This window comes from Suncus etruscus, chromosome 1 (genome assembly GCF_024139225.1).
Source record: "Suncus etruscus isolate mSunEtr1 chromosome 1, mSunEtr1.pri.cur, whole genome shotgun sequence".
NCBI lineage: Eukaryota > Metazoa > Chordata > Mammalia > Eulipotyphla > Soricidae > Suncus > Suncus etruscus.
Genome location: NC_064848.1, coordinates 153,239,040 through 153,307,059, shown reverse-complemented (window position 1 = coordinate 153,307,059; position 68,020 = coordinate 153,239,040). Strand labels below are relative to the sequence as shown.

Sequence of the window (68,020 nt, the reverse complement as noted above, 5' to 3'; positions counted from 1 at the left end):
ATGAACACAGATGCAAATATCCTCAACAAAATCCTGGCAAATAGGATTCAATGCCTCATCAAGAAGATCATTTATTATGATCAAGTAGGTTTCATCCCAGGAATGCAAGGATGGCTTAACATCCATAAATCTATCAATATAAAACACAACATCAACAACAAGAAAAATAAAAATCACATGACCATATCAATAGACCCAGAGAAAGCATTTGATAAGGTTCAACACCCATTCTTTTTTTTTTTTTTTTTTTGGTTTTTGGGCCACACCCGTTTGACACTCAGGGGTTACTCCTGGCTATGCGCTCAGAAATCGCCCCTGGCTTGGGGGGACCATATTGGACGCCGGGGGATCGAACCGCGGTCCGTTGGGTCCTACGCTAGTGCTTGCAAGGCAGACACCTTACCTCTAGCGCCACCTTCCCGGCCCTCAACACCCATTCTTGATCAAAATTCTCAGCAAGATGGGAATGAAAGGAACCTTTCTCAATATAGTTAAGGCCATCAAGCCAGTGGCAAATATTATCCTCAATGGAGAAAAACTAAAAGCTTTCCCTCTTAATTCTGGCACAAGGCAAGGCTGTCCTCTCTCACCACTCCTATTCAACATAGCACTGGAAGTCCTTGCTATAACGATCAGGCAAGAAAAAGATATCAAGGGAATCCAGATAGGAAAGGAAGAAATCAAGCTCTCACTGTTTGCAGATGACATGACACTCTACTTAGAAAACCCTAAAGACTCTACCAAAAAGCTTCTAGAAACAATAGACTCATATAGCAAGGTGGCAGGATACAAAATTAACACACAAAAATTAATGACCTTTCTATACACCAATAGTAATAAGGAAGAAATGGACATTAAGAAAACAACCCCATTCACAATAGTGCCACACAAACTCAAATATCTTGGAATCAACTTGACTAAAGATGTGAAGGACCTATACAAAGAAAACTATAAAACTCTGCTCCAAGAAATAAGAAAGGACACATGGAAATGGAAACACATACCCTGCTCATGGATTGGCAGGATTAACATCATTAAAATGGCAATACTCCCCAAAGCATTGTACAGATTTAATGTGATCCCTCTAAAGATACCCATGACATTCTTCAAAGAAGTGGATCAGGCACTTTTGAAATTCATTTGGAACAATAAACACCCTCTAATAATTGCCAAAGCAATTATTGGGAAAAAGAATATAGGAGGCATTACTTTCTACAACTTTACACTGTATTACAAAGCAACAGTTATCAAAACAGCATGGTACTGGAATAAAGACAGGCCCTCAGATCAGTGGAATAGACGAGTACTCAGAGAATGTTCCCCAGACATATAATCATCTAATATTTGATAAAAGAGCAAGAAGTCCTAAATGGAGCAAAGAAAGCCTCTTCAACAAGTGTTGTTGGCACAACTGGCTAGCCACTTGCAAAAAAGCGAACTTAGACCCCCAGCTAACATCATGTATGAAAGTAAAGTCCAAATGGATTAAAGACCTCTATATCAGACCTGAAACCATAAGGTATATAGAACAACACGTAGGTAAAACACTCCATGACATTGAGACTAAAGGCATCTTCAAGGAGGAAACTGTACTCTCCAAGCAAGTGAAAGCAGAGATTAACAGATGGGAATATATTAAGCTGAGAAGCTTCTGCACCTCGAAGGAAATAGTGCCCAGGATACAAGAGCCACCCACTGATTGGGAGAAACTATTTACCCAATACTCATCAGATAAGGGCCTAATATCCAAAATATACAGGGCACTGACAGAACTCTACAAAAAAAAAAAAAAAAAAAAAAAAAACACCTAATCCCATCAAAAAAATGGTGAGAAGCAATGGACAGACACTTTGAGAAAGAAGAAATACAAATGGCCAAAGGTACATGAAAAAATGCTCCAAATCACTAATCATCAGGGAGATGCAAATCAAAACAACTATGAGGTACCATCTCACACCATGGAGATTGGCACACATCACAAAGAATGATAACAAGCAGTGTTGGTGGGGATGCGGTGAGAAAGGAACTCTTATTCACTGCTGGTGGGAATGCCGTCTAGTCCAACCTCTATGGAAAGCAATATGGAGATTCCTCCAAAAACTGGAAATTGAGCTCCCATATGATCCAGCTATACCACTCCTAGGAATATACCCTAGGAACACAAAATAGAATACAAAAATCCCTTCCTTACAACTATATTTATTGCAGCACTATCTACCAAAGCAAGACTCTGGAAACAACCAAGATGCCCTTCAACAGATGAATGGCTAAAGAAACTGTGGTACATATACACAATGGAATATTATGCAGCCATCAGGAGAGATAAAGTCATAAAATTTTCCTATACATGGATGAACATGGAATCTATTATGCTGAGTGAAATAAGTCAGAGAGAGAGAAAGACGCAGAATGGTCTCACTCATCTATGGGTTTTATGAAAAAATGAAAGACATTTCTCAACAATTTTCAGAGACAAAAGAGAGGAGGGCTGGACGTTACAGTTCACCTCATAAACCTCACCACAAAGAGTGATGAGTTTAGTTAGAAAAATAACTACATTGCGAACTATCCTAATTATGAGAATATATGAGGGAAATAGAAAGCCTGTCTAGAGTACAGGTGGGGGTGGGGAGGGGAGGAGAGATATTTGGGACATTGGTGATGGGAATGTTATACTGGTGATGGGGGGGGGTGTCATCTTATATGACTGAAACCCAACCACAATCATGTTTGTAACCAAGGTGTTTAAATAAAAAATATTTAAAAAAATGTTTACTCCTGGGCCAGAGTGATGGCATAACAGTAGGGTATTTGCCTTGCATGCTGCCAACCCAGGATGGACCCAGGTTCAATTCCCTGCATTTTCTATGGTCCCCCAAATCTGCCAGTAGTAATTTCTGAGCACAAAGTCAGGAGTAACTCCTGAGCACTGCCAGGTGTGGCCCCCAAGCCAAATATAATCATAATAAATAAGTAAACGTTTACTCCTGAGTTGTACATTAAAAATCTTAAAAGTTGAATGTATTTCTTTTGTTTTGGTTTGGTTTTTTGGGGGTCACACCTGGCAGCACTCAGGAGTTACTCCTGGCTCTATGCTCAGAATTTGCTCCTGGCAGGCTCGGGGGACCATATGGGATGCTGGGATTCAAACAACCATCCTTCTGCATGCCAGGCAGACACCCTACCTCCATGCTATCTCTTTGGCCCTTGAATGTGCTTCTTTAGAAGTACTTTATCCCATCATTACCCAGATTAACAAACTTCTAGAATACTCACCCTTTGAGCTTTGTTCACTTGTTGGAATCCCCTTCTTCAATTCTGGGTCCTTACAGTTTTTCTACTTCATCAATTTCTGTTGATATCAGACATTTTCTACTGCTCCAGGTCCCTGTTCAGGCGCCATTTGCCTGAGTTCAGCTCGAGGTGAACAGACCTGAAGCAGGGCCACTGTGAAGATTAAGCAAAAGAGATAGACATTAAAGAGATAAGAATGGGGTTGGGGTTCACTGTCTCATGAACTGAATTTCTTAACTGTTCTCCACTAGGACATTTATTGTTTAGTAATAATCAATTAGAGAAAGAAGGGCAGATAACATACACATTCTCAATTAATGCTAACTAAGCCTAAGAGGTAAGGGAAATTGAGGAATGAGGAAGTTAAGGTATAATCTCTGAATGTTGTCTTCCTCCAGGGAAGGGTGGCAGATAAGAGACTGTATGCAGGATTCCCACCCACAGGCAAGTAGTTCCCTGTACCAGTGTATCTGTACAGTGTACAGGGCACCAGTGTACCGACAATCTGCATTAAGAGTCCTCAGATTATTATCTTCACCTTCTCATGAACTATCTGTCCTCTAGCTGAACTTGTTTATTTCTTGGATGTCTTCATGTCCTACACTTGGTGTAGCCCACTCCCTCCCCAGATCCCTTCTAGATCATGCTTTTCTTTTGAACTTTCAACATCTTCTTCTGCTCTTACAGCACTTTTGCTTTCACAGCAAAAACGCCAACTCTCCAACTTGAGGGTATGATACTTGCCTCACTTGCAGCTAACCCTGGTTTGATCCTCATACAACACGTGATCTCCCAAACCCTGCCAGGACTGATTGCTGAACCTGAAGAAAGCTCTAAGCACCACTGGGTATGACAGCCCCCTTGAAAAACTTCTCCAAAATCATTGACATCACTAAGTCTAAATCTGTACCCCAGCACTACTATGAAGGCACCCCCAAAAGCAAAAAGATTGGCTTAATTTTGCTTTTAGTAATTTCACTATAGGCCTTGAGAGTTTTATTTTTAGTACTGCACTTTGCAGTACTGGGAAGGTCTGTTTGCAGTTTGGTGCTGAGATTGCTTCCAGAGATGATCCAAGAACTATGTGGTACTAAGAATTAAACCTGGCCCTCCTGTATACAAAATATGTGTTCAGTCCTCTGAGTTGTCTCTCTCTTAAAAGACTTTAAGCCATGAGTCCTCAAACTAAAGCCCACAGGCCACATGCAGCTCACCAAGGACATTTATCAGGCCCATCTAGTGTTTTTGCCACTGCTGCCTATTCTGCTTATCAGACAATTTGTCCTGGGCACCGCACTGTGCATGTATGGGATATGAGCACACTTTCCAACTCCCCTCCTTCTCTCTGTCTCTCAACTCCTCCTCACAGTCTCGGGCAGGTGTCCTCAAACTATGGCCCATCAAGAGCAAGCCCAAGTTTCCATTAAAATACTGATAAGTGTAAGGAACCCCTCCCCCATTGTCCTATGTTAATCTCACATGGATGGTCAGGTCCACCCACACCAAGAGGGGTCTTTGGTTTTGAATAAAGAATAAAAGGACGAAGAGATAGCACAGCAGCTTTTGCCTTGCAAGCAGCAGATCCAGGACCAAAGGTGGTTGGTTCGAATCCCGATGTCCCATATGGTCCCCCGTGCCTGCCAGGAGCTATTTCTGAGCAGACTGCCTGGAGAAACCCCTGAGCACTGCTGGGTGTGGCCCAAAAACCAAAAAAAAAGAAAAAAAAAAAAAGAATAAAAGGTGTTGCCTTGGGAGAGGAAAAGAAGCCAGAAAGCATGGAGAGCAGCTGAAAAGGAGACAGAGAGCTCCTGAGAGAAAGAGGCAGAGAGCCAGAAGAGAAGTAGCTTAGAAGAAGCTGCTTGGAATAAACTGAGCATAGAAGCCATGCGAGGAAATGCACATGGTGGATAGGACCAAAGAATAAACTAGAGCTGTCTCTGATGAAACTTTTAACTGACTGCTTGTGATTATTTCTCTGCCATTACCCTGCAATGTCCGCCTGAAGGGACTATAGGTGCCTTGCCAAGGCCTTACTCCCAACACTAGGACTTTATATTTTATATTGAAACAACAATAAATTTGCTGATTTAACTTTACTTGTTCTTCATTTAAAAATTGTATTTGTTCCTGTTTGGGTTTTTTACTTCAAAATAAGATATGTACAGTATATTCATAGTTTTTTTAAACATGGCCTTTCAACAGTCTGAAGGACAATGATCTGGCCCCATGTTTAAAAATGTTGAAGAACCCTGCTTTAAGAGACACTGTTTATATCATAGTTTCAGCTACTTCTATATTTTAAAATAAAAAAGGTCAGGAATGTGACTCAGTGCTTAAAAGCCTTGCATACCTGAAACCTGCGGTCAACCTTGGCATCACAAAACAAAACTAACTTTTGGAAGATTGAAAATAGACCATCCCACTCTACTCTCTCTCTCTCTCTCTGTCTCTCTCTGTCTCTCTGTCTCTGTCTCTCTGTCTTTCTGTCTCTGTCTCTTTTTCTGTCTCTGCTCTCTCTGTCTCTCTTGTCTCTCTCTGTCTCTCTCTGTCTCTCTCTCTCTCTCTCCGTCTCTGTCTCTCTCTCTCTCCTTTTTATAGGGCCACAATCCAGTGGTGCTCAGGGGTTACTCCTGGATCTGCACTCAGAAATCACTCTTGGCCCAGTAACTCCTGTATTAACATTCTTCTCAGAAGTTCACTTGCAAAGCAACAAAGCAAACATAGGCTGCCTTTCAATCTCTCTACCAACTTCAGAGAGGGCTGGGGCAACACTTGCTTTTGCAAGTGACCAAGGTTGATCCCTGGGCACTCCATATGTATCCTGAGCACAGAGTCAGAAATAAGCCTTGAGGGGCCAGAGAGATAGCATGGAGGTAAGGCATTTGTCTTTCATGCAGAAGGTCATTGATTTGAATCCCGGCATCCCATATGGTCCCCCAAGCCTGCCTGCCAGGAGCGATTTCTGAGCGTGGAGTTAGGAGTAACCCCTGAGTGCCGCCGGGTGTGACCCAAAAATCAAAAAGAAAGAAAGAAAGAAGCCTTGAGCACTTCTGGCTATGGGGGGAAAAAAAGGCAATAGTCTTGCTATAAGGAAAGTGCTAGTTCTGTCAATGGCATGCCTCTCAGATTGTTCACCAGGTCATTCTTCCAAAGACCCATAAAAATTTTCAAAGTATAGCTACAGACCTGCCTTGTTCCTGAAGACCAGCCCAACACTTTCAGCAGTATCTTCCTGTGAACATTCTGTTAAGTGAGTTCAATTCTCTTAAGCTATAGAGAGCCTTCTACCTAGAGAACAGATATTATTCATAATGGGCTGGGGAGAATACTTACGAATGAAAGCACAGGCTTTCCATACAGGAAGCCCAAGTCAATCTCAGCACCAGGTGATCCCCTAACAATTCTGAAAACAACATCCCATCCCCCATCTCTGAGCTGAAATTTGCTGTAGGAAGGAAGGAAGGAAGGAAGTAAGGAAGGAAGGAAGGAAGGAAGGAAGGGAGGGAGGGAGGGAGGGAGGGAGGGAGGGAGGGAGGAAGGAAGGAAGGAAGAAGGAAGGAAGGAAGGAAGGAAGGAAGGAAGGAAGGAAGGAAGGAAGGAAGGAAGGAAGGAAGGAAGGAAAGGAAGGAAGGTAGAAAGAAAAGGAAGGAAGAAAAGTAGGGAGGTAGGAAGAAAAGTATAAAGGAAGAAAGTAAACCACATCAGTTAAAGAAACTGGGGAGTTGGAGTTTAAAAGCTTCCTATGTTGGGGATCCTGGTGCCAGTCATTCTCCCAACTTACCATATAGCTTTGAGTTCAGGTGCTTGTTAAAATTTTCCTCTTTTCTTTTTATAATTTAGTTAATGAGGGTGGGGTGGTGATAAAGAACTCCCAGTGTTATTCAGGATCTACTATACCTGATGGTGCCACAGGTGGGATTTTGTAAGAAACTGCTAAACTTTCTTCTAATGCTGCTGGATCTTTTTGCATTCATACCACAATGAATATAATTTCTTTTTTTGTTCGTTTGGTTTTTTGGGGGGTCACACCCAGCAGTGGCGCTCAGGAGTTACTCCTGGCTCTGCTTAGAAATCTCTCCTGGCAGACTCAGGGGACGATATGGATGCCGGAATTTGAACCACTGTTTGTCCTAGATCAGTTGCATGTAAAGGCAAATGCTCTACTGCTGTGCTATCTCTCCAGCCCCTTTATGTTTTTATTTTTGAGGTCACATGTATAGGAACTATTTGTGATGTGCTCAGGGTCACTCCCTGACTCCATTCCACAAAGTATAACTATTGATGTCAGAATCAATAAGTTCCCTTTTTGCTTCAATAGAATGATTAGTTTTTGGTGTTTTTTTTTATTTTGTTTTGTTTTTGTTTTGGGGTTACACCTGGCTTTGTTCAGGGGTTACTCCTGATTCTACACTCAGAAATCACTCCTGGTAGGCTTGGGGGACCATATGGAATGCCAGGATTTGAGACACCGTCCTTCTGCATGCAAGGCAAACACCCTACCTCCATGCTATCTCTCTGGCCCCAGGGTGTTATTTTTAATGACTTAATATAGTGCTTTAAAATGAACTCTGGGCTTTGTCTACAATAAATAAATCACTGTTATATAATAAATAACTATTTAATATGTAATAATGTATTAAGTAACTTTACTGCTGTTAATAAAAAATCTAGAATTTACCGATTTTTCACCTTAAAACAACTTTTTAAAAGTTAGCATTCACTAAGGCCGGAGAGATAGCATGGAGGTAAGGCATTTGCCTTTCATGTAGAAGGTCGGTGGTTCGAATCCCGGCATCCCATATCGTCCCCCGAGCCTGCCAGGAGCGATTTCTAAGCATAGAGCTAGAAGTAACCCCTGAGCGCTGCCGGGTGTGACCCAAAAACCAAAAAAAAAAAAAAGTTAGCATTCAGGAGCCAGAGAGATAGCATGCCTTGCATGCAGAAGGACGGTGGTTCAAATCCAGGCATCCATATGGATCCCCAAAGCCAGAAGCGATTCCTGAGCACACAGCCAGGAGTAACCCCTGAGCATCACCTGGTATGGCCCAAGTACCAAAAAAAAAAAAATTAGAATTAAGTCATGATTTCCTCATTTTACAGTTTTTATTTTGCTTCATCTCCTGATAAGTAAAAGTAAGTTGCATGTTAGAGAAGGATGGGGCCGGTGAGGTGGTGCTAGAGGTAAGGTGTCTGCCTTGCAAGCTCTAGCCAAGGAAGGACGATCCCCCAGGGTCCCATATGGCCCCCGGGGTCCCATATGGCCCCCAAGCCAGGGGCAATTTCTGAGCGCTTAACCAGGAGTAACCCCTGAGCATCAAACAGGTGTGGCCCAAAAATACAACAACAATAATAACAAAAAAACAAAACAAAAATATGACTTCTTAGGGGTCAGAGCAATAATGCAATGGGTAGGGCTTTGCATATGGTTGACCCAGGTTCAATCCCTGGCATTTCATATGGCCCCTCAAATCCACCAGAAGTGATTCCTAAGTGTAGAGCCAGAAATTGCCCCTGTGCACAGCCAAGTTGAACCAAAATAAAAAAAAATTACTTTTTGTGATTCAATAGATCCTCTCATCTTCAGTCTCAGATTCTCCACCTGTACTTCCCAGTCTTTATGGTTCTTCCTCCCACAGTTTCTGAATGACTGGTCGCAGCATATTTTCCCTTCCTTATGGCTTCTGCATATTTATTTATGGTTTCACTAACCTCATGACTTTTGCTCATTCCCTCTTTTAAGCTTCTTTAGGTTTTAACCCATTTACCCATATTGTTTCTCAGTCAAGTTTCCCAAGAACGAAGATTAGTTCTTGGTTGAATAGTTCTTGGTTGATGAGTCCCATTCAGTCTGTTTGCTTCTTTTGAACAGTTCTCAACTAAAACTACCTCAGAGCCAAGTTTCTGCCTATAGGTCCGTGTTTTGGTTGGGTATTTATTCCTGGATCTATCAGCAGTGATCAAGAGGCCAGGGAAGTCTTGTCAGGCATTGTTCTGACAACAGCAATTACAACAAAAAAGGATCTTTCTCAAGCATATGTTCTCTCTTAAACACATATCTCCCTTGCTTTCTCTTTCAAGTCTGTGTTCTCCCTTGAACATGTATCTTTCTATGTCTCTTTGCTAGCTTTCTTGCCTTTCAAAATTGTGTTCTTTCTTGAACATATATTCTTTTTCTTTTCTCCATCTTTCTAGTAAGTTTTGTTTAATAAAAACTTTCCTGCTTCACTAAAATAAAAAGTACTACAAAATCTTAGCAACATACAAATATAAATATTTATTTCACTCAAATACACGTGGGTTAGTTGGAAGTCAACTGATAAAACTGGTATCTGATCTGGGCCTCTTCCTTATAAATTCCTCCTTCCTTTTACCAATAGGTAAAATTGGTTATATTTGTCCCATGGCAATGCATGTACACACTATGTTAAGTAGCAACATGCAATGCTAGAAATAGATTGACTCTTGCCTCAGAGGCCCAGTGGTATTTGGACAAAAATAGCAATGTCTGAGGCTGAAGTGATAGCACAGTAGGTAGGGCTTTTGCTTTGCACCAGCCAATCTAGGTTCTATCCCCACCATCCCATATGGTTGCTGAGCCTGTCAGGAATAATTTCTGAGTGCTGCCAGGTATGGCCCCAAAACCAAAATAAATAATAAAATAATCTCTAAAAAGTAACATCTGAGCAAGAGCAAAAAAAGTGGGGCTGGAGATATAGCAAGGAGGTAAGGAGTTTGCTTTTCATGCCAAAGGTCGGTGGTTCGAATTCCAGCATCCCATATGGTTCCCTGAGCCTGCCAGGAGTGATTTCTGAACATAGAGCCAGAAGTAACCCCTGAGCGCTTCTGGGTGTGACTCCCCCCCCCCCAAAAAAAAAGCTTGGGGCCGGGCGGTGGCGCTGGAGGTAAGGTGCCTGCCTTGCCTGCGCTAGCCTAGGACGGACCGCGGTTCGATCCCCCGGCGTCCCATATGGTCCCCCAAGAAGCCAGGAGCAACTTCTGAGCGCATAGCCAGGAGTAACCCCTGAGCGTCACAGGGTGTGGCCCAAAAACCAAAAAAAAAAAAAAAAAAAGCTTAAAAAGTGTCATAGCAGAATACACTGAAGAACTGGGGCAAACACTGTAAATTTTATCACCAGATCACATGGCCATATAACCATAAGCTCTACAGCTTAGCTTAGCCAGCTATCTGTTCAGATACCCTCAAAGTAGGGTGCAATGATGGCAGATAGTCTCAGGCTTTCCAGAAAAACACAGGATGATTCACAGGTTAAAGAATGCTTTTGTGGGCCTGGAGAGATAGCACAGCTGCGTTTCCCTTGCAAGCAGCCGATCCAGGACTAAAGGTGGTTGGTTCGAATCCCGGTGTCCCATATGGTCCCCCGTGCCTGCCAGGAGCTATTTCTGAGCAGACACCCCTGAGCACTGCCGGGTGTGGCCCAAAAACCAAACAAACAACAAAAAAAGAATGCTTTTGCAAACTTATGAACAACCCCTAACAGATCTTAAAATATGCTTCCTAAAACAGAAAAATACTAAACATTTAATGAAAAGAGATTTAAAATATATCAACAAGGACAGAGAATTTTTTTCTCTAAACCTTTTTTTTCTTTTTCTTTTCCAAAGAATGTTTTCTTAAGCAGTGAGCTATAGACCAAAAGAAAAAAAATCTCCTGTCTGTGGGTTAGTGGTAGACAGCTGTGAGAGGTTAAAAGCATTTTCTGCCATTAAAGAGATACATTTTTCAAAGATTTTTCTCAGTCTCACACCTCTGTCTTGTTGTAAATCACTGAAATTTGTCCCAGACTTTGGCATTTATTTTGAGTGGTAAATTCTCTTCATCTTCCAGGTCTCCGTAGTGATGTGCAAAGCTGCTAGGACTAGATATAAGGTGAAAAGGCCACTGCTCTAAATACTGCTTCTTGTGTGACCTCCTCCTTAGCAGCCCTCTGAAGTCCTGAAGCACTTCCTGCTACCCTCAACTTCCACCTACTGAGCTCAGGTTAATTATAGGGGCCTTCACTGTACTCTTGCTTCTGTCACCCATACCATCTCATGCACACAACTGTATACAGTCCTTTAGTCTCCAGCACAAAGTCTGGTCCAAGGGAAGACTTTTTGTTTTGTTTTGTTTTTTGTTTTTGGGTCACACCCAGCATCGCTCAGGCGTTATTTCTGTCTCCACACTCAGAAATCACTCCTGGCAGGCTCGGGGGAACATATGGGATGTCAGGATTCGAACCACTGTCCTTCTGCATGCAAGACAAATACTTTACCTCCATGCTATCTTTCCAGCCCCCTATTTTTAATTAATTAATTTATTTATTTTTGGTTTTTTGGGTCACACCCAGCAGCGCTCAGAGGTTACTCCTGGCTCCATGCTCAGAAATCACTGTTGGGGGCCAGAGAGATAGCATGGAGGTAGGGCGTTTGCTTTGAGTGCAGGACAGTGGTTCGAATCCCGGCATCCCATATGGTCCCCTGAGCTTGCCAGGAACAATTTCTGAGTGTAGAACCAAGAGGAACCTCTGAGCGCTGCCAGGTGTGATCCAAAAACCAAAAAAAAAAAAAATTCACTCTTGGCAGTCTCGGGGGACTATGTGGGATGCCGGGATTTGAATCACTCATTCTGCATGGAAGGCAAATGCCCTACCTCCATGCTATCTCTCTGGCTCCATGGGAAGACTTTAAAGAACTGATCTCTATACTAGATCTTTCTTTAGAATACAATTGTCACAAATACAACTCAAATGATGTTGGCAATTAAAACTTTCCCCTAGAGACTACTTTAAAGTAAAAGCTGCATCTCAAAGGAAACGATGATCAGAATACAAATACACCTCACATTTGAAGAAAGCTTTTGCCCAATATTCATCTTTTAAAGGGTTAATATCCAAGTTAAGTAAATCACTGGTAAAACTTTCCAAGAAAGAAACATCCAACCTCATCAAAAAATGAGAAGAAATGTCCTTAAAGAAGAAATACAAATAGCCAAAAGGAACATGAAAAAATACTCTATATCACTAATCAACAAAAAAAAATGTAAATGAAAACAACAATGAGAGCTCACCTCACTCCAGATAGACTGGCACACATCAAAAAGGAAAACAGGGGCTGGAGACATAGTACAGTACAAGGGGTAGAGCCCTTGTCTTGCATGCTGCCAGCCCAAGTTTGATCTGCAGCACCCCCATATGGTCCCTCAAGCCCTCAAAGAAGGAAGGAAGGAAGGAAGGAAGGAAGGAAGGAAGGAAGGAAGGAAGGAAGGAAGGAAGGAAGGAAGGAAGGAAGGAAGGTAAGGGAGGGAGGGAGGGAGGGAGGGAGGGAGGGAGAGAGAGAGAGAGAGAGAGAGAGAGAGAAGAAGAAAGAAAGAAAGAAAGAAAGAAAGAAAGAAAGAAATAAAGAAAGAAAGAAAGAAAGAAGAAAGAAAGAAGAAAGAAAGAAAGAAAGAAAGAAAGAAGAAAGAAAGAAAGAAAGAAAGAAAGAAAGAAAGAAAGAAAGAAGAAAGAAAGAAAGAAAGAAAGAAAGAAGAAGAAAGAAAGAAAGAAAGAAAGAAGAAAGAAGGAAAGAAAGAAAGAAGGAAAGAAAGAAAGAGGAAGGAAGGAAGGAAGAAGAAAGAGAAAGAGAAAGAAAGAGAAAGAAGAGAGGGAGGGAGGGAGGGAAGGGGAGAAAGAGAGGGAAGGGGAAAAGAGGGAGGAAGGAAGGAAGTCCATTACTTAGAATATACTTCAAAAGCCCAAAAGCATAATACAGAAAAGATATGTGTACTCCTATGTTCATTGCCAAACTATTCACAATAGCCAAAATCTGGAAGCAACTCGTGTCCAAGAACAGATGAGTAGATAAAGAAACTAAGACACATATACAATGGAATACTACTTAACTGTACATACAATTTATTGTTACATGGATGGATCTGGAGAGTACCATGCTGAGTGAAGTTAGTTACAGGGAGAGGGACAGACAGAATGAATGATCTTTCAAGAATAACAAATACTCGGACTGGAGAGATCGAACTTGCAGCAAGGCGTTTGCCTTGCAAGCAGCCGGTCCAGGATGGAATGGTGGTTCGAATTCCAGCATCCCATATGGTCCACCGTGCCTGCCAGGAGCGATTTCTGAGCACAGAGCCAGGAGTAACCCCTGAGCGCTGCCGGGGTGACCCAAAAACAAAAAACAAACAAACAAAACAAAACAAAAAGAATAACAAATACTCAAAGGCAATAGGAACAATGAGCTTGAGGGACCAGAGTGGTAGCACAAGCGGTAAGGCGTCTGCCTTGCCCACACTAGCCTAGGACAGATCTCTGTTCCATCCCCCCGCCCCCCCCCATCCCATATGGTCGCCCAAGCCAGGAGCGATTTCTGAGAGCATAGCCACTGGGTGTGGCCCCCCAAAAAACAAAACAAAACAAAACAAAGAGAAACAATGAGCTTGAGAACTGGTTTCCAGTAAGAAGCGATGGGGGTTTGGGGAGGGTTAGGGGCAGGGAATAGGTCAGAAAAGAGCATAAAATGACATTGGCGGAGGGAAGTGGACACTGGTGAAGGGGTTGGTATTGGAACATTGTATGCCTGAAATTCCAACATGAATAACTCTGTAATAATTTTGTAATTCAATGTATTGAATTATTCAATTTTTATTTTATTTTTATTTATTTATAATTTATTTATATTTTTTGTTTATTCAGTTATTCAATTTTTTTTAAAAAAAGAGGGTTTTCCTGGAATTATCAGGTTTTGCACATTGTTAGACCTGCAAGTTCAAATGATAATATAGACATATGTGTTCTTTATTTTTTATTTTTTGGTTTTTGGGTCACACCTGGCAGAGTTCAGGGGTTACTCCTGACTCTACACTCAGAAGTCGCCCCTGGCAGACTCGGGGGACCATGTCCTTGTCCTCAAAATGCCAAACACAAAAACTAGAAGTTGATTCTCAAATGGGCTACTGGTTCAAACTCTGAGCTTAGAAACAGAGCGATAGCACAGGGGGTAGAACTTTTTTTTTTTTTTTTTGGTTTTGGTTTTTGGGCCACACCCGGCGGTGCTCAGGGGTTACTCCTGGCTGTCTGCTCAGAAATAGCTCCTTGCAGGCACGGGACACTGGGATTCGAACCAACTGAGGGCTTTCTCCTGGCTGTCTGCTCAGAAATAGCTCCTGGCAGGCACGGGGGACCATATGGGACACAGGGGTTTGAACCAACCACCTTTGGTCCTGGATCAGCTGCTGCTTGCAAGGCAAACACAGCTGTGCTATCTCTCCGGGCCTGCGGGTAGAACTTTTGCCTTGCAAAAAGCTGACCGAGGTTCGATCCCCAGAATCCCATATGGTTCCCCTGGAACCTCCAGGAATGACTCCAGAGAACTGCTGGGTGTGGCCCAAAAACCAAAACCAAAAACAAAACTTTGAAGTTAAAACCCACCTTGAGGGCAGCATGCAGATATGGACAAGAAGAAATAAAAAGACTGTGAATGCCCATTATCATTCTCTTAGCTGTGAAGCTGAGAACACCTTGCTTCTGCTGAATGCATCGGAGGGCACAAACTATTTGTGCTAGTGCCCTCTTAGTCTCACACCATCAGCCCATGAACCAAGTGGCATTACTCTCTTTTACAGTGGGGACAACTGAGACTTAAAAGACATGAAGGGTATTGCTATATAATATGTAATTTTATGTTTAGTATTTTGAGGAATCATCTCAGTACTTTTTATAATGAATATACCAGGGAGCATAAAAATTTGATTTCTTTTCTTTCTATTTCTCTTCAGTGAGATATTTGGTGCTAAGCACCTGGTTAGCTATTACTGGAAGCCATAGTAGAATTGACATCTTTCAAATGACATGCACAATTTACTAATCTGAAAATGTTAGTACAATTGACTTCTGAGAAAACAAAAATATATTTGTATTATTTCAAATGTATCTTATACATATGACTTATACCCTTAATAAATAGAGGAATTAAGAAAAAAAAAAAGGGGGGGGGTCCCGGAGACATAGCACAGCGGCGTTTGCCTTGCAAGCAGCCGATCCAGGTCCAAAGGTGGTTGGTTCGAATCCCGGTGTCCCATATAGTCCCCCATGCCTGCCAGGAGCTATTTCTGAGCAGATAGCCAGGAGTAACCCCTGAGCAACGTTGGGTGTGAACCAATAAACCAAAAACAAAAAAAACAAAAACAAAAAAAAAGACATGAAGGGGAACCAGAGCAATAGCACAATGGTAAAGTATTTGACTTGCCCTCGGCAGATCAGGGACAGACCCAGGTTCAATTCTTGGCATCCCGTATGGTTCCCAGAGCCTGCCTGGAGTAATTTCTGTGCAAAGAGCCAGGAGTAATCTGAGTGCAGCTGGGTGTGACCCAAAGCCAAAAAAAAAAAAAAAGGACAGAGAGAGACAGAGACAGAGAGACAGAGACAGAGACAGAGAGACAGAGACAGAGACAGAGAGACAGAGAAAGATGAGGGTTCTGCTGGATTACAAAGCTGGTAGGGAGCTAAATAGGGAGGAGGGGCAGAGATGTGTGCAGAAAGAGAAAGATCACACTGACCCACACAACTTCCTTTGTGTGTAACTTCCCCCGCCACATCCTCCATTTCACCTAGTCACCAGCAGCCTTTTACCTGACAGCATCTCCTGCCTCTCCCATATGTCTAATCTTGCTTTTATTGCCACACCTCCTCCCTGAACTTTGCTCCTCTCTTCAGGCTTATTAGGCTCTGTATAGAGACCCTCTGTACAGAGACTTTCACTCTCCACTTGTGCCCACATCACCACTGTTCTCACTATGTGCACTGGGCAAATGTGCACGTTTCGTTGGGGCTCTGCCTCATCCCACTGTCCCTGGCCTGCATCATGGCCAATTCCCCTCCTGCTGGTGCCTGACTGGGAAGACCTATGAGACCAAAGAACTCAGCATACACGTCTTCTACATGGCTGGCTTCATCGGTGGGGGCCATGATGGTAAGGAGACTGGCAAAAGGTAGTATAGACTCTAGGAGCCCCTCTCAGAGGTGCTGACCAGAAGGGAGAAGGGGGGGAGAACTAAAAAATTGCTATTCTGGGGGCCAGGGAGATAGCATGAAGGTAGGACTATTTGTCTTGCATGCAGAAGGACAGTGGTTCGAATTCCGGCATCCCATATGGTCCCCGAGACTGCCAGGAGCGATTTCTGAGCAAAGAGCCAGGAGTAACCCCTGAGCGCATGCCGGGTATGACCCAAAACAAAACAAACATTAAAAAAATGCTATTCTGGGAAGGAACACTGAGAATTATTTGTTCCCCAACTACTGAGCACTCTGCAGAAGTTCTAGACAAGACCCAGGGTTCCAAAGCTTGATTCTGAGGACAGGAGGAAAGGAGCCTCACTGCTCTAACCAGCCTTCTTTTTGGGCAGAGAGCATGTCCCGCTGGTCCTCCATAATTCAGTTCCCTTCACTGGGGCAGATGGTGGAAACACCCACTTCAAGTGTCAGGCAGAAGGAACAGCTGCTGTGTGGGAGTTTATCAGGGCAAGATAACAATGGGTATGGGTTGGGGTGTAGTGACACTGTTGGGAGCCAGGAAAAGTATCTGGATTAGTCATTCCACCTATGAGCTCAATGTCACTTTTCCCTGCTTCCAAGTTCTGTTCTCTCTGTCCATATTTCTGAGTATCTGCTCCATGTTGGGCACTGAGTATAAATTCTAAAATGAGGCCAGTTTGGCAGTTTCTAAGTGCTAAGACCTGTTAGAAGTAGAGGGAAAAGGGGACAACAAAGACTCCCAGACTCCCTAAGCCTCCCTCCTTTTAGGACTTATGATTAGGACAAAGGATCTACCCAGGAACAGGAGCAATAATATAGTGGGTAGAGAGCATGCCTTCCAGATGGCCAAACTGGGTTCCATTCCCCAGTATCCATATGGTTCCTAACATCTTATTATTATTATTTTTTTTTTTTGGTTTTTTCGGGCCACACCCCGTTTAGATGCTCAGTGGGATTTTACTCCTGGCTACGGCGCTCAGAAATTGCCCCTGGCTTGGGGGGGGTGGGACCATATGGGGACGCCAGCGGGGGATCGAAACCGTGGTCCTTTTCCTTGGCTAGCGCTTGCAAGGCAGACACCTTACCTCTAGCGCCACCCTCTCGCACGGCCCCCTAACATCTTGTCAATAGTAATTCCTGAGCTCAGAGCAAGAAACCCTTGAGCACTTCGGGGTGTGGCCCCCAAACAAAAAACAAAACATAAAAACAAACCAAAAAAGGATGTACCAAACAAAGTTCCCTATTTCTCGGGTTAGCTGATTGATTAAATTCTCTGAAAGAAGTTTACCTGCATCTCTCATTTTTGTTTGTTTGTTTTTGGGTCACACCTAGCAACGCTCAAGGATTACTCCTGGCTCTATGCTCAGAAATAGCTCCTGGCAGTCTTGGGGGACCATATGAGTCACCTGAATCTCTAAGGCTGGTTATGTCTCTTCTCTTTCTCCAACAAGCTCTCTTATTTTCTGGGAATCTTTTTTCTTTTTTTTTTATTTTTTATTTTTTATTTAAACACCTTGATTACATACATGATTGTGTTTGGGTTTCAGTCATGTAAAGAACACCCCCCATCACCAGTGCAACATTCCCATCACCAATGTCCCAAGTTTCCCTCCTCCCCACCCGACCCCCACCTGTACTCTAAACAGGCTCTCCATTTCCCTCATACATTCTCATTATTAGGACAGTTCAAAATGTAGTTATTTCTCTAACTAAACTCATCACTATTTGTGGTGAGCTTCCTGAGGTGAGCTGGAACTTCCAGCTCTTTTCTCTTTTGTGTCTGAAAATTATTATTGCAAGAATGTCTTTCATTTTTCTTAAAACCCATAGATGAGTGAGACCATTCTGCGTTTCTGTCTCTCTCGCTCTCTGACTTATTTCACTCAGCATAATAGATTCCGTGTACATCCATGTATAGGAAAATTTCATGACTTCATCTCTCCTGACAGCTGCATAATATTCCATTGTGTATATGTACCACAGTTTCTTTAGCCATTCGTCTGTTGAAGGGCATCTGGGTTGTTTCCATAGTCTTGCTATGGTAAATAGTGCTGCAATGAATATAGGTGTAAGGAAGGGGTTTTTGTATTGTATTTTTGTGTTCCTAGGGTATATTCCTAGGAGTGGTATTGCTGGATCGTATGGGAGCTCGATTTCCAGTTTTTGGAGGAATCTCCGTATTGCTTTCCATAAAGGTTGAATTAGATGGCATTCCCACCAGCAGTGGATAAGAGTTCCTTTCTCTCCAGTTTGGGAATCTTTTTTCTTACTTCTCCACCCACATGGAATCAGGGCTGCTCTACTAAAATCCATGTCTCTGACCTCAATTCTTTCTGAGACCTCACTCTTCTCCCAGGTCTACATAGCCACCCTATATCCCATAGGGCCCCTTCTTCAGTCTAAATGGTACCCACCCTCCTCACAATATAGCTAACCAGTTTCTGGAGAGACACCCAAAGATGCTTCCCCAACATGCTCTTTCCCATCTATTATTTTGAACAGTGCTGCAAACATAGTAATACAAATGTCTTTTCTAAATAAAGTCTTTTTGGGTCCTTGGGATAAATGCCAAGAAATGGAATTGTTGGAGTATACAAAAGGTCAATCCGGGACCGGAGAGATAGCATGGAGGTAAGGCATTTCCTTACATGCAGAAGGACCATGGTTCGAATCCCAGCATCCCATATGGTCCCCTGAGCCTGCCAGGAGCTATTTCTGAGCGTAGAGCCAGGAGTAAACCCTGATCGCTGCTGGGTGTGACCCAAAAACAAACAAACGGAAAAAAAGGTCAATCCCTAGTTTTATGAGAAGTGTCCATATTGTTTTCAAAAAAATTTGGACCAGGGGCACAGCGGTATGACATTTACTTTGCATGAGGCTCACTCAGGACAGACCTGGGTTCGATCCCCGGCATCCCATATGGTCCCCCAAGCCAGGAGTAACCCCTGAGCCTCACCGGGTGTGGCCCAACCCTCCCCCAAAATTGGATCAGTCAACATTCTCAGCAGGATGAAGGTAGATATTTTTTCCCACATTCATGCTAGCACTGTTTTTGTTCTTTTTTTTTTTTTTTTTTTTGGTTTTTGGGCCACACCCGGTAACGCTCAGGAGTTGCTCCTGGCTATGTGCTCAGAAGTTGCTCCTGGCTTGGGGGACCATATGGGACACCGGGGGATCGAACCGCGGTCCGTCCAAGGCTAGCGCAGGCAAGGCAGGCACCTTACCTTTAGCGCCACCACCCGGCCCCTGTTTTTGTTCTTTTTTTTTTTTTTTTTTTTTGTGGTTTTTGGGTCACACCCGGCAGTGCTCAGGGGTTATTCCTGGCTTCACGCTCAGAAATTGCTCCTGGCAGGCACGGGGGACCATATGGGACGCCGGGATTCGAACTGATGACCTCCTGCATGAAAGGCAAACACCTTACCTCCATGCTATCTCTCCGGCCCCTTGTTTTTGTTCTTGAGGAAAGCTATACTCATCATTTCTCAGGGTTTACTCCTGACTACACTCAAAAATCACTCTTGGTAGGCTAGAAGATCAGTGAGGAATGCTGGGGATCAAAGTGCAAGGCAAATAATTTCTCTACCTGCTGTACTACCACTCTGGTCCCCTCAATGTTGCTTTTATTTTTATCTTCCTATTGATAAGTGATGCAGAGCACTTTTTTCCCCTCACACACCTCTTGGCCATTGATATGTCTTCTTTAAAAATGTTTTTTATTAGAGGCCGGAGTTGTGGCACAGCAGTAAGGCGTTTGCCTTGCACGCATCTGACCCAGGATGGACCGCAGTTCGATCCCCGGTGTCCCATATGGTCCCCCAAGCCAGAAGCGATTTCTCAGTGCATAACCAGCAGTAACCCCTGAGCGTCATAGAGTGTGGTCCAAAAACCAAAAAAAGTTTTTATAACTTTCTTTTTCTGTATGAAGTTGGTCATTTCTTTTTCATGAAGTTCTACCAGTGCTTTATATACCCTGAATATGAATACTTTGTCAGATGAGCGGTGGGCAAATATTTTATCCCAGTCTATGGTATTTCTTTTTATTCTCGTTATCATTTTTTTGGGGGGTTGGGGTTTTGCTTTGGTGGGGGGGTCCAAACCCAGTGGTGCTCAGGGGTTATTACTGGCTCTGTGCTCAGAAATTCCTGATAGGCTCAGGGGACCATATGGGATGCCAGAAATAGAACCCAGGTCTGTATCAGTTTGGCAGTGTGCAAGGCAAACCCCCTACCATTGTGCTATCACTCCAGCCCCTCATTATCATTTCTTTAGTTGTGCAGAAGCTTCTTCTTTTTTTTTTTTTTTTTTTGGTTTTTGGGCCACACCCGGCAGTGCTCAGGGGTTACTCCTAGCTGTCTGCTCAGAAATAGCTCCTGGCAGGCACGGGGGACCATATGGGACACCAGGATTCGAACCAACCACCCTTGGTCCTGGATCGGCTGCCTGCAAGGCAAATGCCCGCTGTGCTATCTCTCCGGGCCCAGAAGCTTCTTAATTATGCTTCAGACAATTAAGTACCTAATGGGGCCTAAGAGATAGTGTGGAGGTGGAGTGTTTGCCTTGCATGCAAATGGAAGGTGGTTCAAATCCCGGCATCCCGTATGGTCTCCCGAGCCTGCCAGGAGCAGTTTCTGAGCATAGAGTCAGGAGAAACCCCTGAGAGCTGCCAGGTGTGGACCCCCCCCCCAAAAAAAAAGAAAACTAAGTACCTGAGAATCAGTTAAGAAAGTAGTAAAGACCTATACAAGAAAAAAACCTATAAATTACAACTGACATGAATAAAGGAAAACAGAAAGAAATGGAAACATGCTTCCTGTTCATGGGTTGGAAGGATTAATATTGTCATAATGACAATTCTGCCCAAAGTACTATACTGATTCAATGTTGTCCCTATAGGAAAAATATACTCGTGACTCGGGGCCAGAGTGATAGCACAGCAGAAGGGCATTTTCCTTGCATATGGCCAACCCGGGACAGATCCGGGTTTGATGCCCGGCATCCCATATGGTTCCCCAAGCCTGCCATGAGCAATTTCTAAACTTAGAGACAGGAGTTGTCCCTGACCACTCGGGTGTGGCTCAACAGCAAAACAAAACAAAACAAAAAATAATAACTGTGACCGTATTTTTGGTTACTGTTTGTTTTGTTTTTGCTTTTGGACCACACCCAGCAGTGTCAGGATTACTCCTAGCTCTGCACTTAGAAATCACTCCTGTTGGGCTCAAAGGACCCTGCCTGTTTATACTATAACTTCAGCCTGTCATAACAACTTTTAAAAACATAGATTAAATGCTGATGAAATTTATATAGAGTAATGAAACTCCCAGAATAGTCAAAACTACCAGAGAGAGAGAAATAAGATCAAGGCTTATCTTTCCTCAATTTAAAACTATGCCTTCTAGGACTGAAGCAATAGTGCAGCAGGTAGGGCATTTCCCTTGCGCAAAGCTGACCTGGGTTCAATATCTGGCATCACATACGGTCCTCTCCAGGAACACCTCCAGGAGTAATTCCTCAGTGCAGAGCCAGAAGTAACCCCTGAGCATCACTGGGCATGATGCAAAAACTAAAAAAAAAAAAAAAAAAAAGACCTCAGACCAATGAAGTTGAATTTATAGCCCCAAAGACAGATCTCTCCAGTGTAAAGGGAATTAAGGAAAGAGTTTTCAATAAATGGTGTTGGGAAAACAGAGAGCTGGTCACATGTGAAATAATAACCTCAGTTAATTATATCACACCATACACAAAGGTCAACTCAAAATGTATTAAAGACCTGATATCAGGCTTAATCATAAATTACACAAAGGAAAACACAGGCAGCACTTTTCTTGACATTGAATCTAAAGATATCTTTTTGATCATCTAATGTCATTGGTCAAGCAAATTGAAGCAAGGACGGCTTATTTGTTGGTAGTTGTGTGCCACACAGTTAGACCAATATCTTATACTTCACAGAAACCCAATGCATAATGAGTGAATGAGCCAAAAAAAAAAAAAAAAGACACACAAGATAATTTCAGATAGGTGAAATAATACAGCGGGAAGGGTGCTTGCCTTGCAGTGTGAGTGAGGAGTGATCCCTGAGTGTAGAGACTGGAGTAAACCCTGGGCACTACGAGGTGTGGGAGGGGAGGAAATTTCATTAAAAGCAAGATGGGGCCATGTTTTGGTTTTTTTTTGGTTTTGGGTCACAAATCCAAAACACTCCTGGCAGGCACAGGGAAACATGAGATGTCAGGATTCAAACCATAGTCCATCCTGGATTAGCTGCGTGCAAGGCAAACGCCCTACCGCTATACTATTTCTCTGGCCCCTGGCGGCCATGCTTTGTAATGCGTTCCAAGAAGGTCTTTCTGAGCAAATCTCTGAACTGAGAGCAAATGCATACAAGGAGTATGCATTGCTTGAAGACAGGGGGACTGGCAAGGTCAAGCTGGTGGCAGGAACAGGCTCAAACATGTGGGAATCAGATGGGCAGCTGATGCAGTTAAGATTTCATGAAATGAGGGGGCCAGAGCAATAGCGCAGCAGCAGGACATTTGCTTTTCACGTGGCTGACCCAGGACAGACCCGAGTTCGATTCCCCAGCATCCCATATGGTCCCCCAAGCCTGCCAGGAGCGATTTCTGAGCCCAGAGCCAGGAGTAACCCCAGAGCATCACTGGGTGTGGCCCAAAAAAAAAAGAAAGAAAGATTTCATGAAATGAGATCTGAGATGGACAGACGCCATAACCTCAAAAGCCACAATGAGGGATTTAAATTTTATTACAAGTACAACAGAAAAAAAAAAAACAACAAGTACAACAGAAAGCTATTGAAGACTTGAAAAAAAATTGAAACTTTTATGTAAACAATTCAGGTAAGTATCCATAACTTTTGAAAACAGCTCAATGAACAGTGAACATGGCCGGGCATCCAGCACGTAGGCATATCTCTCTCCTCCAGTGCTTTCCCCTCCACACCAATAAGTGACTTCTACTTCATGGGTTTGACCTGGTCAGCACTTATATACATAGAATCATACAGTATGGAAACTTTTGTTTCTACCACCTTAACTTAAACATTATCTTTGTAATGTTAATATACATTATTTCTGTAACTGTATTATTTTTCATGTATTTTATTGTGTAAATGTGTCACTATTTAAGGTGCTTTTATTTATTTATTCCATTTATTGAGAGGTGCTTGAGTAGTTTCCAACATGAGTTTATTACAAATAATGCTTTTTTTTTTCCTTTGGATTTTGGGCCACACCTGCTTGTACTGAAGGGTCACTCCTGATTCTCCTCTCAGAAATCACTCCTGGCAGGTTTGGGGAACCATACAGGATGCTGGGGATCAAACCAAGATCTGTCACATGCAAGGCAAATGCTCTACTTGCTATGCTATCACTCCAGCCCAAGATTTTCTTATAAATAGATGACCTACATTCCCAGTATGGACAAATGCAATACAATACTCTAAATGTATCTTCTCTTTCTGTAATTTTTTTTGTTTTATTTTTTGAGCAACACCCGGTGACACTCAGGGGTTACTCCGGGCTATACGCTCAGAAATTGCCCTGGCTTGGGGGACCATATGGGATGCCGGGGGATCAAACTGGTTTGTCCTAGGCTAGCACATGCAAGGCAGAGCCTTACACTCTGCACCACCGCTCCTGACCCCTCTTTCTATGATTTTGTAAATAATATTTTTCCTCACATTAGTATAAGGATATAATGCCTATATAGAAGGTTGAACAAATAATACAAAGGTTAAGGGGCTTGTCTTGGATAGGTTCAATCCTTGCTGTTCCACATGGTCTCCCAAGAACTGCTAAATATGGCCCCTATTTTGTTAAAAGACTTATCAGTAAGGTTTCTGGTCAACAGAAAGCTCCTAATAATTACATTTGGGAAGTCAAAAGTTATGCTTGGATTTTTGACTAGTAATGGGTTTGGCACCCATAATCCCCATATTGTTCAAAGGTTAACATTATTTCTGTAAAGTTGCTGTTTTCTTTTTCTTTTTTTTTTTTTTTTTTTTTTTGGTTTTTGGTTTTTGGGTCACACCTGGCGGTGCTCAGGGGTTACTCCTGGCTGTCTGCTCAGAAATAGCTCCTGGCAGGCACGGGGGACCATATGGGACACCGGGATTCGAACCAACCACCTTTGGTCCTGGATCGGCTGCTTGCAAGGCAAACACCGCTGTGCTATCTCTCCGGGCCCTGTTTTCTTTTTCTTTTTCCGATAGTCTCTCTCTCACATACACACACACACACACACATACACACACACACACACACACACGTACACGCATACGCACACATACACACACACACAAACATACACACACACACACACACACACACACACGTGCACACCAGGCAGTCAAACTAGCCCTGTGCACAGAAATCACTCTTTATTTTTTGTGAGGGAGTTCACATCTGGCAGGCTCAGGGGTTCCTCCTGGCTCTACACTCAGAAATCTCTCCTGGCAGGCTTGAGGGACCATATGGGATGCTGAGATTCGAACCAATGACCTTCTGCATGCAAGGCAAACGCCCTACCTCCATGCTATTTCTCCTGCCCCAGATACACTCTTGATATCTGCTCAAGCCACCATATGCAGTGTTAGGGATAAAAACTAAGGTAGCCCAGAAGCAAAGGAGGCACCTAAATCCATGTACTATCTCTTCAGCCCCAAATTGCTGAATCTTTTTCTTTTCCTTTTTTTTTCTTTTTTCTTTTTTTTTTTTGTTTTTGTTTTCTCGGCCACATCCGGTGACACTCAGGGTTACTCCTGACTATGCACTCAGAAATCGCTTCTAGCTTGGGGACCATATGGGATGCCGTGGGATCGAACTGAGGTCTGTCCTAGGCTAGCACTTGCAAGGCAGATGCCTTACCTGCGCCAACGCTCAGGCCCTAAGTTGCTGAATCTTAAGATGTACATTCAGAGGCGGAGAGATACCAGAGCTGTAAGGCATTTGCCTTACACTTGTCCAACACAGGATGGACTCAGTTCGAATCCTGATGTCCCATCTGGTTCCAAGAGCCGAGCCTGCCAGGAGAGACTTCTGAGTGCAGAGCCAGGAGTAACTCGAGAGCACTGCCAGGTGTGACCAAAAAAAGTAATTCGACTCTCATAGATATTGCTATACATATTTTTTACTTTATTTAAAGAAAAAGCATGACATAGTTGACCATAATACATTTGTTGCCAGATAAGTGAGAGCAAAGTTATTGAAAAAAAAAGAAAAAAGAAGAAAAGAAAGTTTTTTAAAAAATAAAGAAAAAGTACAGTAGCAAGCACTACTATAATAATTTTTGAAATTACTGTATTTCTTTAATTTTTAATTTTAATTTTTATTTTATTTTTTGGTTTTTGGGTCACACCCGGCAGCACTCAGGGGTTACTTCTGGCTCAACACTCAGAAATTACTCCTGGCAGGCTCGGGAGACCATATGGTATGCTGGGATTCGAAACACCATCCTTCTGCATGCAAAGCAAATGCCTTACCTCCATGCTATCTCTCTGGCCCCGAAATTATTATATTTCTAATAAAGTCATTAATACAATGGCAGAAGGGTTAGTAAACTCTTGTTGTTAACTGTCCTTTTTGTTAAATTGGGGTATTTCTATAGTGATAACAACATCAAACAAATGAAGTTGTCCAGAAATTCAAAACACTATTACTGAGGGGCTGGAGAGATATCACGGAGGTTGGGCATTGCCTTGCATGCAGAAGGACAGTGGTTCGAATCCCGGCATCCCATATGGCCCCCCAAGCCTGCCAGGAGCAAGCGATTTCTGAGCGTAGAGCCAGGAGTAACCCCTGAGTGCTGCCGGGTGTGACCCCCCCAGAAAAAAAAAACCACTATTACTGATAATGTAACTTTTAGAGGCGTGTATTCAGCTGCCAGACCTTCTGCAAAAAGGAAGATATGGGGAGTGAGGGGGAAGGGGACCCTCTCCAAAAATCCAGTGTACCTGAAGTTTGATCAGATTAGTTTCCCCAACGGGAAGCATAGAGGAGTAATAAGATTGGGCCATCTAAAACAAAAACAAAAACAAAACAAACAAAAACAATGATTCTAGGTAATTGAGCGTGGCTTTGGTAGAGCAGGGACTTGACCAGCTTGGCTCTCCCCCTCCTCCCACAGCTTTCTGCTGTGTGGGCCAGTGTATCCATGATTTTTTTTTTTTTTGGTTTGATTTTTGGGTCACAATTCAAAAAAGACAGTGGTGAGAGCAGCTGTTAGGCAATGCTCAGCTTGCCAAAATAAAAAATTCTGAGACATGGAGCTAGAGAAGTAGTACAGTGGGGAGGGTGTTTGACTTTGCATGAGGCCAATCCAGTTTCTGTCCCTGGCATCCCATGTGGTCCCCTGAACACTCCCAGAAACAATTCCTGAGTGTAGAGCCGTGAGTAATCCCAAAGCATTGTTGTTGGGTGTGGCCCAAAAATCTGGGGAAAATCCTGAGAACATCCCAGAGGTATATCTTAAAGACCCCCAAGAGGCCTTGTAGACAAAACAGATACCCAGAGAAATTGATAATTGGTAGTGTCAAGTGAAAACAGGATTGACATTAAATCCAGGACTCCTGGTTCCTGTTCATAGACTAAGGTTATAATTACCAGGTCCTATTCTTCAAGAGACTACAATCTGGACAGAGATAAGCACATAAATAAAAATTAATGTAGAGTGAACTGTGTGCTTTAGGAAAAGTGGAGATAGGGCAGTGGTGGGCAACCTTTATTTTCAACTGAGCCAAATCTCTCCAAAACCACGATTAAAATTTATTTTGAGAGCCACATTTTTAAAACCAAAAATACATAGGATGGTACACTGTTTTTAGTTTCAATAAGTGTTTGTTTGTTTGGGTTTTTTGGGCCACACCCGGCAGTGCTCAGGGGTTACTCCTGGCTGTCTGCTCAGAAATAGCTCCTGGCAGGCACGGGGGACCATATGGGACACCGGGATTCGAACCAACCACCTTTGGTCCTGGATCGGCTGCTTGCAAGGCAAACACCGCTGTGCTATCTCTCCAGGCCCAGTTTCAATAAGTTTTTATTGAGAATATTGTGCATGCAAGTATCCACATAGGTTGAGAGGATACAAATAACACAACTAATAAAACAAAAACTTTAGAATGATATTATTTGGGGCCGGCAAGGTGGCGCTAGAGGTAAGGTGCCTGGCAAGCGCTAGCCAAGGAAGGACCGCAGTTCGATCCCTGGCGTCCCACATGGTCCCCCCAAGCCAGGGGCAATTTCTGAGCGCTTAGCCAGGAGTAACCTCTGAGCAACAAAAGGGTGTGGCCCGAAAAAAAAAAAGAATGATATTATTTATCAATAATGTTAAATTCTGTAAAATTTGCCTTACAATGTAGAGAAAATTACATCCTGACAATGACTGACAAAGTCACAATTACTAATGTGAACATTGGCCTTGTTTCTGATCAGAGCTGTGTGGAGCAGGCCGTGGGGGCTGCACACAGGGCACACACTGACAGAGGCTAGGAGCAGAGTCCTGTCTCCTGGAGCAGCCAACCGGCACAGAAGAGCTAACCCCCTGAGCACCGCCAGGTGTGGCCCAAAAACCAAAAAAAAAAAAAAAAAAAAAATATATATATATATATATATATATATAGTGTAGAGACTCATATGGCCCGCAAACCACAGCTTGCCGACCACTGAGATAGGGTGTCCAAATAGATCACAGGCAGATTCCAGAATGAGATAAACACAAATCTAAGCAAGGTTTGAGAATGTGGCAGGTTTTGCTAACTGACTCTTGTTCCATAGGTACTATGTCCAGGAATTGCAGCTGTTCGGGCAGGTGGCAAGGGTTGTTGTGGTGCAGGTTGCTGTGGAAATCGCTGCAGGGTAAGATCCAAATTTGTACTCAGGCCTCAGTTTCTTAACCAACTAGAAGCCAATTGTCCAATGGGTAGGGTCCTTGCCTTACATGAGGTTCAATCTCCAGTACCCCATATATCTCCTGAGTCTACCTGGAATGACCCTGAATGCAGAGCTAGGAGTAAACCTAGGGCACTGCCAGGTATAGCCCCAAAACAAAAACAACAATCAAACACTGTAGCTTTTAAGAAGCAGGGAGCTAGACCAATAATGCAGTAGATAGGGCATTTCTCTTGCATGTGTTTGACCCAGGTTCAATTGCTGGCACCCTATATAGTTCCCTGAGCCAACCAGGAGTAATTCTTGAGTGCAGAGTCAGAAGTAACTCCGGAGCAGCTCAAGGTGTGGCCAAAAACCAAAACAAAGTAAGACCTATAGACAAGGACCCTGCTACAGAATTTCTTCCTTTTTTTTTTAACAATATCTTTTTTTTTTTTTTTTTTTTTTTTTTTTGGTTTTTGGGCCACACCCGGTGACGCTCAGGGGTTACTCCTGGCTATTCGCTCAGAAGTCGCTCCTGGCTTGGGGGACCATATGGGACGCCGGGGGATCGAACCGCGGTCCGTCCTAGGCTAGCGCAGGCAAGGCAGGCACCTTACCTCTAGCGCCACCGCCCGGCCCCAACAATATCTTTTTTTAAGCACCACAGTTACAAACGTGTTTGTAATTGGGTTTCAGTTATAGAAAAAGAACACCCTCCTCCATCAGCGCAACCTTCCCACTACCAATGCCCCCCATCACCTTGCTCCCCTACCCCCTACCTGTATTTGAGACAGACATTCCATTTCTCTCACTCACTACCACTGTCATAATACCATGATACCATTGTCAATGTAGTTATTTCTCTAACTGAATTCACCACTCTTTGTGGTAAGCTTCATGTCATGGGCCGGTCCTTCCAGCCCTGACCTCTATTGTCTCTGTGTATTATTACAATAATGTCTTTTATTTTTCTTAAATCCAATAGATGAGTGAGACTATTCTGTATCTATCTCTTTCCCTCTGACTTATTTAACTCATCATAATAGTTTTCATGTCCATCCATGTGTAGGAAAATTTCATGACTTCATCTCTCCTGGCGGCTGCATAGTATTCCATTATGTATGTATACCACAGTTTCTTTAGCCATTCATCTGCTGAAGAGACAGAATTCCTTCTGCATCTCAACTGCTGAGTAGGATTTCAGGCTCTATATTTTCCCCTCTCATATCCACACAAATTTTAAGACTCATTTAGACCTTACCCAGAAGAAACACCCATTAACCTCTAAGATTCTTGGCTCTTAGATTTGCTTGACTCCAAGCTCGAGGTTTCATGGTAAATAAACTTGGGATTTGTTTTTGTTTTTGTTTTTGGGTTACATACAGTGGTGCTTAGGGGTTACTCCTGGCTCTGTGCTCAGAAATCTCTCCTGGCAGGCATGGGGTGGGGGTGGGGACACCAAATGGCATACCAGAATTCAAACCACTGTCAGTTCTGAATTAGCTGGATGCAAGGCAAATGCCTTACTGCTGTGCTCTCTCTCTCTCTTTCTCCAGCCCAAAATATTTTTGTTTTGGCTCGTTTTGTTTTTCTCTTGGGGGCCACATCCAGATGCTACCCCCTAATTCTGTGTTCAGGGATCAGCTCCTAGTGGTGCTAGGGATCAAACTCGGGGTTCCTACATGCAAAGGATGTATCCCAGCCCATTGAATTATCTCTACCCCCTGAAAATGGTTTATGTTATTTTATTTTATTTTTAAAATCACTTGAGGATAGTACTGGAATGTGGAAGGTGGAAATAAGTATGGTTAGCCCACCCACAGGAAAGAGGTAGATCTAAATATCTTTCCTTCATTCCACCCTGCTTCCAGATGCTGCGCTCTGTCTTCTCCTCAGCGTTTGGGTTGCTTGGAGCCATCTACTGCCTCTCTGTATCAGGTGCAGGCCTCCGAAGTGGACCATTATGTGCAACAAGTGATGGTGATTGGAAATACCACTTCCAAGGGGAAGGGTAAGGTTTAGCCTGTGTTTGTTCCCACTAGCCCCAATTTCTGCCTTTTTCCATAGCCTTTCCTAGGTTGAAGAGGAAATTAGGGTGGCACTGATTCTGGTGATGGCTTACTTGTGACTCAAACTAGCCCTTGGCAAACCTTCTGGATATATGGGACTGGAAGAAAATGAGGGTCCGTTTGACCTTCTTTCTTCCCCACAGAGGTGCTTACTTGCTCAATCATACCCTGTGGACTCTGTGCGTAAAGCCCCCTAATATAGTCTACTGGAATGTGACTCTCTTCTCACTGCTGGTGGGCGCCTCGTGCCTGGAGATTGTGCTGTGTGGAGTGCAGCTGGTGAACGCAACCATTGGTGTCTTCTGTGGCGACTGCAGGAAGAAAGAGGTGGGAAAGGCCGAGGTAGAGCTGTGTAAGGAAACTATTTGCTCCCTGGCTGGGTCCTCATTATCTCTTTTCCACAGGGCACTTCTCACTGAGACTCCAGTGACTTCCCTGCTGTTCTTCATACCTGCCCAGCCCCTGCCTACCCTGGAATACTGGAATAAACTGCTTTGTGCTCTCTTACACGTCTCAGACTGTGCCCTATGGGACTAGAGGAGTGCTGATCACACTTGAGAATCTCCTGTTTGAAACATTAATTATTTTTTTCTTTTTTGGGGGTGGGATGGGGAGAGGGGGTGGGTATTTGCCATACCCTGTGGTGCTCAGGACTTAAACCTGGTTCTGTACTAAGGTGTGCCAAGGATCAAATCACCGCATACAAGACAAGGATCTTAAGGAGAGATTTTCTCTCTCTCTCCAGCCTTTTTCTTTTTATTTTCTTCCTTTTTATTTTTTTGCCAGAGTAGTGGGGATGGAAAGGACCATACTTAGGATGGTGAGGGATGTGTGGTGCTGGAAGTAGTTCCTAAGAAGTGCTCCAGCAACCATACTAAGCATATTCTCAGTCCTTTGAGCTATTTCCCACTCCCTGCTTAATTTCTTTGGGGGGGGGGCTCTCAAGCAATGGTCAGAAGTCCAACATATTGAGAATTCCCTGAGCCACCCCAGTGGTGCTTGAGGGATTGTAGTACCAGATATGGAACCTAGATAGAGTTTATGCCTCACTGTACAATTCCCTGGCCTCATGTTGCTTTCTTTACAAGGTTAAAAAGCCATTAGTGCAAACTGGAAGACAATGATAAGCAAAAGAGAAAATGTTTGCACTCAAGAAATTCAACATACCAGGGGTCAAATAGTCATTTGGAGGAAGCTGAGGGAACACACACAGCAGTACTCAGGGGATAATGGTGTGCTCAAGAGAACAAGTCCCTTAACTCCCCAACCCTTTCAGCCATTCCCTCCATCCACACTTCTAAAATATACATTGGTTGTGACCTGTGAAGATAACCCAAAGGACATGTGAAAATGTGCTGCATGCAGGAACCCCTCACTTACTTGTTGGCAGAGCATTACTCTGAAATGGCCCCAAGCACCACCAGGTGTACAAAAATACATTGGTGGGGCTGAAGTGACAGATTGATACCTTGTATTCCTTATGGTCCCCTGAGAAGGAACCTGCCAGAATAATTTTATTTAATTTATTTATTTATTTATTTATTTATTTTTGGTTTTTGGGTCACACCCAGCAGCGCTCAGGTGTTACTCCTGGCTCTATGCTCAGAAATCGCCCCTGGCAGGCACAGGGGACCATATGAGATGCTGGGATTCGAACCACCGTTGTTTCCATGAAAGGCAAACGCCTTACCTTCATGCTATCTCTCCAGCCCTGCCAGGATAATTTTTGTGTGCAGAGCTAGGAGTAATTCCTAAGCACTGCTGGGCATGGCCCAAAAACAAAAAAAGGAAAGGAAAAAAAAATACATTGGTGAGGCCCTCAATATAGCTCTGAGGCAAAAGTATGTAAGATGTTGATTTTCATTCTGAGAACTTAGCAGAGTTGTACTGGCTCTGCTGTTTGGTATCTCTATCCTGAAACTGTATCCCTCCTCTGGAATCATTGTGAAAAAGAGAGAAGAAATTACAATGATAGAAGCACTTTTTTTTCTGGTTTGTTTCTCAGGCCACACTTGGCAGTGCTCAGGGGTTACTTCTGGCTCTGCATTCAGAAATCACTCCTGGCAGGCTCAAGGGACCATATGGGATGCTGAGGATCGTACCAGGGTCCATCCTGGGTCAGTCACATGCAAGGCAACTCCCTACCGCTGAGCTATCACACGGGCCCCTAGCAACACTTTTTTTTAATGGGGTGGGTTACACCAGGCGGTGGCAGTACTCAGAGGTTACTCCTGGCTCTGCACTCAGAAATCGCTTCTGGCAAGCTTAAGTGACCATATGGGTACCATCAGTTATGGGTCAGCTGCATGCAAGGCAAATGCCCTACCACATTTTTAAGTGGGTAGATACTAATTGATGGAGAAAATGATCATCAGTTAGTTTGAGGAAAATAAAATCTGGAGGCTGGGCTAATCACATGCATTCCTGGCAGAATGAATAGTTAGGACAAAACTCTGAAACAATAATCAACATAAGAACTAGACTGGTAATACAGTGGGTAAGATACTTGCCTTTTGCAAGCAGCCAACCTTGTTTGATACTTGGCAGGCGACCCCAAAGCACCACCAGAAGACTACCCCTGAGCAACGAGATCCCAAGAGTATAACCCTGATTATCACAGGGATGTAGCCCAAAACCAACATACAAAAGACAGGAATCAGGCATATTAAGACCAGCTTTATTTTATTGGGAGTTATTGTACAGGAAACTCTAGGGGAAAGGGCAACTTCTACAGTCTAAGCCTGAGGAAAATGGTGCCTTTAAATGGTAGCCTTCACATTGTTACCATCCAAACACAAGTGAAATTTTCTGGAATTCTATAAGTTATGGATGACTCCAAAAACGAAAGGAATTTTAATTGAGTATCCTCAAAAATGCAGTGAAATAGTACAAGAAGTAAGGCCTCATGACGGGCTGGCGCCACTTCAAACCCCCAGCCACTGTATTCACTCCTCAGAACACTGCTGGAAAGTACTCAGGAATCCAGAGCCAGGATAAGCTGCCCTGCACCACTGGATGGAATCCACTCCCACCAAAAAAGGAAAACGAAACCCAGTGACTTCATTGTTTGCTTTGTTTTGTTTCAGTTTGGAGCTATACCCAACTTTGCTAAGGACTCATACTTAGTGCTCTGTGCTCAGGGATCACTCTTGGTAGAGGTTGAGGGGCCAAAATATACTATCTGGTAATGGAACCAGGGTTGTCTGAATGCAAGGCAATCACTTTAAGCCCAATATTATAGCTCTTATCCCACACAGGAGTTTCCTTAACTGTATGCAAAATGTTGTTGAAAGTATATTTTTCTGGACTAGGTATGAGTCCCTAACTTTCAGTAGCCTGCCCTGGACTTCTCTTTTGTTTGTTGTTGTTTTGTTTTTGTTTTTTAGGAGGGCCACACTTGGGGGCACTTAGGGGGGTACTCCTGGCTCTGTACTCAGAAATCACTCCTGGGCAGGCTCTTGGAAACCATATGGGATGCGGGAATCGAACCACCGTCCATCCTAAGTCGGCCTAGTGCAAGGCAAAAGCCCTACCACTGTGCTCTCTCTCTGGCCCTGCCCTGGACTTCTGAGGCCAACCTGAATCTACTAGCTTAGGAAAACCAGGAGAGACAAATCCCAGCTCCTGAAATTAGTGAAATAAAGGCCAGATAGAGAAGCTTTAATAGCAGGAGGTGGGATACATTGGGGATGGGGCGGTGGGCAGGAGAAAACAGAAGCTGCTGCATCTGCTTCATCAACTTTTGCAGCAGAAAAAAAACACATCATTTAGCGCAGTATCATCAAGGAGGCCCATGGGACTCTGAATCTTGGTCTGCAAGCCGCACAAACCTTTGACGCATGAGTTACTCCAGGTTTCCATAGGTGCCCCAGGACAGAACCGGGTCCCTCCACTTCGGTGCCATCAGAACAGCGGAAGCGCACATTATTGGCAGCAGTACTGTCCAAGGTAGTTGCGTTGTCTACCCGTAGCGAAAAGGCCACAAGGAAGCTGCTGCCAGGACACCACTGAGGTTCACTCCACGCACCCCACCTTCAAAGGAAATGGAGATGCCTGGTTCTGGTGGATGTCTCCTCTCTAGGCCATCCTAATTGTGGGGATTAAAAGCCAACTGCTGCTTGACCAAGTGGAATGTCTTAGCTCTTAGGAGTTGCAAAGGGGAGGTGCTGTGCAGCTCTCCAGGTCTAAAGGAGTCCAGAGTTGTGCAGAAGGCTACCTACCAGGAGGTGTGTAACAAAGGGCTGAGAGTTCAAACATTTCTCTTGGAAGGGCTCAATGGGAAAGTGTACAACTCCAATATCACGGAGATAAAAGTTCACACTTTTTCTCTCTCTAAGTGCCACGGCCAGCAGAGCTAGGAGACATTAAGGGAGAGGGGCTTCCCACCCAGGGCCACTCCTGAGGTGCAGGCCTCACCATTCAGTTTTCACCTGGGTAATTCTCGTGCTCAGACGTAGGTGGTGCTCAGGAGCCACTAGGGACATACAGCAGTATTGGTAGGGAATATGCAGTATCAGGAATCAAACCTGAAACGCTAATATTCCAGGCATGTGCCTCAAACCAATGGAACCATATTTCTGGCCCAAATCACACTTTAAAAAAAAAAAGCCTGTGGAGGGGCCAGAGTGACAGCACAGTGGTAGGGAATTGTCTTGTGCATGGCCAACCTGGGACATACCCAGGTTCAATTCCCGGCATCCCCCAAGCCTGCCTAGAAGCAATTTCTGAATGCAGAGCCAGGAGTAACCCCTGAGCATCGCTGGGGGTGGCCCCAAACAAACAAATAAAATGAACAAAAATTCTTGGGCTGGAGAGATAGCATGGAGATAAGGCATTTGCCTTTCATTCAGAAGGTCATTTGTTAAAATCCCGGCATCCCATATGGTCCCCTGTGCCTGCCAGGAGCGATCGTGGAGCCAGGAGTAACCTCTGAGCACTGCTGGGTGTGACCCCCCCCCCAAAAAAAAAGCTTGGGGCCGGAGATATAGCATGGAGGCAAGGCAAGGGCAGTGGTTCGAATTCCGGCATCCCATATGGTCCCCAGAGACTGCCAGGGGCGATTTCTGAGCATAGAGCCAGGAGTAACCCCTGAGTGGTGCCAGGCATGACCCAAAAACCAAAAAAAAAAAAATTAAAAAAATAAAAACACCAGGGGCTGGCTTGGTGGCGCTAGAGGTAAGGTGTCTGCCTTGCCAGTGCAAGCTTAGGACGGACCTTGGTTCAACCCCCCGGTGTCCCATATGGTCCCCCAAGCCAGGAGCGACTTCTGAGTGCATAGCCAGGAGTAAGCCCTGAGCGTTACCGAGTGTGGCCCAAAAACCAAAATAAATAAATAAATTACCCAAGTTTTTTAAAAATAAATAAATAAATAAATAAAATTAAAAAAAAAAAAAACCGTGCTCGCTTCGGCATCACATATACTAAAATTGGAACGATACAGAGATTAGCATGGCCCCTGCGCAAGGATGACACACAAATTCGTGAAGCGTTGCATATTTAAAAAGAAAATTAAAAAGAGCCTCAGTCAGAGATATAGTAAAGGGATTAAGATACCTATCTTACATATGGCCAACACAGTTTTAATTCCCAACAACTGCATATGGTACCCCGAGCATCACCAGGAGTGATCTCTGAGTGCAGAATAAGACCTGAGCACTACCAGTGTGCCCCCCAAACCAACAAAAGAAAAGAAATCCTGTCTCACTCCACTACACCCTCTGGGATCCCTGCCTCCCCATCCCACTACCTTGCAGAGCTGCGACTCCACCACTCGAGTGTTACGCTCTGCATTCCCTTTAGTGCAGTGCAGCCGAATTCCATTCAGAGCCGTGTCATCTCCAGTAATGCCTTTTGATGGCTCCACCTGGACAATGAGAGGCCAGATGAAGATGGTTTTCAAAGACTGAATGCTGGGCTCTGAAGTTACCAATCTCCACCACCTCTAAGACCAAGTCCTGAGCCCTACCTTGAGTGAGAAGCCACCAGCGAAGAATCCATCAGGACACATATCTGGCCAGGCCCAGTCACCCCAGGGGCCACCATTGTTCACCTCAATAATTGTTGGGTCATATTTTTTTTCTTTTGCTTTACTTTTTACTTCAGCAGATTCACAGCAGGTTGCCCACAGCAGCAGCAGCAGCAGCTTAGCACCTAAAATCCACTCCATGCTGCAGCCTCTGTGAGTGGAGTTCCTCGAGCAAGTTTATAAAAACCCTGCAATACAAGGGTACCAGTTGCATAAGGGCCATGGTTACGTAAGAGCCAGCTAGATTAAGTGATACGCAATACTAATCTGCTTCCGGGACCCACTGGACTCGGTTCCCTGCTCAAAGAAACAGGTTCCTAGTACAGAGGAGGAAGGGCAGCAAGAATCAAGAGCAAACTATAGGCCAAGAACTTTGCTTACGGTGTCTAAATAGTGAAAAAAAAAGGGGGGATGGGATGGGGAAGAGAGAGAAGGAGAGAGAGAGGAGAGAAGAGGAGAGGAGAGGAGAGGAGAGGAGAGGAGAGGAGAGGAGAGGAGAGGAGAGAGAGAGAGGAGGAGGAGGAAGAAGAAGAAGAAGAAGAAGAAGAAGAAGAAGAAGAAGAAGAAGAAGAAGAAAAGAAGAAGAAAAGAAGAAGAAGAAAGAAAAGAAGAAGAAAGAAGAAAGAAGAAAAGAAGAAGAAAGAAAAGAAGAAGAAAGAAGAAGAAGAAAAGAAGAAAAGAAGAAAGAAGAAGAAGAAAAGAAGAAAGAAGAAGAAGAAGAAGAAAAGAAGAAAGAAGAAGAAAAGAAGAAGAAGAAGAAGAAGAAGAAAAGAAGAAGAAGACAAGAAGAAGAAGAAAAGAAGAAGAAGAAGAAGAAGAAGAAGAAGAAGAAGAAGAAGAAGAAGAAGAAGAAGAAGAAGAAGAAGAAGAAGAAGAAGAAGAAGAAGAAGAAGAAGAAAAGATCATCTGCCCCAAAGGCAGGCAAGGAGGAAACAGGAGGGAACCTGGGGGCATTGGTGAAGGGAAATGTAAACTGCTGCAAGGCTCAATCATGAACACTTTGTAACTGTGAAAAAACAAAAACTGTGTTATGAACAACTTTGCAAACACAGTGTTTAAATAAATAATTAAATAAAATAAATAAATTGGGGCCAGAGAGATAGCATGGAGGTAGGGTGTTTGCCTTACATCCAGAAGGACGGTGGTTCGAATCCCTGTATCCCATATGGTTCCCTGGGCCTGCCAGGGGCGATTTCTAAGCACAGAGCAAGGAGTAACCCCTGAGCACTACCATGTGTGACCCAAAAATAAAAAAAAAAAATTAATTAAAAATAATTGTACTTAGTGTTATATTTGTAAGATCAAATACTCAGAACAATTTTAGAGGTGAAAAATTACTTTTCTGTTTTGCAAATGAGGGTACTGAAGTTTAAAAAATGGCAAGTGGGGGCTGAAATGACAGTGAAGAGAGTAGGGCATTTGCTTTGCACATGGCTGATTTGAGTTCCATCCCTGGCATCCTATATGGTTCTCTGAGCCTGCCAGGAGTAATTTCTAAGTACAGAGCCAGGAGTAACCCCTGAGTACTGCTAGATATGGTACAAAAACAAAAAACAAAAGCAAAATAAAAGAGAAAAATAGCAAGTGATTAAAAAATGGCAGCTGAGCATTGTTTTTGCATGTAGGTAAATATGTGGTTCGAATTCAATTTCTGGCACCACGTGGTTAACTGAGCACTGCTTAGAGTGACACCCTCACTCCCACAAAAAATAATACTATCGGGTTTAACCCAAAATCCAAGAAAAGAAAACACACACCAAAAAAAGACAAGTAACTAAACTATAGTCAAGGCAGCAAGCCAGGAAACATTCCAACACTGGGATTCAAGAAACCAAGGCTAGGGCCCGGAGAGATGGCACAACAGTGTTTGCTTTGCAAGCAGCTGATCCAGGACCAAAGGTGGTTGGTTCGAATCCCGGTGTCCCATATGGTCCCCCGTGCCTGCCAGGAGCTATTTCTGAGCAGACAGTCAGGAGTAACCCCTGAGCACCACCGGGTGTGACCCAAAAAAACTAAAAAAAAAAAAAAAAAAAAAACAAGGCTGGGGATAAAAGTGACAGTTTCAGAATCCCACCAGGAGTAGGACTGACCAGGAGTAACCCCAGAAACCTGAGGGGAAACCAAAGTAAAATAGGGGAAGAATGTATGAACCTGCGGGAGCTAGGAATGCCTGAAACTTTCTCTCTCTCTCTCTCACTCTCTTTCTGTCTCTCTCTCTCTCTCTCACACACAGACACATACACACACAAACACGCATGCATATACACGCACACATGCACACACACCCTTAGAAAATTGGAAGGGCCACACTCATTGATGTTCAGGGTTTACTTCTTGAACCACACTCAGAGATCACCACTGGTGAGGCCATAGGTGGTATCAGAGATTGAACTTCATTAGATCCTGCCTGCTGTATTATTCCTTTGGCCCTAAAGGAAAATGATTTTTTTTTGGGGGGGGAAGCATACTTGGCACTATTCTGGGGTTACTTATGGCTCTGCAGCCAGGAATCACTATTGGAAGTGTTTGGGGACCACATAAATGCTGGGGATCTAACAGAGGTCAGCTGCATGCAAGGCAAGGACCCTACCTACTATACTATCACTCCAGTCCAACAAAACAATTCGAAGTTTTTATGGCCAGGGGACAGAGATAGATGTTTCTTCTATTGCTTACAGTGTTTTTTCCCAGAATTTCTTTCCTCTTGCAACCACCAGATGGACTCCTATTTTGGAAAACTCAAGACCCCAATACCAAACTGTTTTATTCTCAGTGGGGAAGGGAAAATAGCCATTTATTTACTTGCTTTTTTTTGGAGGGGGTGGGCAGGAGTGGGGAGAATTGAACCAATTCTCAGAGAATTATATGTGATGCCAGAGATCAAAGCATGTTTGCCCACATTACTATGCAAGTACATTAAGTATGTTCTCTCTACTCCTTGCCTGCTTCTCTTACATGTGTATTTTTAAACTCAATACATATTTATTTAGAAGTAATCTATGTTGGGGCCGGGCGGTGGCGCTAAAGGTAAGGTGCCTGCCTTGCCTGCGCTAGCCTTGGACGGACAGCAGTTCGATCCCCCGGTGTCCCATATGGTCCCCCAAGCCAGGAGCAACTTCTGAGCACATAGCCAGGAGTAACCCCTGAGCGTTATCAGGTGTGGCCCAAAAACCAAAAAAAAAAAAAAAAAAAAAAAAAAAAAAAAAGAAGTAATCTATGTTGATTTAGGCAATAGACTAAATTCCGTAAAGAGAGCATCAGCCAAATAAAACACTCCCTTGGTTTCATCACAGTTTACAGTAAAGCGAGAGAGACAAACAATGCATAACTTCTCCAGTAGCTCTTTTTTGTTTGTTTGTTTTTGTTTTTTTTTGTTGTTGTTGTTGTTTTTGATTTTTTTGGGCCACACCCGGTAATGCTCAGGGGTTACTCCTGGCTATGTGCTCAGAAGTTGCTCCTGGCTTGGGGGACCATATGGGACACCGGGGGATCGAACCGCGGGTCCGTCCAAGGCTAGCGCAGGCAAGGCAGGCACCTTACCTTTAGCGCCACCGCCCGGCCCTCCAGTAGCTCTTGACTTATGTAAAGAAAGCACTAGAAACCCAACTACAAACCCAACTACAAACATGTTTGTAACCCTGGTGCTTAAAGATATTAATAAACAAAGAAGCACTTTTATTCTCTTGAAATCAAGTTTAGGACTTAATATGCAGAAATATTTAATAAAATTTGGTCCAATGAATGATCTAGGAACCAATCTGAAGTATAAAAATTTTTAAAAAGTAAATAAAATGAAACAATGTAAAAAGATAAAGCCTAAAATAGATAACTAAGAGGGCATGAATTCAGATCAAGGGAAGATTCCTGAGAGAAGATAAGCTAGATAACTTAAAAATTGGTTTTCCTTGGGGCCGGCAAGGTGGTGCTAGAGGTAAGGTGTCTGCCTTGCAAGCCAAGAAGGACCCCGGTTTGATCCCCCGGCGTCCCATATGCCAGGGGCAATTTCTGAGCGCTTAGCCAGGAGTAACCCCTGAGCATCAAATGGATGTGGCCAAAAAAAACTAACAAAAATTAGTTTTCCTTGACTCAAGTACCCCATGTTTGAACTTAATAGGTAAGATTTATGGAGCAATAGCAGTAAACTTCTGTTTACAGTGTTTGCACAGCTTAAACTTAATTCCCACTTAAAGCTCACAAAATACCCAATATTATTCTTTACTTACAGTGCTGGAAACGCAAAAGCATAGCCAGTTTAGAACCCCAAATCATTTTTCAGTTGGGGAGCTGTTTCTGGTACCAATCTCTTCCTAGAAACCAGACTACCTCTTACTACATCTAGTCTACACATTAGAGAAAGGCCAACAAGTCATTGTCACTGCATCCCTTAGGTTGCCTTCACTGAGTCTGTTCCTATTTATGTGCTGCCCTCTGGGGGCATGTCAGTGAATAGGGTGCTTGTCTTGCTCCCAAAGGATCAAGATTCGATTCCTAGCACTTCATATGGTCTCCTCACACCACCAGAAGAGACCTGGGAGCACAGAGCCTGGAAGTCAGGGGTGGTTCCAAAACAGAACAAAAAAAAATTAACCCCTTGCCTCAGGTCACTACCAAAGGACGTCCCTTCTTTGATAGAGGCACAAGCAATTCTTTTTTGGGGGGCCACACCCAGCGATGCTCAGGGGTTACTTCTGGCTATCTGCTCAGAAATAGCTCCTGGCAGGCACGGGGGACCATATGGGACATCGAGATTCGAACCAACCACCTTAGGTCCTGGATCGGCTGCTTGCAAGGCAAACGCCGCTGTGCTATCTCTCCGGGTCCACAAGCAATTCTTACTGTCATTGTGCTGCTAGTTTTTTTTCATCAGGGGCACAAACCAGAATACACAAATCTCCCTCTCCAGCCTAATTGTTGCTTCTTGATCTCTGTACCAAGACTCTTATGAGTGGTCCCTTCCCTCATTTGCTCTGGAGGCGCCAGAAGCCCTGTCCCCAGAACCTAGGCTCCTTTCTCAGGTCCAAGCCACTCTGCCTCTGGTTCTTCCCAGACCTCCTCTCTAAATGCAGCTCTGGTGACTTATCCTGCATTCCTGGGAAGGGGAGGACGAAGAATGGGGGAAACTCACTGCCATGTTTGTGGGTATGCTTTGGCTGAGCTGGCTTCTGGGAGCTCCAGGCAGAGGAAAGTGTGTCCATGGTAAAAAAAAAAAAAAAAAAAAATTAAGAAACACAAAAACTTGTCCAAGGGGACTAGAAACATATGAACATATGGGGCTTGCCAGTGCCTGACCAGGGTTCTATCCCCAGCACCCCAAGTATCTGCCAGGAGTGATCCCTGGACTCAGCCAGAAAACTTAAGCACAGCTGTCTCCAGCCCTCAAAAAAAAAGAAAGAAAAGAAAAGAGAAAAAAAAAAAAAGAAAAGAAAAGAAAAGAAAAAAAGAAGGGCCTGAGCAATAGCATAGCAGTAGGGCATTTGCCTTAAACAAGACAGATCCAAGGCGGACCTGGGTTCGATCCCCGGCATCTCATATGGTCCCCTGTGCCTGCAGGAGGGATTTCTGAGTGCAGAGATACAAGTAACCCCTGAGCGCAGCCAGGTGTGGCCCAAAAAACAAAAGAAATTGTCCAGGTACAGATCTTTCTCATCTTCCCTATGAAAGCAGCAAGAGAGGCACCAATTATGGATCAAATCCAGGTCAGCCATGTGCAAGGTATGCTCTCTTCTTGCTGTGCTATCTCTCCGGTCCCACAAAAGGTTCTGAACTATACTCAATTCCATCTTTGCCTTCACAAGCTAGGCCTTCACTTAGATAAGAGCCTTGCAATACTGGCAGTGGTCCTGAGCTCTCAAACAAGACCCCAAAATGACACTAGTTTCACAGTCTTCCACGCTGCTACTAGACTCACTCCCCCTCTGCAGAGGAAAAGCACAAGACCTGCAGTGCCACCCTGGTCTTGCACCTCCCTTCCTCGTTTGTCCAGTGGACAGTCTGGCACTAGCCATGGCTGGTCCTGGCTGCTCCGGTTATAGATGGGAAAGGTGTGCTCATTGCTGATGGAGAAATGATGCATGTTTGGTTGGGTTTTGTTTTGTCTGTTGTAGTTTTGGTGGGGAAGGAGTGTCATAACCTACCATGGGCTTACTCCTTGATCTGCACTCTGGATTGCTTCTGGCTGGCTCAGAGGATGAAGGAATACAGGGGATGGAGCCTAGGCTGACTCTCTCTATTCCTCCAGCTCACCCCAAGGATGGTCACCATTCACCAGGCACTTGGAGTCCTCACCTGACTTCCACAAAGGGGCAAGGACAAGAGACCCTCAGGTGAGGAGCACTTGAGGCCTGGTTGGCACAGCTCACGGGCTTTGTTCTTTGCCCCCTACAGGTCCTCAGCAAGATGGGTCCAAACAACCAGACAACCAACACCCCCCGGGTCAGGGTTTTACATTTGATCCCCACCCTTCCCCCATAAAATCCTGGAAAGAAGGTAGAGCCCTGTGGATTCTTTCCTCCCTCCCTCCTCCCCCCTCCTTCAGTCCCTCCCTCCTTCCTTCCTTCCTTTCTTCCCTCCTTTCTTTCTTCCTTCCTCCTTCCTTCTGTACTTCCTTCTTTCTTCGTTCCTCTTTTCCTCCTCCTTCCTTCCTGCATCCTTCCTCCTATCCTCCCTTCCTCCATCCTTCCTCCTTCCTTCCATTATTCCTTTCTTCCTTCCTTTTCTCGTTCTTTCCTCCTCTCTTCCTTCCTTTTCTTCTCCCTCCTTCTATCTTTCCTTCCTCCCTCCCTTTCTTTCTCTTCCTTTATCCTTTCTTCCTCCTTCCTTCCATCTTTCCTTGATGTCACCCCACCCCTATCTTCCTCTGTAATCTTACCTGATGGTAAAACAAGCCCACTTTTGGAAGGGGTCTATGGAAGGTAATAAAGGGGTTGCCTCAGGGGCAGGAAGGAGATTCATTGAGAGAAATTCAGCCAGATGCAGGGAGAAGCAGGATGGAGGGACAACTGACAGATTTGAACGCAAGGCTGCTGACGGAGTAGGCTTACAAGGTTTAAAAGCTTTTAGGGCATTAATAAAGTATTGATGGGGCCGGGCTGTGGCGCTAGAGGTAAGGTGCCTGCCTTGCCTGCGATTGCCTAGGATGGACCATGGTTCGATCCCCCGGTGTCCCATATGGTCCCCCAAGCCAGGAGCGACTTCTGAGTGCATAGCCAGGAGTAACCCCTGAGCATCACCAGGTGTGGCCCAAAAACCAAAAAAAAAAAAAGTATTGATGTCTCCTGAAAGTTGACTGCCTATGGATCATTTCCTCGCCACCACCCTGAGACCAGCCGGCTGGTAGGGGTTGCAGGCACATGGCCTCAGGCCAGCAGAGAAAGGCCTCTCACCATCCATCATCTCACCATCATCCACCTCCATCCAGGACTCAATACTTAATATGTATTTCTACACTTACTTACTCCCTCCCTCCCACACTCCCTTCCTTCCCCCTTCCCTCTTCTGGAAAATGACTGAGTGGCTAGGATGGTAGGAAGGGGGCAAGAGTACTGCCCAGCCAGAGTTAAGTGTGTGAGTTCCATTCCCATGTTGCTGGTGGAACTGAGATCCTGAAAACCCCATGATCTAGGGTCCTCTGTGAGTTGAAAGAAAGAAAGAAAGAAAGAAAGAAAGAAAGAAAGAAAGAAAGAAAGAAAGAAAGAAAGAAAGAAAGAAAGAAAGAAAGAAAGAAAGAAAGAAAGAAAGAAAGAAAGAAAGAAAAAGAAAGAAGAAAGAAAGAAAGAAAGAAAGAAAGAAAGAAAGAAAGAAAGAAAGAAAGAAAGAAAGAAGAAAGAAAGAAAGAAAAAGAAAGAAAGAAAGAAAGAAAGAAAGAAAGAAAGAAAGAAAGAAAGAAAGAAAGAAAGAAAGAAAGAAAGAAAGAAAGAAGAAAGAAAGAAAGAAAGAAAGAAAGAAAGAAGAAAGAAAGAAAGAAAGAAAGAAAGAAAGAAAGAAAGAAAGAAAGAAAGAAAGAAAGAAAGAAAGAAAGAGAAGAAAGAAAGAAAGAAAGAAAAGAAAGAAAGAAAGAAAGAAAGAAAGAAAGAAAGAGCAACAACAAAAGAAAGCAGGAAGGGCTGTCATCCCAGTTCCTGTAACCCAAATTCCCCCAGTCTCATCACAGCCAGTTACAAGGGACGAACCTGGTCTCCAGCGCAGACCAGGAACTACCAACCACCATAAAGAAACTCTTGGTGGTCTGCAGAGATAGACCAGAAATTAAGGTACATGCCTTGTACGTGGCCCACGCAAGTTGGATCCTGGCACCATATATAATCCTATCCCTGCCAGGAAAGAAGGAAAACGAAAGAAAAAGAAAACTCTTGGGCAGGGCTGAAGAAATAGCACAATGGTAGGGCATTTGCCTTGCAAGCAGCCAGTCCAGGACGGATTGTGATTTGAATCCGCCATCCCATATGGTCTCCCGTGCCTGCCAAGAGCTATTTCTGAGCATAGAGCAAGGAGTAACCCTTGAGCACCACTGGGTGTGACCCAAAACCAAACCAAAAGAAAACAAAAAAACTCTTGGGCAAAGCAAGTGCCTTCCCCTGGACTATCTCACTGGTTTCAACACTCCTTTAAAAAAAAAATACAACAACAACAACAAAAAAAACTTTGTTGTGTTGTCTGTTGCGTGAGGAGAAAATTGAGCAAACGGGGAGTAAAAAGTAGTTGGCAAAGAATTTAGGAGAATGAAAAAGTAAATACAAGGGGCCAGAGTGGTGACACAAGCCATAGGCATCTGCCTTGCCTGCACTAGCCTAGGACGGACCAACTCTTGATCCCCTGGCATCCCATATGGTTCCCCAAGCCAGGAATAATTTCTGAGTGCATAGCTGGGAGTAATCCCTGAGTGTCACCGAGTGTGGCCCCAAAACCAAAACTAAAAAGAAAAAAACAAGGGGGTAAAGATTTACAGTCAGAAGCGAAATAGAAGGGCCAGAGTTATAGCACAGTAGTAGGGCATTTGCCTTGCACACGTCCAACCCCAACAACCCTGGTTTGATTCCCGTCATCCCATATGGTTGGTCACCCAGCCTGCCAGGAGCAATTTCTTTTTTTTTTTTTTTTTTTTTTTTTTTTGGTTTTTGGGCCACACCCTGTGACGCTCAGGGGTTACTCCTGGCTATGCGCTCAGAAGTTGCTCCTGGCTTCTTGGGGGACCATATGGGACGCCGGGGGATCGAACCGCGGTCCGTGTCCTAGGCTAGCGCAGGCAAGGCAGGCACTTTTACCTCCAGCGCCACCGCCCGGCCCCTCTTTTTTTTTAATATTTTTTATTTAATTAACATGATTATAATTGGGTTAAGGTCACAAACAGAACACCCACCTTCACCAGTGTAACATTTCCCCCTGCCCATGCTGGCAGACAGGGGTAACCATGGGGACAAAGAGAAAGGAGAGAGAAGGCTGTGAGGGGCAGCCAAGGCTGGATCTTTCCCTAAGCTTGGCCAAAAAGCCTACCGCATGGAGCTATGTCATCCCCGTGTTGCCTGCTGAAGCTTCAGACTCCCCCCCAAAACATTACTGTGAAAGATATGCAATTCACCTTGGCCAAAATAAAAATCATTAGTACCAAAAAAAAAGGTTAAATGTGGGGTAATAGGAAGTGGGAGTGAGGGAGTAAAGGAATAAAATGAGCTTCTGGGCAGCTTTCTTAATATGACAAACAGATTAAACTCAATGATATCCAAATATTTGTCTATATGTTTCACAATGGACAGGGTTAGCAAGGAAACTTGCCTGGGACTTCCTGAAGCCAGAACCTCTTGTACTGCCATTGCCCATGCTGGCAAAAACTCCCGGCTCCCAGGAAGGAAAGAGATCCTTCAAGAACTGCAAGCCCAGAAGTTCAAAGCTTCCACCCAAACCCTCCCTCCGGAGTCGGGTGGGAAATGGGGAAAGCCTAGAGTAACCTTTAAGCTCCTTTAACCTTTAAGCATGTGGCCCAGGGGAAGCGCCAGGAGCAACTTCTGAGCACAGAGCCAGGAGTAACTCCTAAGCCCCACCGGATGTCGCCACCCCCCCCCCCAAAGAAGAAAAAAAGATAAGGGGGACTTACCTTGTTGAGGGCCGGAGAACATGGCACTGCTGGAATCATCAGAACACAGAAATTGTATCATGACAGCTAAATATATTAAGGTAAACACTCTGTTTTCCAAAACCGTGACACAACTTTAACTGCAATTTAGCTTATATAAGAATGTTTGTTTGGGGGCCGGGAGAGATAGCACAGTGGCGTTTGCCTTGCAATCAGCCGATCCAGGACCAAAGGTGGTTGGTTCGAATCCCGGTGTCCCATATGGTCCCCCGTGCCTGCCAGGAGCTATTTCTGAGCAGACAGCCAGGAGGAACCCCTGAGCACCGCCGGGTGTGGCCCAAAACAAAACAAAACAAAAAGAATGTTTGTTTGGGGCTGGAGCAAGAGCACAGCAGTAAGGTGTTTGTCTTGCATGTGGCCAATACAGGAGGGACCCCGGTTCTAATCTCAGCGTCCTATATGGTCTCCCAAGCCTGCCAAGAAGTACTTCTAAGCCCAGAGCCAGGAGTAACGCTGAGTGCCACAGGGTATGACCTCCCACAACAAACAAACAAACAAAGAGAATGTTTAAAGACCTTAGTTATAGCCCAGCAGGTAAGGCATTTCCTTGTATAGGGCTGATCCAGGTTCAATTCCCAGAATTCCATATAGTCCCCTGAGCACAGAGCCAAGAGTAATGCCTGAGCACCACAATACTGGGGTCCGATGTGGCAAAAAAAAAAAAGTGTGTTTGAAATATTAAAAAAACAGTATGGACCCTTTTCTTGGGCTTAAGAAAGAGTTTCCAGACCTATCTGTAATCTTGTTCCACACAAATAAACTCCTTTCATGCTACAGTTTGGATTTTTTTTGCGGGGGGGGGGGGGGGATCACACCTGGTGGTGGTGCTCAGGTTACTCCTGAGTATGTGTGGTCCAACCAAGGTCAGCCGCTTACAAGACAAACGCACTACTGCTGCGCCACTGCTCCAGCACCTAATCAAAGACTTGATCTCTTCCATAATACTGAACATGAAAAAACTACCCATTTTATAACCTAATTATCCAAAATTACACTCAATTTGTACTCTTCTTCCTCCTTTCTCCTTCTCTTCTTCCTCCTTTCCCTCCTTCTCCTTCTTCATCTCTTCCTCCTCATTTCCACCTCCACCTCCTCTTTCTTGTCCTCGTTGGATTGAACCTGGGACAATCATAAAGCAATATTTTATTATCTACTGTACTAACTCTCCAGCTGCTCCTTTCTCTCTATGTAAGGAACTAAGCCCAGGCCTTTACATCCTGTAATATATTTTTGGTAGAGAATCCACATAATTCTTTATTATTTATTTTATATTTAGTTTTGCAGTGTTGTGCATAGGATGTAGGGTGTCGGGGACTGGGAAGATATACAGTGTATAGAGCACTTGCCTTGCATGCAGCTGACCTGGATTCAATCCTCAGCATCCCATATGATTCCTCAAGCACTAACAGGACTAATTCCTGAAGACAGAGTAAGAAATAGCCCCTGAACAGTGACTAGTGTGCCCCTCTACTATCAAAAAAAAATAAACCCACAAGGCATCAAATATGTAAGGCTTGCACTCTACCACTAAAGTTCACCTGAGTTACCCGAAAAGGTCCTTTATCTTTCAGATCAGGGTCCTAATTATGGCTTGCCCTGAATATGTGTGAGACCCTGAGGTTTATCCCCAGCACTACACACACACACAAACACAACACACACACACACACACACACACACACACAAATACACAAACATGCATACAAGTATGGCTCTGGTGTTTTATCCCTGCTCCTGACAGAAGTCCTTAATAATGCCACAAAAATGTAGAACAGACCTAGAAACAGTTTAATGGGCTACCTTCAGGAAGTTTAGGTTTAATCCCAAGCACTGTAGGGTCAACTGAGTAGAGCCATGAGCATGGAGCCAGGAGTACACTCTGAGCATTGGGGTAAGGCTCCAAAGCAGCACCCAAAAAATGCAGGTCATATGTAACTTCCCTCTTAAAACCTTCTAATTGCTTCTTATTGTACCCAAGGTTTTTATTTGTTTGCCAACACAGTGATGAAATCCAGGTCTCACAGGCATGCACTTTACCAAGGATTATTCCTAAGCATAGTAGCAGAAATAGTCCCTGAGCACTGCCAGGTGTAGCTCCAAAACAAACAAACAAGCAAACACAAAGATTGAATTCATTACCAAAATCCTTTCATATAGTTTCCCTGGACTAGAGTTGTAAGATATTAATTTGCCTTTTATGTGTGAGATTCCAGGTTCTATTCCCACCACTTCTCCTTACCCTCTCAAAAAAGCTTTCTTCTTTTCCACATTTATTCATGATTTGTTTGTATGGTATGGGGGATCAAATTCATGCCTTATACATGCCTGATATACGACTGTCATTAAAACACATGCCCAGCCCAGAAAGAATTTTAATTTGGGAATAGGTGTGGCCCAAAAACAAAAAAAAATGTACAATATAGAATATATATAAAAGGGGGCCGGAGGTAAGGAGGGCATGGAGGTAAGGCGTTTGCCTTTCATGCAGGTCATCGGTTCGAATCCCGGCATTCCATATGGTCCCCTGTGCCTGCCAGGAGCAATTTCTGAGCATGAAGCCAGGAGTAACCCCTGAGCACTGCCGGGTGTGACCCAAAAACCACAAAAAAAAAAAAAGAATATATATAAAAGAAATGAGGGGCCAGAGCAGTGGTGCAAGCGGTAGGGCACTTGCCTTGCACGTGCTAACCTAGGACGGACCACGGTTCGATTCCCCTGCGTCCCATATGGTCCCCCAAGCCAGGAACAATTTCTACTCAGGAGTAATCCATGGGCATCACTGAGTGTGGCCCAATCCCCCCAAACAAAGAAAGAAAGAAAGAATGAAGCTGAAGCAATAGTATAGAGGATAGGGTGCTTGCCTTTTAATCCCCAGTTGAAGGTCGGAGCAGTGGTGCAAGGCATAAAGCATCTGCCTTGTTTTCACCAGCCTAGGACGGATCGGGTTTGATCCTCCAGTGTCCCATATGGCCCCCCAAGCCAGGAGCGATTTCTGAGTGCATAGCCAGGAGTAATCTCTGAGCTCACCAGTGTGTCTTCCCCCTCCCCGCCAAAAAAAAAGAAATTTGATTCTTACCAGACAAGGGAAATGACATGACCATGAAGGTGTTTTTTGCCCCAAGGTGATGCTTATCTGTTTCAGCCCAGATGTGATAGTCCTTGCAGTTTTCTTAAATCTATGAGTGTCAGCTCTAGTGAGTATGTGTGAGTACAACAACTAAAGCAATGCAAACCTCTGTGGGCTCTTTTTCAGAGTGTATAAGTACCACAATCCGATATAGAGATGTGATATAGAGAGCCCCAAAGCTAAACACTGCAATCAGGCATGTGTGCAACACATCATATTGTGAACAAGAAGGAAGTGGGGGTCTCAAAGAAAATAAGGCTAGAGAGAAAGAACTTCTGTGGGTCAGAGTTATATTTTCATGTCTTGCCTGCGGTTGACTAAAGTTTGATCACCAGCATTGATATGGTCCCTCAAGCACTGCCAAGAGTAACCCCGAGTATTACTTGGTGTGGCCCAAAAACAAAGCAGCAAAAAACAAAGGACTTATATGCATGCTTTGATCTCTCGCTCTCTTGAGCACTGTGCCAGGAGTAGCCCTTAAGTACCAGCAGGTATGACTCCTCCAAAAAAATATCCCTGCCCATAAGATAATTTGTTTAAATTAGGGGATAGATGGCTAAGAGCCTTGCATGAGACCAACTTCTGTTCAATTCCCAGCATTGTATATGGTATATGGTACATTGTATATGTATATTTAATTAATTGGGTGTGCCCCCCAATTAATTAAAAGCTCTCAAGAAAGGAGGCCAGAGAGATAGCTCAACAGGATAGCACCTGTTATGCATGTTAAAGATCCGTTTTGATCCAAAGGTTCTGCTCAGTTTCTGTTGTCCAGGTTGGGCCTCTGCAATAAGACATCTTGTTGTTGTTGGAGTCCTGGGCTACAGTCTAGGGTAGGGTTTTCCTTATTGGTCCCAAGGTAGGTTCTGTTCAGTCACGGTTGTCAAAGTCAGTTTTCTGTTGTTGGTGCTCTTATTTTTAACAGTTCAAAGGACTATACCTCTTCTGATTTCCATTTAGTGTTAGGTGATGTGATAGGACAACCTGGTCTTAGGTCAAGTTGTCCTTTCCTCGTTGTCATATTAAAACTGGCACAAGTTGGTGCCAGAGCAGTGTTATAAATCTCCCAATGCAGCTTAGTTCCTGGTAGTGTTGCCTGGAGCTCTGTCAGTTCTATGTCTGGGATCTGGGATTTGGGATTGGACTGATACTGTCCAATCTCCTGGAGACTGCATTGTTCAGGATGGGAGGCATCCTTCTGCTATAAAAAGTGTGAGTTCTTATCCCTAGAAGATAAGATCTTGTTTCTGTGTCTATTGTTTTCACTTTTTTTACTGTGCCCATACAAAAACTTATGGTGTCATACTGTGTTGCTGGTGCTATTCTGGGTAAGGATGACAGGTTGCACACACAGTCTCTGTGGTCTGGTTTTGATCTGAGCTTTTATCCCAGTCAAGGCTTCCGCTTAGGGACTGAACGAAAACAGGGAGCAAGTGTTACAGAAGACTGAACACAACAACAATGATGGATAGGAACCTCTAGTACCGTAAAGACTCTATCCTAGACCCTGACCTATAACCTGCACAAATACCAAGATCGCTAGCTACAGTGGCTTGATTTTCTCACAAACAACTGAGAGGAAAGTATCCTGGCACCACAAAAAAAGCCTTTGGGATGGGGTAACGAGTATATATGGAGCCAGGGGTTGATCCCATGATAGTATGCTTCAAGGATGGTGAAACCCTGAATCTCTTAGGTCACAGGAATTCCCTTTCTTCCCCAATGCTTACTGTGCCTATGCAAAAAAAAAAAAAAAAAAGTGGGGGCAATGCCAAACCCTACCACTCCAGCACCCATACTTTTTCTTGTTTTGTTTTGATTTGTTAGCTTTTGACTTTATTTTCCTTATTTTCCTTCTCTTTTTTCTTCCACTTTTCTCTTTCTTTTTCACTCTTGTGGTTATTATTTGGTGATTTATATTTATTTTTATTTGCCAGGTGCATTTTTTTCTTTTTTCTTCCATTTTTTCCCCTCTCTTTCTTTTTTTGGTAGTTGTTACCAATTTTTTTTTCTCCTTTTTTTTATCCCTTTTATCTCCAATGATGGTGGAATGGATGCTCAATCTACAAGCTGTAAAGGGGAGACCAGTTGCACTAGCATTCTGTGGGGTAACGGAGGGAGATATGGGATTCATGCTGGGAACAGGGGTAGAGGGAGGACAGCACTTTTGCTGGGAATGCCCCTCATTCATTGTCACTATGTACCATAAATGCAGTGAGAGATTTGTAATGCACTTTGGTCACAATAAAAATTAATAAAAATAAAGAGCTGGAAGTTACAGCTCACCTCAGGAAGCTCACCACAAAGAGTGATAAGTTTAGTTAGAGAAATAACTACATTTTGAACTGTTCTAATAATGAGAATGTATGAGGGAAATGGAAAGCCTGTCTAGAGTACAGGCGGGGGTCGGGTGGGAAGGAGGGAGATTTGTGACACTGGTGATGGGAATGTTGCACTGGTGATGGGTGGTGTTCTTTACATGACTGAAACCCAAACACAATCATGTATGTAATCAAGGTGTTTAAATAAAATATTAAAAAAGGGAAAAAAATAGTAAAAATAAAATAAAATAAAAATTAAAAGATCCATTTTGATTCCCAGAATCACATGGTCCTTGAGCTAACACCAGAAGAAACTCCTAGGCACAGAGTACTTGGACACCACCTATGTAAATCCTACCTCCCAAAAAAAGTCTGTCTGGGGCCGGAGAGATAGTGTGAAGGTAAGGCGTTTGCCTTTCATGCAGAAAGTCATAGTTTGAATCCCAGCATCCCATATGGTCTCCTATGCCTGCCAAGAGCAATTTCTGAGCATGGAGCTAGGAGTAACCCCTGAGCACTGCCGGGTGTGACCCAAAAACCACACATACAAAAAAAAAAGTCTGTCAGTTAGGGGCCTGGGAAAGAGCACAGATGGGTAAAAAACATACATTTCCTTGTGAGAGGGCAGGATCTCTGATTCTGAATGACTCAACACTGAGTTGAGCCCTAGTGATCCCTAACACCACAAAGAAGGTCCTTATAATATATTATTTTCAAAAAGTGGGAGTGAGAGGCCAGAGCAGTGGCACAAGTGTTAAGGCATCAGGTAAGCACCTTGCCTGCGGTAGACTACGATGGACCATGGCTCGATCCTCCAGCGTCCCATATGGTCCCTTAAGCCAGGAGCGATTTCTGAGCACATAGCCAGGAGTAACCCCTGAGCATCATTGGATGTGGCCCGAAAAAGAAAAACAAAAACAAAAAAGTGGTAGTGAAACAGATAGTATAAGAGATAAGACACTTGCCTTATACATAAGCAATTTCAATTCCATTTCCAGCACCACAGAGTCCACAAATACCACAAGGAGTGATTTCTGAGTACAGAGCTAGGAGTATAAAGCCTGAGCATTGTCAAGTGTGACCTAGCTCCATCCCTCCTCACCAAATATTGGGAATTTGTATAAGGGGAGATAGTACAAGGTTTAAGGTCCTTGTCTTGCATGAAAACATTTATGATTCTATCTACAACACTGAATACAGTTCCCTGAGCACTACCAGGAGTGACCTCTAAGTATAGAACCTCAGTGTCATGGGTACGACTCAAACACCCCCAAAATGGGGTGGTCTAAATGGTTTAATGGTTTAAAAGGTTGTTGCATATGGGAGCCCAAGTTCCATAACCAGCAACTAATGCCCTCTCCCAGCAAAAGCCCTATTGGGAGAAGTCCTCTAGCATCTTATTGTATCCCTTTACACAAAAAGCAGTGGTCAATATATGAAAAAATGTGCGATGTGGGGTTCATGCTAGCGACCCAGTGATAAGACAAAGAGACAACCTGACAATGTGAGTCATAAAGCAGGGTTTTACATGCTTAACTATATACCAAAAGAAAAAGAAAATCTCCTAACTGTGTGGGTTAGAGGCAGACAGTTGTGAGAGGTTCAAAGCATTTCCTGCCATTAAAGAGAAAAATTTTTCAAAGACTTTTCTCAGTCTCACACCTCTGTCTTGTTGTAAATCACTGAAATTTGTCCCAGACTTTGGCATTCATTTTGAGTGGTAAATTCTCTCCATCTTCCAGGTCTCTGTAGTGATGTGCGAAGCTGCTGGGACTAGCTGTAAGGGGAAAAGGCCACTGTGCTAAATATTGCTTTCTGGGTGACCTCCTCCTTAGGAGCCCTCTGAAGTCCTGAAGCACTTCCTGCTACCCTCAACTTCCACCTACTGAGCTCAAGTTAATTATAGGGGCCTTCACTGTACTTTCGCTTCTGTCACCCATACCATCTCATGCACACAACTGTACACAGTCCTTTGGTCTCCAGCACAAAGTCTGGAGTTTTGGCTTTTGGGTCACACCCAGCATCGCTCAGGGGTTACTCCTGTCTCTACACTCAGAAATCACTCCTGGCAGGCTAGAGGGAACATATAGGATGCCAGGATTTGAATCACCATCCTTCTGCATGCAAGACAAATGCCTTACCTCCATGATATCTCTCCAGCCCCTTTTTTATATATTTTTATTTTTTGGTTTTTGGGTCACACCCAGCAGCACTCAGAGATTACTCCTGGCTCCACACTCAGAAATCAATCTTGGCAGTCTCGGGAAACTATGTGGGATGCCGGGATTTGAATCACTGTCATTCTGCATGGAAGACAAATGCCCTACCTTCATGCTATCTCTCTGGTTCCATGGGAAGACTTTAAAAGCTGATCTCTATACTAGATCTTTCTTTAGAATACAATTGTCACAAATACAACTCAAATGATGTTAGCAATTAAAACTTTACCCTAGAGACTACTTTAAAGTAAAAGCTGCACCTCAAAGGAAATGATGATCAGATATGAAGACACCCTACATTTGGAGAAAGCTTTTGCCCAATATTCATCTTTTGCAGTGGTCCTCAAACTATGGCCCGCAGGCCACATATTGTATTTGTATCTGTTTTGTTTCTTCATTGCAAAATAAGATATATGCAGTGTGCATAAGAATTCGTTCATAAGTTTTGTTTTTACTATAATCAGACCCTCCAATGGTCTGAGGGACAGTGAACTGGCCCCCTGTTTAAAAAGTTTGAGGACCCCTGTTTTAAAGGGTTAATATCCAAGCTAAGTAAATCACTGGTAGAACTTTCCAAGGAAGAAACACCCAAAATCATCAAAAAAAAAAAAAAAAAATGAGAGGGGGCAGGAGAGATAGCACAGTGGCGTTTGCCTTCCAAGCAGCTGACCCAGGATCTAAGGTGGTTGGTTCAAATCCGGCTTCCTATATGGTCCCATATGCCTGCCAGGAGCTATTTCTCAGCAGATAGCCAGGAGTAACCCCTGAGCACCGCCGGGTGTGACCCAAAAAAACAAACAAAACAAAACAAAATGAGAAAAAATGTCCTCAAAGAAGAAATACAAATAGCCAAAAGGCACATAAAAAATACTCTATATCACTAATCAATGAAGAAATACAAATGTGGGGCCAGGAAGGTGGCGCTAGAGGTAAGGTGTCTGCCTTACAAGCGCTAGCCAAGGAACGGACCGACCGCGGTTCGATCCCCGGGCGTCCCATATGGTCCCCCCAAGCCAGGGGCGATTTCTGAGCACATAGCCAGGAGTAACCCCTGAGCGTCAAACGGGTGTGGCCCAAAAACCAAAAAAAAAAAAAAAAAAAGAAATACAAATGAAAACAACAATGAAAATTCACCTCACTCCGGACAGACTGGCACATATCAAAAAGGACAACAGGGGCTAGTACCAGTGACTTCATTGTTTGCTTTGTTTTGTTTCAGTTTGGAGCTATACCCAACTGTGTTAAGGACTTTTATTTAGTGCTCTGTGCTCAGGATCACTCTTGGTAGATGCAGGGAGGCCAAATATACTTCTGGTAATGGAACCAGGGTTGTCTGAATGTAAGGCAATCACTTTAAGCCCAATATTATAGCTCTTATCCCAACAGGAGTTTCCTTAACTTGTATGCAAAATGTTGTTGAAAGTATATTTTTCTGGACTAGGTATGAGTCCCTAACTTTCAGTAGCCTGCCCTGGACTTCTCTTTTGTTTGTTGTTGTTTTGTTTTTGTTTTTGTTTTTTAGGAGGGACACACTTGGGGTCACTTAGGGGGTACTCCTGGCTCTGTACTCAGAAATCACTCCTGGCAGGCTCTTGGAACCATATGGGATGCCGGGAATCGAACCACCGTCCATCCTGAGTCGGCCTAGTGCAAGGCAAAAGCCCTACCACTGTGCTATCTCTCCAGCCCTGCCCTGGACTTCTAAGGCCAACCTGAATCTACTAGCCTAGGAAAACCAGGAGAGACAAATCCCAGCTCCTGAAATAAGTGAAATAAAGGCCAGATAGAGAAGCTTTAATAGCAGGAGGTGGGATACATTGGGGATGGGGCGGTGGGCAGGAGAAAACGGAAGCTGCTGTATCTGCTTCATCAACTTTTGCAGCAGAAAAAGCGCACATCATTTAGTGCAGTATCATCACGGAGGCCCCTGGGACTCTGAATCTTGGTCTGCAAACCGCACACACCTTTGACGCATGAGTTACTCCAGTTTCCATAGGTGCCCCAGGACAGACCGGGTCCCTCCACCTCGGTGCCATCAGAGCAGCGGAAGCGCACGTTATTGGCAGCAGTGTTGTCCCCCTTAGATGTGTCTTCTACCCGTAGCGAAAAGGCCACAAGGAAGCTGCTGCCAGGACACCACTGAGGTTCACTCCACGCACCCCACCTTCAAAGGAAATGGAGATGCCTGGTTCTGTGGATGTCTCCTCTCTAGGCCATCCTAATTGTGGGGATTAAAAGCCAACTGCTGCTTGACCAAGTGGAATGTCTTAGGAGTTACAAAGGGGAGGTGCTGTGCATGCTCTCCAGGTCTAAAGGAGTCCAGAGTTGTGCAGAAGGCTACCTACCAGGAGGTGTGTAACAAAGGGCTGAGAGTTCAACATTTCTCTTGGAGGGGGCTCAATGGGAAAGTGTACAACTCCAATATCATGGAGATAAAAGTTCACACTTTTTCTCTCTCTAAATGCCACAGCCAGCAGAGCTAGGAGACATAAGGGAGAGGGCTTCCCACCCAGGGCCACTCCTGGGGCGCAGGCCTCACCATTCAGTTTTCACCTGGTAATTCTGTGCTCAGCGTGGTGATGCTCAGGAGCCACTAGGGACATATAGCAGTATTGGTAGGGAATATGCAGTATCAGGAATCAAACCAGGAACTCTAATATTCCAGGCATGTGCTCAACCATTGGAACTATATTTCTGGCCCAAATCACACTTTTAAAAAAAGCCTGGGGGGCCGGAGTGACAGCACAGTGGTAGGGCATTTGCCTTGTGTGTGGCCAACCTGGGACAGACCCAAGTTCAAGTCCCAGCATCCCATATGGTCCCCCTAGCCTGCCAGGAGCAATTTCTGAATGCAGAGCCAGGATTAACCCCTGAGCATCTCTGGGTGTGACCACAAAACAAACAAATAAATAAACAAAAAATTATTGGGCTGGAGAGATAGCATGGAGGTAAGGCATTTGCCTTTCATGCAGAAGGTCATTGGATTCAAATCCCAGCATCCCATATGGTCCTCCTGCCTGCCAGGAACGATTTCTGAGCATGGAGCCAGGAGTAACCTCTGAGCACTGCCAGGTGTGACATTAAAAAAAAAAAAAAAAAAAAGCCTGGGGCAGAAGAGATAGCATGGTGGCGAGGTGTTTGCCTTACATGCAGAAGGAGCGTAGAGCCAGGAGTAACCCTTGAGCAGTGCTGGGTATGACCCAAAAACCAAAATAAATAAATAAATAAATAAATAAATAAATAAAAATAAAAATATTTTAAAAAGCCTGGGTCAGAGATATAGTAAAGAGATTAAGACACCTGTCTTACATATGGCCAACACAGTTTTAATACCCAACAACTGCATATGGTACTCTGAGCATCACCAGGAGTGATCTCTGAGTTCAGAGTAAGACCTGAGCACTACCAGTGTGCCTCCCACCCCAACAAAAGAAAAGAAATCCTGTCTCACCCCACTACACCCTCTGGGATCCCTGCCTCCCCACCCCACTACCTTGCAGACTGGGACTCCACCACTCGAGTGTTACGCTCTGCATTCCCTCTAGTGCAGTGCAGCCGAATTCCATTCAGAGCCGTGTCATCTCCAGTAATGCCTTTAGGCGGCTCCACCTGGATAATGAGGAGAGGCCAGATGAAGATGGTTTTCAAAGACTGAATGCTGGGCTCTGAAGTTACCAATTTCCACCACCTCTAAGACCAAGTCCTGAGCCCTACCTTGAGTGAGAAGCCACCAGCGAAGAATCCATCAGGACACATATCTGGCCAGGCCCAGTCACCCCAGGGGCCACCATTGTTCACCTCAATAATTGTTGTGTCATCTTTTTTTTTATTTGCTTCATTTCCTTCAGCAGATTCACAGCAGGTTGCCCACAGCAGCAGCAGCAGCAGCTTAGAGCCTAAAACCCACTCCATCCCGCAGCCTCTGTGAGTGGAGTTCCTCGAGCAGGTTTATAAAAACCCTGCAAATCAAGAGTACCAGTTGCATAAGGGCCATGGTTACGTAAAAGCCACCTAGATTAAGTGATACTCAATACTAATCTGCTTCCGGGACCCACTGGACTCTGTTCCCTGCTCAAAGAAACAGGTTCCTAGTACAGAGGAGGAGGGGCAGCAAGAATCAAGAGCAAACTATAGGCTAAGAACTGTGCATATGGTGTCTAAATAGTGAAAAAAAGGGGAAGGGGAGGAGAGAGAGAGAGAGAGAGAGAGAGAGAGAGAGAGAGAGAGAGAGAGAGAAGAAAAATATATGCCCCAAAGGCAGACAAGGAGGAAGCAGGAGAGAAATTGGGGCATTGGTGAAGGAAAATGTAAACTGCTGCAAGGTGTTGTACATTGTATGACTGAAACTCAATCATGAACACTTTGTAACTGTGAAAAAACAAAAACTGTGTTATGAACAACTTTGCAAACACAGTGTTTAAATAAATAATTAAATAAATAAAAAGAATTGGGCCCAGAGAGATAGCACAGCGGCCTTTGCCTTGCAAGCAGCCGATCCAGGACCAAAGGTGGTTGGTTCGAATCCCGGTGTCCCATATGGTCCCCCGTGCCTGCCAGGAGCTATTTCTGAGCAGACAGCCAGGAGTAACCCCTGAGCACTGCCGGGTGTGGCCCAAAAACCAAAAAAAAAAAAAAAAAAAGAAAAAGAAAAATAGCAAGTGATTAAAAAATGGCAGCTGAGCATTGTTTTTGCATGCAGGTAACCATGTGGTTCAAATTCAATTCCTGGCACCACATGCTTAACTGAGCATTACCTAGAGTGACACCCCTCACTCCCACCAAAAAAAATACAATCGGGTTTAACCCAAAATCCAAGAAAAAAAAAACAACACACACACACACCAAAAAAAGGCAAGTAACTTAACTGTAGTCACAGGCAGCAAGCCAGGAAACATTTCAACACTGGGAATTAAGGAACCAAGACTAGGGATAAAAGTGACAGTTTCAGAATCCCACCAGGAGTAGGATTGACCAGGAGTAGCCCCAGAAACCTGAGGGGAAACCAAAGTAAAACAAAGGAAGAATGTATGAACTGTGGGAGCTAGGAATGCCTGAAACTCTCACTCACTCACTCACTCACTCACTCACTTTCTCTCTCTCTCTCTCTCTCTCTCTCTCTCTCTCTCTCTCTCTCTCTCTCTCTCTCTCTGTCACACACACACAGGCATGCATACACACACACCCTTAGACAAGGAAGGGCCACACTCATTGATGTTCAAGGCTTACTTCTTGCACCACAATCAGAGAACACCCCTGGTGAGGCCAATAGGTGGTATCAGAGATTGAACTTCATTAGATCCTGTCTGCTGTATTATTGATCTGGCCCTAAAGGAAAATAATTGGGGGGGGGGGTACACTTGGCACTATTCTGGGGTTACTTATGGCTCTGCAGCCAGGAATCATATTGGAAGTGTTTGGGAAACCACATGGAATGCTGGGGATCTAACAGAGGTCAGCTGCATGCAAGGCAAGGACCCTACCCACTGTACTATCACTCCAGTCCAACAAAACGTTTCTAAAATATAGCCAGGGGACAGAGATAGATGTTTCTTCTATTGCTTACAGTGTTCTTTCCCAGGATTTCTTTCCTCTTGTAACCACCAGATGGACTCCTGTTTTGCAAAACTCAAGACCCCAAAACCAAACTATTTTATTCTCGGTGGGAAAGAGAAAATAACCATTGATTTACTTGCTTTTTTTGGGGGGGGTGGACAGGAGTGGGGAATTGAACCATATTATCAGAGAATTATATGTGATGCCAGAGATCAAACCACATTTGCCCACATTACAATGCAAGTACGTTAAGTATGTTCTCTCTACTCCTTGCCTGCTTCTCTTACATGTGTATTTTTAAACTCAATACATATTTATTTAGAAGTAATCTATGTTGATTCAGGCAATAGACTAAATTCTGTAAATAGAGCACTAGCCAAATAAAACACTCCCTTGGTTTCATCAGAGTTTACAGTAAAGCGAGAGAGACAAATAATGCATACATTCTCCAGTAGCACTTGAGCTCTATAACGAAAGCACTTTTATGACTGAAACCCAACTACAAACATTTTTGTAACTCTGGTGCTTAAAGATATTAATAAACAAAGAAGCACTTTTATTCTCTTGAAATCAAGTATAGGACTTAACATGCAGAAATATTCAATAAAATTTGGTCTAATGAATTATCTAGGAACCAATCTGAAGTATAAAAAATTTTGAAAAAGTAAATAAAATGAAACAATGTAAAAAGATAAAGCCTAAAATAGATAACTAAGAAGGCATGAATTCAGATCAAGGGAAGATTTCTGGGAGAAGATAAGCTAAAAAAAACTTAAAAATTGGTTTTCCTTGACCCAAGCACCCCATGTTTGAACTTAATAGGTAAGATTTACGGAGCAATTGTAGTAAACTTCCATTTACAGTGTTTGCACAGCTTAAACTTAATCCCCACTTAAAGCTCACAAAATACCCAATATTATTCTTTACTTACAGTGCTGGAAATGCAAACTCATAGCCAGTTTAGAGCCCCATATCATTTTTCAGTTGGGGAGCTGTTTCTGGTAACAATCTCTTCCTAGAAACCAGACTACCTCTTACTACATCTAGTCTACACATTAGAGAAAGGCCAACAAGTCATTGTCACTGTATCCCTTAGGTTGCCTTCACTGAGTCCGTTCCTATTTGTGTGCTGCCCTCTGGGGGCATGTCAGTGGATAGGGTGCTTGCCTTGCTCCCAGAGGATCAAGATTCGATTCCTAGCACTTCATATGGTCTCCTCACACCACCAGAAGAGACCTGGGAGCACAGAGCCTGGAAGCCAGGAGTGGTTAAAAAAAAAAAAAAATTAACCCCTTGCCTCAGGTCACTACCAAAGGACGTCCCTTCTTTCATAGAGGCACAAGCAATTCTTTTTTTTTTTTTTTTTTTTTTTTTGGTTTTTGGGTCACACCCAGCAGCGCTCAGGGATTACTCCTGGCTCCACACTCAGAAATTATTCCTGGCAGGCTTGGGGGACCATATGGGATGACTGGATTGGAACCAATGACCTTCTGCATGAAAGGCAAACGCCTTACCTCCATGCTATCTCTCCAGCTCCCACAAGCAATTCTTTTTTTTTTTTTTTTTTTTTTTTTTTTTGTGGCTTTTTGGGTCACACCCGGCAGTGCTCAGGGGTTACTCCTGGCTCCATGCTCAGAAATTGCTCCCGGCAGGCACAGGGGACCATATGGGACTCCGGGATTCGAACCGATGACCTTCTGCATGAAAGGCAAACGCCTTACCTCCATGCTATCTCTCAGGCCCCCACAAGCAATTCTTAAGGTCATTGTGTGCTGCTAAATTTTTTTCTTCAGGAGCACAAACCAGAATACACAAATTTCCTTCTCCAGCCTAATTGTTGCTTCTTGATCTCTGTACCAAGACTCTTATGAGTGGTCCCTTCCTTCATTTGCTCTGGAGACACCAGAAGCCCTGTTCCCAAAACCTAGGCTCCTTTCTCAGGTCCAAGCCACTCTGCCTCTGGTTCCCCAGGCCTCCTCTCTGAATGCAGCTCTGGTGACTGATGCTGCATTCCTGGGAAGGGGAGGACAAAGAATGGGGGACACTCACTGCCATGTTTGTGGGTATGCTTTGGCTGAACTGGCTTCTGGGAGCTCTAGGCAGAGGAAAGTGGGTCCATGGTAAAAAAAAAAAGAAAAAAAACTTAAGAAACACAAAAACTTGTCCAAGGGGACTAGAAACATATGGGGCTTGACTTGCCAGTGTCTGACCAGGGTTCCATCCCCAGCACCCCAAATATCTCTGAAGCACTGCCAGGGGTGATCCCTAGACTCAGCCAGGAAACTTAAGCACAGCTGTCCCCAGCCATCAGAAAGAAAGAAAGAAAGAAAGAAAGAAAGAAAGAAAGAAAGAAAGAAAGAAAGAAAGAAAGAAAGAAAGAAAGAAAGAAAGAAAGAAAGAAAGAAAGAAAGAAAGAAAGAAAGAAAGAAAGAAAGAAAGAAAGAAAGAAAGAACAGAAAGAAAGAAAAGAAAGAAAGAAAGAAAGAAAGAAAGAAAGAAAGAAAGGAAAGTAAAGAAAGAAAAGGAAAGAAAGAAAGAAAGAAGAAAGAAGAAAGAAAGAAAGAAAGAAAGAAAGAAAGAAAGGAAAGAAGAAGAAAGAAAGAAAGAAAGAAAGAAAGAAAGAAAGAAAGAAAGAAAGAAAGAAAGAAAGAAAGAAAGAAAGAGAAGAAAGAAAGAAAGAAAGAAAGCAGGAAGGAAGGGAAGGAGAGGAAGGAAGGAAGGAAGGAAGGAAGGAAGGAAGGAAGGAAGGAAGGAAGGAAGGAAGGAAGGAAGGAAGGAAGGAAGGAAGGAAGGAAAAAAAGAAGGGCCTGAGCAGTAGCACAGCGTTAGAGCATTTGCCTTATACAAGGCAGACCCGGGGCAGACCTGGGTTCAATCCCCGGCATCTCAAATGGTCCCCTATGCCTCCAGGTGTGGCCCAAAAACAAAAGAAAAAAGAAATTGGCCAGGTACAGATCTTTCTCATCTTCCCTATGAAAGCAGCAAGAGAGGCACCAATTATGGATCAAATCCAGGTCAGCCATGTGCAAGGTATGCTCTCTTCTTGCTGTGCTATCTCTCCGGTCCCACAAAAGGTTCTGAACTATCCTCAATTCCATCTTTGCCTTCACAAGCTAGGCCTTCACTGAGATAAGAGCCTTGCAATACTGGCAGTGGTCCTGAGCTCTCAAACAAGACCCCAAAATGACACTAGTTGCACAGTCTTCCACGCTGCTACTAGACTCACTTCCCCTCTGCTGAGGAAAAGCAGAAGGGCCTCCAGTGCCACCCTGGTCTTGCACCTCCCTTCCTCGTTTGCCCAGTGGACAGTCTGGCACTAGCCATGGCTGGTCCTGGCTGCTCCAGTTATAGATGGGAAAGGTGTGCACATTGCTGATGGAGAAATGATGCTTGTTTGGTTGGGTTTTGTTTTGTCTGTTGTAGTTTTGGTGGCGAAGGAGTGTCACAGCCTGCCATGGGCTTACTCCTTGCTCTGCACTCTGGATCACTCCTGGCTGGCTTAGAGGATGAAATGATGCAGGGGATGGAGCCTGGCTGACTCACTCTCTATTCCTCCAGCTCACCCCCAAGGATGGTCACCATTCACCAGGCACTTGGAGGGGCCGGTGAGGTAGCGCTAGAGGTAAGGTGTCTGCCTTGCAAGCGTTAGCCAAGGAAGGACCGTGGTTCGATCCCCCGGCGTTCCATATGGTCCCCCCAAGCCAGGGGCAATTTCTGAGTGCTTAGCCAGGAGTAACCCCTGACCGAAAAAAAAAATAATAACCCACCTGGCACTTGGAGACCTCACCTCACCTGACTTCCAGAAAGAGGCAGGGACAAGAGGCCCTCAGGTGAGGAGCACTTGAGGCCTGGTTGGCACAGCTCACGGGCTTTGTTCTTTGCCTGCTATAGGTCCTGGCAAGGCGGGTCAAACAACCGGACAAACAACACCCCTGGATCAGGGAATTACATTTGATACCCACCCTTCCCCCATAAAATCCTGGAAAGAAGGGAGAGCCCTATGGATTCTTTCCCCCCTTCTTTCTCCCCCCCCCCAGTCCTTCCTTCCTTCTTCCCTCTCTTCCCTTCCCTCCTCTCTTCCTTCCTTCCTCCCTTCCTTTACTTCTCCTTCCTTCCGTAGTTTCTTCCTTCCTCCCTTTCTTTCTCTTCCTTTTTCCTTCCTTCCTTTCTTCCTCCTTCCTTCCATTTCTCCTCCCTCCTTCCTTCCATCTTTTTTTTTTTTTTTTTTTGTGGTTTTTGGGTCACACCCGGCAGTGCTCAGGGGTTATTCCTGGCTCCAGGCTCAGAAATTGCTCCTGGCAGGCACAGGGGACCATATGGGATGCCGGGATTCGAACTGATGACCTCCTGCATGAAAGGCAAGCGCCCTACCTCCATGCTATCTCTCCGGCCCCCCCATCTTTTTTTTTATGTCACCCCACCCCCATCTTCCTGTGTAACCTTACTTGATGGTAAAACCAGCCCACTTTTGGGAGGGATTTATGGAAGGAAATAAAGGGGTTGCCTCAGGGGCAGGAAGGGGATTCCTAGAGAGAGATTCAGCAAAATGCTGGGAGAAGCAGGATAGAAGGATAAGAGACAGATTTGAATGCTAAGCTGCTGATGGAGCAGGCTTACAAGGTTTAAAAGCTTAGGGCATTAATAAAGATGATGTCTCCTGAAACTTGACTGCCTATGGATCATTTCCTTGCCACCACCCTGAGACCAGCCGGCTGGTAGGGGTTGCTGGCACATGGCCCCAGGCAGGCAAAGAAAGGCCTCTCACCATCCATCATTTCACCATCATCCACCTCCATCCAGGACTCAATAATTAATATGTATTTCTTTTTTTTTTTTTTTTTTTTTTTGGTTTTTGGGCCACACCCAGTAACGCTCAGGGGTTACTCCTGGCTATGTGCTCAGAAGTTGCTCCTGGCTTGGGGGACCATATGGGACACCGGGGGATCGAACCGCGGTCCGTCCAAAGCTGGCGCAGGCAAGGCAGGCACCTTACCTTTAGTGCCACCGCCCGGCCCCAATTAATATGTATTTCTACACTTACTTACTCCCTCCCTCTCACACTCCCTTCCTTCCTCCTTCCCTCTTCTGGAAAATTACTGAGTGCCTAGGATGGTAGGAAGGGGGTAAGAGTACTGCCCAGCCAGAGTTAAGTGTGTGGGTTCCATTCCCATGTTGCTGGTGGAACTGAGATCCTGAAAACCCCATGATCTAGGGTCCTCTGTGAGTTAAAAAAAAAAAAAGAATGAATGAAAGAAAGAAAAGGCAACAACAAAAGAAAGCAGGAAGGGCTGTCATCCCAGTTCCTGTAACCCAAATTCCCCCCAGTCTCATCACACCCAGTTACAAGGGACAAACCTGGTCTCCAGCGCAGACCAGGAACTACCAACTACCATAAAGAAACTCTTGGTGGTCCGCAGAGATAGACCAGAAATTAAGGCACATGCCTGGTACATGGCCGACACAGGTTGGATCCTGGCACCATATATAATCCTATCCCTGCCAGGAAAGAAGGAAAAGGAAAGAAAAAGAAAACTCTTGGGCAGGGCTGAAGAAATAGCACAATGGTAGGGCGTTTGCCTCGCAAGCAGCCAGTCCAGGATGGATGGTGATTTGAATCCCGGCATCCCATATGGTCCCCCGTGCCTGCCAAGAGCTATTTCTGAGCACAGAGCCAGGAGTAACCCTTAAGCACCACTGGGTGTGACCCAAAACCAAACCAAACCAAAACAATAAAACTCTTGGGCAAAGCAAGTGCCTACCCCCGGACTATCTCACTGGTTTCAACATTCTTTTTTTTTTTTTAACTTTGTTGTGTTGTCTGTTATGTGAGGAGTAAATTGAGCAAACTGGGAGTAAAAAGTAGTTGGCAAAGAATTTAGGAGCATCAAAAAGGAAATAAAAGGGGCCAGAGTGGTGGCACAAGCCAGAAGGCATCTGCCTTGCCCACACTAACCTAGGATGGACCATGGCCATCCCATATGGTCCCTCAAGCCAGGAGCAATTTCTGAATGCATAGCTAGGAGTAACCCCTGAGTGTCCCCAAGTGTGGCCCAAAAACCAAAAACTAAAAAGAGAAAAACAATGTGATAAAGTTTTACAGTCATAAGAAAAATAGAAGGGCTAGAGCGATAGCACAGTAGTAGGGCATTTGCCTTGCACACGTCCAACCCCAACAACCCTGGTTTGATTCCCGGCATTCCATATGGTCACCCAGCCTGCCAGGATTAATTCCTAAGCCCCACCAGATGTTGCCCAACCCCCCCCAAGAAGAAAAATAGATAAAGGGGACTTACCTAGTTGGGGCACCCGACAGTATGGTGATGCTGGAATCACCAGAACACAGGAATTGTATCATGACAGCTAAATAGATTAAGGTAAACACTCTGTTTTCCAAAGCTACACTACTTTAACTGCAATTTAGCTTATATAAGAATGTTTGTGAGGGGCCGGGCGGTGGCGCTAGAGGTAAGGTGCCTGCCTTGCCTGCGCTAGCCTTGGATGGACCGCGGTTCGATCCCCGGGTGTCCCATATGGTCCCCCAAGCCAGGAGCGACTTCTGAGCGCATAGCCAGGAATAACCCCTGAGCGTCACGGGTGTGGCCCAAAAACAAACAAAACAAAACAAACAAACAAAAAAATAGGAAACTCTTGGGGCCGGGTAGGTGGCGCTGGAGGTAAGGTGTCTGCCTTGCAAGCACTAGCCGCGGTTCGATCCCCCGGCGTCCCATATGGTCCCCCCAAGCCAGGGGCGATTTCTGAGCACATAGCCAGGAGTAACCCCTGAGCGTCAAACGGGTGTGGCCCAAAAACCAAAAAAAAAAAAAAAAGTTTGTGTGAGGCAGAGCAATAGCACAGCAGTAAGGTGTGTGCCGTGCATGCAGCCAATACAGAAGGGACCCCGGTTCTAAACCCGGCATCCCATATGGTCCCCTGATCCTGCCAGGAACGACTTCTAAGTTCAGAGCCAGGAGTAACCCCTGAGTGCTGCAGGGTGAAACCCCCCCACAACAAACAAACAAACAAACAAACAAAAAAGAGAATGTTTGTTTGAGGACCTTAGTGATAGCACAGCAGGTAAGGCATTTACCTTGTACAGGGCTAATTCAGGTTCAGTCCCCAGCATTCCATATAGTCCCCTGAGCACAGAGCCAAGAGTAATGCCTGAGCACCACACTACTGGGGTCTGATGTGACAAAAAAAAAAAAAAAAAAAAAAGTCTGTTTGAAATTTTAAAAAACCAGTGTGGACCCTTTTCTCAGGGTCAAGAAAGAGTTTCCAGAGCTACCTGTAATCTTGTTCCACACGAATAAACTCCTTTCATGCTACAATTTGGATTTTTCTTTTAGATTTTTGGGTCACACCTGGTGGTGCTCAGGGTTTACTCCTGAGCATTGGTCCGTCCTAGGTCAGCCGCTTCCAAGGCAAATGCCCTACTGCTGGGCCACCGCTCTAGCACCTAATCAAAGGCTTCTTCCTTTTTTTTTTTTAATCAAAGGCTTCTTGATCTCCTCCATAATACTGAACATGAAAAATCCAACCATTTTATACCCTAATTATTCCAATATTATACTCAATGTGTACTCTTCTTCTACCTCTTCTTCCTTTCTCCTCTTCTTCCTCCTCTACCTCCTTCTCCTTCTCCATCTCTTCTTCCTCTTCCTCCTCCATTTCTTCTTCCTCTTCCTCTTCATTTTTCTTCCTCCTTCTCCTCTTCCTTCTCCTCTTTGTATTGAACATGGGACAATCATAAAGCAAGACTTTATTATCTGCTGTACTGTCTCTCCAGCTGCTCCTTTCTCTCTATGTTAGGAACTAAGCCCAGGACTTTACACCCTGTAATATAATTTTGGTAGAGAATCCACATAATTCTTTTTTTTTTTTTTTTTTTTTTTTTGGTGTTTGGGTCACACTGGGCAGCGCTCAGGGGTTACTCGTGGGTCTACACTCAGAAATCACTCCCAGCAGACTTGGGAGGCCATATGGGTTGCCGGGATTTGAACCACCACTGTCCTTCTGAAAGCAAGGCAAACGCCCTACCTCCATGCTATCTCTCTGGCCCCCTCATAATTCTTTTTTTTTTTTTCCGGCCTGACCATCTTTTGTATTGAATGTTCCAGAGATAAATTGGACTTCAAAAGGCATCTCCCTTTCTAGATAAGCTACAGACTGGTTAGAAGCAGAGTAGGCAGAGTAGTGGGAGCCTGGGGTGATTTTAGTGTCCAAGAGGGTCTGTCCCCCTTTTTTTTATTATATATAATTTTTATTTTGACCATACTGGCTTACATATCTTTCACAGTAGTATTTTAGGTACATATTAACATTTAATCAGGGTAATTCCCATCACTAAATATGTCCTTCCTCCACCCCCATTCCCATA

The 68,020-nt window shown here is 44.2% G+C and overlaps 3 protein-coding genes and 1 non-coding gene across 4 annotated transcripts; 2 read left to right on the top strand and 2 right to left on the bottom strand.

Moving 5' to 3' along the window:
• The first annotated feature begins 16,251 nt into the window (after nt 1-16,251).
• On the top strand, nt 16,252-30,809 carry TM4SF5 (transmembrane 4 L six family member 5). Its single transcript, XM_049786140.1, has 4 exons — nt 16,252-16,257; nt 28,108-28,188; nt 30,075-30,214; nt 30,416-30,809. The coding sequence occupies exons 1-4, from the start codon at nt 16,252-16,254 to the stop codon at nt 30,807-30,809; spliced, it is 621 nt and encodes a 206-aa protein (XP_049642097.1).
• Nucleotides 30,810-33,911: 3,102 nt separating this feature from the next.
• On the bottom strand, nt 33,912-36,438 carry LOC126011844 (vitelline membrane outer layer protein 1 homolog). Its single transcript, XM_049775618.1, is given in 5 exon segments — nt 33,912-34,124; nt 34,126-34,149; nt 34,151-34,304; nt 36,029-36,135; nt 36,238-36,438. Coding segments are annotated over 5 exon segments (603 nt in total). The 3' UTR covers nt 33,912-34,007.
• LOC126027376 (U6 spliceosomal RNA) lies at nt 35,669-35,772 on the top strand. The gene has a single exon (XR_007502254.1). It is a non-coding gene; the product is annotated as a U6 spliceosomal RNA (small nuclear RNA).
• A 19,425-nt stretch (nt 36,439-55,863) lies between the features above and the next one.
• Nucleotides 55,864-58,002, bottom strand: LOC126011798 (vitelline membrane outer layer protein 1 homolog). The gene is made up of 3 exons (XM_049775589.1): nt 57,805-58,002; nt 57,584-57,699; nt 55,864-56,254 (listed from the first exon to the last, which is right to left on the bottom strand). The coding sequence occupies exons 1-3, from the start codon at nt 58,000-58,002 to the stop codon at nt 55,960-55,962; spliced, it is 609 nt and encodes a 202-aa protein (XP_049631546.1). The 3' UTR covers nt 55,864-55,959.
• Nucleotides 58,003-68,020: the final 10,018 nt, after the last annotated feature.

Bases quoted from the DNA above. Each gene is read 5' to 3' on its own strand.
- TM4SF5 (XM_049786140.1), top strand. The intron at 28,189-30,074 runs GTAAGATCCAAA...CCCTGCTTCCAG, and splicing joins GCTGTGGAAATCGCTGCAGG to ATGCTGCGCTCTGTCTTCTC. The intron at 30,215-30,415 runs GTAAGGTTTAGC...TCTTCCCCACAG, and splicing joins TACCACTTCCAAGGGGAAGG to AGGTGCTTACTTGCTCAATC.
- LOC126011798 (XM_049775589.1), bottom strand. From the start codon at position 58,002: ATGGAGTGGGTTTTAGGCTCTAAGCTGCTGCTGCTGCTGCTGTGGGCA. The intron at 57,700-57,804 runs GTAGGGCTCAGG...CTCATTATCCAG, and splicing joins CTGGTGGCTTCTCACTCAAG to GTGGAGCCGCCTAAAGGCAT. The intron at 56,255-57,583 runs GTAGTGGGGTGG...TTTCCTTTGAAG, and splicing joins GTGGAGTCCCAGTCTGCAAG to GTGGGGTGCGTGGAGTGAAC.